This window comes from Mytilus trossulus, chromosome 9 (assembly GCF_036588685.1).
Source record: "Mytilus trossulus isolate FHL-02 chromosome 9, PNRI_Mtr1.1.1.hap1, whole genome shotgun sequence".
NCBI lineage: Eukaryota > Metazoa > Mollusca > Bivalvia > Mytilida > Mytilidae > Mytilus > Mytilus trossulus.
This window is the reverse complement of record NC_086381.1, coordinates 71,734,243-71,806,331: the sequence shown is the minus strand read 5'-3', so window position 1 is coordinate 71,806,331 and position 72,089 is coordinate 71,734,243. Positions and strand designations below refer to the sequence as shown.

Below are 72,089 nucleotides of genomic sequence, written 5' to 3'. Positions count from 1 at the left end.
GCCGATATGCTGTTTGTGTTTTTGTTGTAAGCCCTAGTCCTACTATGAGCCTATGATTTATGTCCCTAAAGCGAGACAAAGCAGCCGCAAATATTTAGGTTCCGAATGTGGATAAAGTCTTTTGAATATCGTGTGATGCATTCTCAACAACTTTATGTTTACCGAACACTTTTTACATGAGAGCCAAGTTGTAAATTTTCGTCAAATTTTAAAAACTACAATACAATGATTTCTGAACTTTTGTATCAAGGTTTATATAAGTCAGTTATACTGTGTGGTGCTATTTTAGAATCACAACACAACAACTTCCTGTCTACCAAGATATTTGACAGGGTATCATCAGTAGCTCGCACCATCACTAGTTGGTCTTAATTTGTTTGCTCTTTATAGACCCTGTAATTTGGAAAATGAAATATTCTTTTGAGGCTCCCGCAGGGTAAAAAACGACCTCCGACCTCCGGGCTTTTTAGAGGCGACTTCCGACCTGAGGGCCTTCTAAAAACGACCTGCGACCTTGCCATTTTTATCGCGATGTTTTCCTATGTGGTTCTTTGTCGCTACTTCTGTTATCTGACAGATCTGCAAAATTGCGCGCGATTACTGGTTCTCTGTCTCAGCCTATTCCCTAGCCTGGGATCCGGCCCAATCTAGCTGCGCGTCGTAATGGCCGGGTGGGGAACAAATACCCATTTGACTCTGAATCTAAAGTGAGGCTGAATAAATCTTTGCATAAATTTTTGATGTTTGATGTAAACCAGCGCAATTGGATTCGAATTGACACCTTGGACATGTGAAATTTTAAACTTTTAACTTTCTCACCAGGCGATTGCTGATAAGAATTAACCCTTTTCTGCTTACTAATTATCATCATACTACTAATTAGATATGATAACACTATACATCAATTCATAAAGAAAAATTATTACAGTCTAATTTTTAGCTCACCTGACCTGAAAGGTCAAGTGAGCTTTTCTCATCACTTGGCGTCCGTCGTCCGTCGTCCTGCATGCGTCCGTCGTCTGTCGTCCGTCGTCCGTCGTCCGTCGTCCGTAAACTTTTACAAAAATCTTCTCCTCTGAAACTACTGGGCCAAATTTAACCAAACTTAGCCACAATCATCCTTTGGGTATCTAGTTTTAAAAATGTGTCCGGTGACCTGGCCATCCAACCAAGATGGCCGCCATGGCTAAAAATAGAACACAGGGGTAAAATGTATATTTTGGCTTATATCTTTGAAACCAAAACATTTAGAGCAAATCTGACATGGGGTAAAACTGTTGATCAGGTCAAGATCTATCTGCCCTGAAATTTTCAGACGAATTGGACAACTTGTTGTTGGGTTGCTGCCCCTGAATTGGTTATTTTAAGGAAATTTTGCAGTTTTTGGCTATTATCTTGAATACTATTATAGATAGAGATAAACTGTAAACAGCAATAATGTTCAGCAAAGTTAGACCTACAAATAAGTCAACATGACCAAAATTGTCAGTCAACCCCTTAAGGAGTAATTGCCCTTTATAGTCAATGTTTAACAACTTTTCGTCATTTTTTGTAACTTGTACAAAAATCTTCTTCTCTGAAACTACATGGCCAAATTTAACCAAACTTGGCCACAATTATCATTGTGGTATATAGTTTAAAAAATGTGTCCGATGACCCCGCCTACCAAACAAAATGGCCGACATGGCTAAAATTAGAACATAGCGATAAAATGCAGTTTTTGAATTATATCTTTGAAACTAAGACATTTAGGGCAAATCTTTCAAGATTTAAATGTCCATTAGAATAAGATCTTTCCCCTCACAAATTTTCAGATGAATCCGACAACTCGTTGTTGGGTTGCTGCCCTAAAATTTTTAATTTTAAGGAAATTTTGCAGTTTTTGGTTATTATCTTGAATACTATTATAGATAGAGATAAACTGTAAACAGCAATACTGTTCAGCAAAGTATAAGATCTACAAATAAGTCAACATGATCAAAATTATTAGAGGACCCCTTTAGGAGTTATTGCCCTTTATAGTCAATATTGAACAACTTTTCGTCATTTTTGTAACTTGTACAAAAATCTTCCTTTCTGAAACTATGCGCCAAATTTAAACAAACTTGGCCACAATCATTACTAGGGTATCTATTTAAAAAAAGTGTCTAATGACCCCACCTACCAACCAAGATGACCGACATCAGTAAATACAGTAACAGGTGAGCGACACAGGCTCTTGAGAGCCTCTAGTTACTAATTGATGTTAAACAAGAATTGATTGGATACAGATGTAAAACAAACATTGAGGACAAAATTAGTATTAACCAATCATTGACAGGCAGTACATTGATACACGCCTGGCTATACTGAGAAGATTAGCCAGGACCCCAGGCTACCTATTCCCCCCTTCCCCCAAGACTGTACGTTCTTCCCACATGTAGAACTAGATCGGGATGAACAATCGGCTTGCGTCATCGGACCGATCTGATGAAATAAAATGCCCAAATTACATGTCTGTTATTAAACATAAACTGCTAACTGTTGGTCCCACCAACCATGATCAGCCATACTGTTTTTCCGGCCATCTCAGTCACAATTTTGTCTACTGTAGTCTGTATTATACCCCACTACACACAGTAGAGAAGTTTTACATGGCATGATGGTTTGATGTCCGTCCATACTTTCATCTGTAGTACCGTCCCATAGTGGTATCCAGATGAAAACTTCAGAACGGATCAAAGATTTATATCGTTTGTTCCCATTTGTTTAAGCCCTAGTCCTACTATATATAGACCACGATCGCCCTCCGCTCGCCGCGATCAAAAATAAATTCAGATCGTGGTGAGGTCGCGGTATGAGCGGCTTGAAATGTAAATTTTCGTTGCTTTCACGATATGCTTCTACGTCCTCATTAATACGCTTCTACAACGATCCCGCTACGATTAGACCTCGTTCTCCGCTCATTTTGCGATCTCTACGCTTATCAAGATCTTTCTACGCTCATCACGTTCTCACTACGACCATACCACGAGTTATGCGATTGCAACACGATCTTACAACGCTTTTACTGCGATTATTACATACGTTCATACCGCGATCTTACTCTGTTATCTGTAATAACGCCAAACTCGTGTTCCATATCAACAACCTTCCATTCCTTCTATTTCTGAATAATACATGTACATAGATTTCTTGGAAACAATTATACATTCATGCCACCAAAATGTCAAACTGAAAGAACACATTCAAACGGGAAAACCAACGGTATAATCTATTATATGGTTGAGCCATTAGAAAAAAGGGACAAGAACTACATACAGACAAACAAAACCTGGATATGTAATATTTTTATGTGCAAATGACAATGAGAATGATGGTCGTAGTATGAAAGTAGTCAGGTCGTATGGAGAGTGTGATGAGGACGACAAGGGCGTGCTAGAATCGTACTATGCCTTGTTTCTTAAAAAAGAGAGGATTTTGAAAATAAATAACTCAGCCTTGATAATCACAAAAATAAATGGTTTGTTCTGTGGTTGTTTGAAAATAAATTACCTGACTTGCAATGTATTGTAAATAAATAACTCGGCAGGGTTTATCGAAAGTATGAGATGGCACAAGATTCTTCATAAATTCATCTTTTTACCCCAAAAAAAATCGGGAAACACTTCACAATTTTTTTTAACAATAAAAGTATAAATATTTCTTAAATATACTTGAAATGTCTGAAAATTGGTTTCTTTTAACTTGAGATATATTGTCTCAGGAAACCTTACCTCACTTTTATTCTAACAGGGCCGTAACTACATTGAGACAAATGCCTCATGTAGGAAATTTCAAAACGAAACGCTTGTCTCCATATCAAATTGTGTTCACGGCGAATGCCTTGCAAGAAGCAAGTTCTGTTTTCACTCAGACATAGCCCTGATTTTTCAGAATCAATGTTTCTTATTTTTTCAGTTTCAGGATCAATGTTTCTTATTTATTTGTCTTTTGTTCGTTGATTGCCCTTCTGCATTCTGTTGCATTCCTTTTTTAATCTAGTAATTTTGTTATGAACTTGATCATGAGTTTAAAAAAATAGCAGCCACAGACTTAACTATGTGAATTCCAATTTTGCTTAATCATGCACCTTGGTCTTTTTGTGTATTCTCTAGAAAGTCACTGAATTTATACATTTTGCTTTGAGACCAAAATATAGTAAAAAAATATTAAAACAAAACTTGCATTTTCAAATTATGAAAGGGTCTTCAGGACACCCAGAAAGCATGAATTTGCATCATTTGTTCTATAGCTTCTTGGGCCTTCAGTGGCTCCAAAACGCCTTAAAAAATGTTGCCTCGCTCCGCTCGGCGAAATATCTTGGCCAATACTTTTAAAAGAAGCAAGTTACAACAACAAAAAAATTCTATGTACGTATGAAATACATGCATATGCAGTTGGGAATATAAAAGATTCATTTCTGCAGACGATGATGATTAAATGGTACATAGTGAATTGACTATACATGTATTATTTAATAAATAAATCATTTAAAAATTTGATGTTTTCGAATATTACAAATTAAGTTGTGAAAATGAACCATCAGTTCCTTGCTTTAATGAAAATGAAAAATCTTGCTTCAATAGTGCAGAAAATGAATAAACTTTCCTGTTAGTTTACAAAAAAAAATACTCCCCCCCCCCCCCCCCCCCAGGATATCTAATGGTCGTCCCCTAAGTCGAATCTTCATGAAAATTTGAACCGTACTTTGTATTTATCATAGCATGGCCTGACTAACAACTGTGTAAAAATTGGGGAGTCCAATATAAAATGGACATGAGTGCCGAGCGGGACACATCTGTCTTCAAGACATTTCCTTGTTGCCATCAGTCTATAGATCGTGTTCAAAGTATCAGTAGGTAAATCCAGCTCTACATCCCCGGTGATTTTGGGAACTTGCTCAATATGAATATTGGTTTGGATTAGTGATATACTGAATGTTTGGTTGAAACTACTGTTCTGAAAAATCGAAAAGTTCAAGTCCTGTTTTTGGTCTCAATATGGAAAAGAACGGATATGGGTTAATGGCACGAAGACATCACATATTAATCATTAAATGCCACACAAAATATAAATCTAGAGCTGACAACACGAACTTCAATAGAGCAGGAGCTTCTCGCTTACAGACGACCATCTCTTGATGGCCTCAAACAAAACAAGAACAACCCAGCCCAAGGGCACATCAATGACTTAAATAGACCCTTTAAATATAAAAACGACATCCGGCCTCTATGTTGGAAAAAACGACCTGCGACCTGTACATTTCCCTTAAAAACGACCTCGCGACCTTGCGACGAATTTATAAGCGACCTTGCGACCTGAGGGGGGTACCATGTGGGAGCCTCTCTTTTCTGTTCTAATCTATATATAGATTTTGAATTGAGCATGCAGAAAGTAATCGAATTACCTTAGTCGTATGTAATATGAACGGAGTTATTTCTTGAAGTATGTTATTACATCAACGTAATAATACAGACAGACACTTTTTATTTTACCCCGATACGTATACCCTGATACTTGACTTGATAAGTGTCGGACTTATGGGTCGTCGGGGTATTTGGCTTTCGGAGCAATGAGTTGTTGGACTATTGGGTTGTCGGACTAATGAGGTGTCGGACAAATTGGTGTCGGACTAATGGGCTGTCGAAATAATGGCGTGTAACTTCAACGTATATATCCAATTAAAAAAGACTGTTCTATCTTGAATATGAATAATTTGTACGGCGGAAACGGAAAACTGAACGGAGACGGAAACGGAAGAAATAATTATATGAACAGAACATAAGGGGTAAAATGGAAAGAACTATGAAAATGAATAACGACTGAGGTACAAATAAAATCACACAACAACTATCTTGACAATAGAATAGGAGCTATATATCAAAGACAATAGCAAACAGTTTTGGAAATACACAACATTGACAGCTAAAACCCAAAAATGCTATAAAGACCACGTGGCATTCTTCTGCTCTAGGTAGATGTGTTCAACAATGAGAACTCTTCAACATTGTAGACTTAAAAAGTTCATGATAAAAATCTCTCTACATTCTCTAGTTTCAACCAAAAACACAAGAGAAGATGAAAAGTCGTCCGTCAGTAAAGGTCCATCATTACTCTGAAAAGTCTACTTACATGTATTATATCGGAAATATTAACTTGTTTGTAGATCTTGTCTTGCTGATCATTTTTGTTTGAATAGTTTCTAGAATACTGATCGCAAAAACAACGTAGTTATCTATCCTGGGATCTTGTGTTTCAAAAACATAGTCTCAGTCAGCCTCTTGCCTTTGGTAGTCTTGTTAGATTTATTTTTTTGTTTTAATGGTCCACTTACGGTAAATGGGCATTATGAGTTCTGGACTGTGCGCCCGTCTGTTCGTTCGTTCGTCCGTCCGTCTCTTCGTCCGTTCCTTCCAGGTTAGAGCTTTTGGTCGATGTAGCTTTTGATGAAATAAGTTGATGTCCAATCAACTTGAAACACAGTACACATGTTCCCTGAACAAATCTTTCTAATTTAAATGCCAAATTATAGATCCCCCATTTTCTCGGTCCATTCAACATAGATAATGATAGTGCGGATGGGGCATCCGTGTACTGGGGACACATTCTTATTTGTGTATAATTCGGAGTTTAGTATGACGTCAATCATTACTGTAGTAGTATACATATTTGTTTAAGGGCCAACTGAAGTACGCCTCCGGGTGCGGGAGTTTATTGCTGCTTATAAGATCCATTGGTGGCCTTCGACTGTTGTCTTCTCTATGGTCGGTTTGTTGTCTCTTTGACACTTTCCCCTTGGTCATTTTCATCCATACCCTGCTTAACTTTTTCATTACTTTCTACTGGATGTCAACGAGTACTCGAGTACCAGAGTATTGATTACAAGGACCAAAATGATACTCGACTAAGGCAACAACCATTTTCTTATCGGGGGGGGGGGGGGGGGGGGGGGGGGTATGGGCTGGGATTTTTTGGAAACAAATATTTTGATGGCCTAGCTGAAAGAAAAAAAAAATGTTTTGCACTGTAGCTGAAAAAAAATGCGTGCTTTCACCTGCTTGAAAAAAAAATGTGCACTGCTGAATTTGAGAATAACAACAGTTATAAACATGAAATATGAAAAAAAGAAGATGTGGTATGATTGCCAATGAGACAACTATCCACAAAAGACTAAAATGACACAGACATTAACAACTATAGGTCACTGTACGGCCTTTAACAATGAGCAAAGCCCATACCGCATAGTCAGCTATAAAATAATGGTCCTTTTGTAACAGGGATAGATAAAGTAAAATAAGCAGTCTTTTAAAGGCCTTCGATTGTGTAGGACACATACTTGTATACCGGTTATTCGTTATACCTCTTTTTTGAATGGAATGTCAATTATCATAGTTGGAAACAGTGGATGTTTATAATTTGGAGCTACTCACTCTTTGCCATTACATATGGCAATGGTGGCCACTTCAATTGCAGTATTAAAATTCAAGGACTGAGGTTCCTGTAAGACGGACTCAGAGAATATCAATATGTAGAAAGTGGGTTAAAAAAACTACAGAGACAACAGCCAATGTCAGGATATAGATAGAGCCATGCACTTTACAATTTATATCAATTAAAAAATTAAAATGAATTCTATGTAAATTTTATGGTTTTGAGAGAAAAAAAATAAGTTTCTGTTCCACATGATAGGAAAAACATGTTTGCTTTCCTTCTCAAAAGAAAAAAATATTTTATCGAACGAAGGTTCTGAATTTTTTTTTATGAAAAAAATAAAAATTCGAATGTTATGTTTACGTAAAGCGGTCATTAAAAATTCCTGCGACCAGAGGTACGTGTAGAATATATGGACAAGAGCATATTTCCAACGAATACGATTTCCAGCCCAATTAATCTTAGTCACTCCCCAACTTATGTACCGTTAGAGCATGTAAGTTCACCAGTAAAACTGTAAGTTACCCAATAAATTTTAGAAATTGCTACGTCCAAGAAAAGTTGGCAAGATAATATTTTTTAATTAGTACAAATTCGTTGCACCATGTATCGACCCTCAGAAAATAATCAATGACATTAGTTCTAATCAACCCTTTTTAGTATTTTTAGGGCAGCTGAGGGTGAAACAAACATTTTTTATTTTCAGAATCAAAAACAAATTATTTTTTTCTCTCCCAAAACTGGAGAAAAACTTAAAAAATAAAAACCATAGCTCCCCCCCCCCCCTAGAAAATCAAATGGTTGCTGCCTTAAAATCCGTCACTAATTTTATATGAAAACGGAAACTGCCTTTCGTCATTATAGACTGAGATTTTCACATGCTGGATTTTATCAAGAGCAGATGTCAGTCTTTATTTTCGTTGCGGTTACAACTTCCTGTAATTGTCGCTATTAATCAGAGTATATGTTGACCTTTGATCCTTTTTTATTTTAAGAATGTGTTTACGTCAGCTTTTTTTAGAAAGGAATGGCAATTGGTGTAATTTGTCATAAGTTTAGTTCACTGGCTACATATATCTATTTAGTATTTTACATTGTCTTTTCGAAATTGAAATTTCTTAGTGATAAACAAGTTGACAAGGGTTAATTAAGCTTATTGTGGCAATCTAAAACACAATGTATGGTCCCTACAACACATATATTTGTGTGCTAAACTTATTTGCTTATCAGGTTTATAACCGTGTCTGAAATTAGAAAAAAAAGGTTGCATATCAATTCAATTCATCCTTTCGTGCCATAAAAATTAACTTATATGCTCCGCCGATTGCCACTAAAATGCAGCCATTTCGGGATTTTTCATCAGTAAAACTAGTATTTATATATATTTTTTTAGGGGTCAACTGAAGGACGCCTCCGGGTGAGAGAATTTCTCGCTACACTGAAGACCTATTGGTGACCTTCTGCTGTTGTCTGTTCTATTGTTTGGATGTTGTCTCTTTGACACAACCCCCATTTCCATTCTCAATTCTCTTTCCAACTAAAAAGCGTCCGGAAGCGCTCGAGAGCGCCCAGGAGAAGAAAAACCTCCCGGGGAAAGGAAAAAGCGCCCTTTCTAGTGGAAGGTAATTTGGCACCCGGGGGGGGGGGGGGGAGAAATAATCATTGGTTGTTTTGTCCTTAATATAAATGTGGCCTATGATGCCTAAAATCTAATATGTTCGCAATTGCATGGAGAACACTTTTTTATGCAGATGCTGATATACATTTATTATAATTTTTTTATGAAACTAAATGTTTCAATGGTATGCATACATTTTTTTTGGTTAAAATTGAAACATTCATACTTGTTTTATTACAAATGTCTATTATCTGAATTTGAAAATTCCTTGTCTAAAATTAATAAAAATTAATGTGCTTAACTTATTTCATCAACACAAAGTTGTCTCATGCCAGTAAAATATCTATATACTTTTCCCCGGCGCATTTTCTTTTCCGGGGCGCTATTTTTTATTCCCCGGGCGTTCCCGGGCGCATTTTTGTAGGACCCTCAATTCTATGATTTTAGCATGACAACCGATCTTTCTGTTAGTTCAACATAGCGTATGGTTGATTTTACATTTTCTTCTTTTATTCTGTTCGGCCGCCATTTTCAAAATAAAAAAAAATGCTACGTCTATGTAAGGCGTCTAACACTTTTGTAAAGTTTTATGAAGTTTTGAGCATTTTGACATTTTTGCCTTGTGTCTATGGTAGCGGCAGTCATTTTAGAAAGTCGAATGCCACATATGTCAACTAACCTCACCTTTTCTCTTCATGCCGGTCGGCATTTATGGCCATTATACACTTTTCCATTTTACACGGTCTTTAGTGAGTTCATTTACGTTTTTTATTGAGCTAAGGCTTCCAATTGATATTTTTTCGTGTTTTTTTTTTATGTTGTGATGTTATAATACTATTGTTTTAGAAAATAAAGGAGAAGGTTTGGTTCCATAATCATTAAAACGTTTAATTCCGCTGCAAATGTTGGTGTGAGCCAAAATTTGTTCCTGTGAAAAAAGTTTCAGTGGAACTTATATCACAGGGAGTTTGTCCTGGGAGAACGTTTTTCATAAATAATTTTAAAATAATTTGTTCCATCTCTATAAAATAAGTTCCACACTTTACCTGGTGAAATAAGTACAGGGTTGGTGAAATTTGTTCCTTGCTTAGTGAAATATGTTCCAGGTTTTTGAGATGTGTTAATTACCTGGTGAAATTAGTTCTGGGTTTGTGAACTCACCTGGTAAAATAAGTTCCTAGTCTGTGAAATATGATCCACTGGTTAAACAGGTTTTGATTTGACGGTCCCAAATCTCCGTTTTACTGTCTCCGCTACGCGTCGCCAGTAAAACTGCATTTGCGATCATCAATATAAAAAATGATGTGGTATGATTGCCAATGAGACAACTATCCACAAAAGACCAAAATGAAACAAACATTAACAACTATAGGTCACCGTACGGCCTTCAACAATGAGCATACTGCATAGTCAGCTATAAAAGGCCCCGATGAGACAATTCAATAAAACAATAAAACAATTCAAACGAGAAAACTAACGGCCTTATTTATGTAAAAAAAAAATGAACGAACAACAAATATGTAACACATAAAAAAACGACAACCACTGAATTACAGGATCCTGACTTGGGACAGGCACATACATTAGTAAATCTACAATTGACGATGGAAACTTTTCAACTACAGTACTGTTATTCCTTAAATGTAAATCGTCCAATTGGGACTGTGGACCTTAGCAAATGTTTCATCATATACGTTAAAAATATCAAAATGACAGTCCCACTTTTGAGACAGAAAAGACAAAAATAAGAAAAATCTTTCAGAAAAAAAAAAATATAGTTCAAGATGAACATATGAACTAATTTAAAAGGACAAAATGATTGATCAATTATTCCAAAAGACATGAAGAAAAACAAGACACACTCTTTTGATTTTTTTCCATGACAAGTTTACTAGTATGCCTAAATACAGGGTCATGCCAGTAAACGGGAATGAGGAATATCACATAAAACATAGATACAAATTTTGGTCCATTTCTATCGATTTATCCTGTAGAACTTAACAGTCATGCCTACAATTGCACATGTATCTCATGCCAGTACACTCAATACATCATTTAGCTTGCATTATAAGTTAAGTGTACCAAGAAAATGTTTCGCTGTGCAATATGTTGCAAAGGTAATTATTTCGTGTTTCGTTTTCTTATATAGATAAGATCGTTGGTTTTCCCGTTTGAATAGTTTTAAACACTCGTACTTGTGTGGCCCTTTATAGCTTGTTGTTCGGTTTGAGCCAAGGCTTCGTGTTGAAGGCCGTGCCTTGACCTATAATTAATGGTTTACTTTTATAAATAGTTATTTGGATGGAGAGTTGTCGCATTGCCACTCATACCACAGCTTCCTATATCTATTTAGCTGCTATTCTTTCTTTAGTCCAGCTATTCCATCTGAGTGATGTTCTTTCACTCTCTACAGTTCGTCTTCAGGGAGTTTTAAAAAAAATGCCACATCTGTATTTGCCAGTATACATTTCTGTAAAGTTTTATACATTTTTGAAGAATATTTATAATTTCGATATTTTTTAACAGTTTCCATGGCAACATTGTAGATCTGAGAATCTCAAAACCATTGTTTTAATTCATCTTTTTTTTTTTAAACATGGACAACGACCTGTTCACGAGATGTTCCATTCAAAACAAACCCAGCTTTTAAAACAAATTGATTTTCGCAGCTGAACAACTTGAAGAGATCTTGCATGAAGAGATGACATTTGTCCCTGAATAAAAACTGGAACAAGACATTCCTTGTCTCCCCATCATTTGAGCAATGACGGTGACCTAACAGAGTCTGCACTTTATATAAGTATTCCATGTTTGCTTAAATGCTCTCAGTACATTGTGATGTAATGTTGCTTCGAAAGGTGGTGACTTGGCCATACCTTCTTCTTTTTCTGCTACAAGTCAAATTATCAATTAATTGAGACTAGAGAAATCTGCTGGTTTTGCTATGTATAAGGGCTAACAGCAAACTATTTAATACAAACCAAAGTATATTCTACGTTTCTCTCTAAGAAAAAAACCAACTTATAATCAAAGTACTGAAGTACAGAACATCGGATGACCACAAGTTCTTGTGGATTGTCAAAAGTAAATGTCACAGAAAAAGATCACATCTCTATACCTGAAATTGAGTTTAATGTACAGAGATACTTTTTTTCTGATACAAGTTCGTGCGTGGAAGATGCATAAATGACAGGAAATTTAACCGCACCGTAATAACTACATGCATGGTATTGTAGTGATACACATTAGTATATTTGGTACTATAATTATACTTATATAATAATAGTCCAAGAGAATTATACACTGGTTTGTTGTTATATACTATAGTAACATAACAGTTACATAGTTACATGTATATATAGTATATATAATTTTCATCCATTTGTATATATATCATTCAATTATACTATTATATCAATTAGTTTGCGTGCAAGTGCAAGTGCACGGTGGCAACTATCCTGAAAAAAAAATCGATTTTTCAAAACGATTGGATATGATAAACCATTCATTTCCCCCCGAAAAAACAATAACAGAGTTACCGTTCGTTACCGGGAGCCAGTTATATTATCTAAATTTCTTACTTTTATATACATTTCTTACGACAAAACATTTTCATATCATTAATTTGTGTTAAAAATTTTTTTTTATGGGAATATATCAATTGAAAAAATAAATTTAAAACAAGCGATAAGGAATGTTATTTTTCACTAGATAGGGTCCATGTGGACCCTTTGGCTAAAATGGCCGTATTTTCACATCACAATTCACTCTGTGTGCAGACAAACCTGTACTTCTAGAAAAGTTTTAAGACATAGCATGCCCTAGATAAATAAATTTCAAAAATAAAAACTTAACAGGATTTTGCAGTGCTCTTTTTTCATTTCTCCAGAAGGTACCAAAATAAACTAAGTTGAGAAAGAGATTTAAGATCTTCCCCACAGGTAATTATTGGATTGAACTGTTTTGTTTGAAATGGGCAATAGATGGACAATATATATGTACATTACATGACAATAATTGGTGACTTAACTGTGTACCGGAGTGGACCATATCAAGCAAAAAAAAGTACACTGCAAAATCCAGTTGAGTTATAAATTTTCTGAATTATACAATGCTTTTGAATTCTAGTTATCTAGGCATGCTTTGTATTCAAACTTTTCCAGATGCACAGGTTTGTCTGTACTAGTTCATAGTAAATTTTGAGGTGAAAATGCAGCCATTTTAGCCAAAAGGTCAACATGAACCATAGTGTCCGCATATCTATGATTTTTATAGATCGGTTGAAAACCCCCAAAAATCAGTCAAACTTCTCAGACTTGCTCCTGAGAACCTTATAAACTGTTCTTTCCTATACCGATCACTAACGATGTTGTACCATAAACCGATAAACGATGTGCAGCTTTGTTTGGAAGGGAAGGGGGCTGCTTCAATACTTAATTGATAGAGGGTTTCGCTAGAGCTCTGTTACCCCAACCTTTTTATATAATCTAAAACTTTATAAATGTAAACATTTTCATATATTGCGTACTGCAGTTAAAAATGAAACTGTTTCCCTTATTGTTTGGGTTTCATGTGGTGTCTAATGTAAGAATGGAATAACTTAGTGTCATGCAAAAGAGAAAAAAACTAGTTGATATATATATATACCGGAAAAAACTTGTAAAACTCACAGTGTCAAATAAAATCCCATTAATGTAAAAAAAATGTCGTTCAGTGTTAGATTATAATTTGTTAAATAAGGGACGACATCAAAAGATCGATGTAGGACAAAAAAACTTCATTCAAATAGTTTGGGGGTGGGGGTCAACATTGCTGCAAGTTTTGTTAATCTAAAATCGATTTTACATATATCCCTATTGGTCAATCAATTTTTCCAAAATTAAGTTAAGAGAGGGGGGTGTGGGGGTCAGTGAAAAAAACTATGTGAATTAAGTTTTTTATTCTTCATTGAACTTTTGATGTCATCCCTAAGACTGATCTACTATAACACATATAGTGTTATAGTAGTCTCATTATAAGACCATAATGAAATATAAATTCGATAAAAATATGAAAGAAGTTTAATAATCAACAAAAGGCATACTGAGAAAACACATATGGGGCGTATATACATGTATATAAACTGGTTGCGGGTGCAGGAATTTCTCGCTGCATTGAAGACCTGTTTGTGACCTTCTGCTGTTGTCTGTTCTATGGAGTTGTTGTCTCTTCAACACATTCCCCATTTCCATTCTCAATTTTATGGCAATAAGATAATATTTTGGAAAAATAGAGAATTTAATTTAAACTGTCAAATAATGTGTCATGCCTAGTATGCTAGTTTGTTTGTCGCAATGCGCTTCTTTCAGTCCGGAGAAGATTTCTCTTCCAAATTTGGTGTCCATGCAGCGTCTTATTATAATTAATATTTTAAAAACTTGTGGTATCAGGTTTGCCACTCCCCGAACGTTTCGTGAATGATTCAGGCCTCATCTTGTTGGAAATAGAGCCAAGAGTTTCCAAAAAATAGGACTTACCTAAAGCTAAAGTCATTTATGCTTTAGTGAAAACTGTTGTCGTGTAACTTCGATTGGCGTGAACGGCGTCAACAATTTTATATAAAAAAGAAGATGTGGTATGATTGCCAATGAGACAACTCTCCACAAGAGACCAAAATGACACAGAAATTAACAATTATATGTAACCGTACGCTCTAAACGGCCCCGGAATGACAATGTAAAACAATTCAAACAAGGAAACTAACGGCCTTATTTATACAAAAAAATGAACGAAAAACAAATATGTAAAACATAAACAAACGACAGGCTCCTGACTTGGGACAGGCCGCACATTTATACATAATGTGGCGGGGTTAAACATGTTAGCGGGATCCCAGCTATCCCGACCTCTTACCTGGGACAGTGGTATAACAATACATCATAAGAACGAACTATAAAATTCAGTTGAAAAAGGCTTAACTCATCAGATGGACAAAAATACACGAGAACGTGGCCGGGTATTTGTACATCCCAACAACAAAAAGACACTAGGAACAGATCTGAAAGTACTCGCAGTTCACTGACAGGAACAGATCTGAGAGTACTCGCAGTTAACTGACAGCTAGTTCAAAGCCACTAACAAACAATAATCTGTTCATACTTTTAGTATCCGAAACAGAGTATCAAATTTACGGGTATAAAACATTTTTAGGAAAGAACCAGGACTATTTGTCCGGCCAGTACAATGCGCATGTCACTATTTGTGTGTGCGTGTAATATTATCTTCAGTAGCACCAGGGGGTAGCATATATGTTTGTAATCTTTATTATAAGGGCCTTATCTTGTTACTGGTAATTGTAATAGTTTTTTCTTTCTTAATTTATATACTAGTACATAGTCCAATCTGGATTACGAATAATAAAAACAAATCATATATATTCCATATTTATTACTTCATCTATTTTATTTCCGTGATGTGGTCGAGGTGACACGGTGTGCTCTTTTTCCCAAATACCTCTTTTCTTTTTTCTCCAAACCCCACCTTTAATGTCCCCTATATGTCATAACCCACTTTTTATAATTATATATCCAACATCCCCACTTTTTGCACATGTATCCTCAAACCCCTCCCCTTAATATATATCCCATTCCAAGGGCTACTTGCAATATTCATTTTTGGAATATAATTATATTTTATTAAGTTAGACATGCCATTGTTAAGGCCTTTCTCAACAACTAGTACTCTTGATTTGAAAATCATTTCCACCATTCATTCGGCTGATTCGAGTCGAATTATTTAGTAAAACTATAGTTCTACGAGCAATTACATTTTATTTCCCATATTCCTTGTGATTTCAATTATTCTTGAGTCTCTCTCTTTTTTTTTTTATAGATTATATCATTCTTTGAAGTTCATACTTTCGTATGCCGTTGTCAAATTCTGAAAACTGCAAAATTTATCACAAACGTTGATATCGCCGAATTCAGTCGTGATCTTAAAATTGAAAATCAGTGATCGAATTAAGCGCGCCCCTCCTTGTGCTACTGAAGATAATATCACAAATGTCAAACGCACTCCCAAACGCACATAATATGCCATGCGCATTCCAATGGCCGGACAAATAGCCCTGGCATTATTCGTCCGGCTAGCTGGATAAATAGCCACTCCGTTTAGGAAACAATTGCGCTTTTTGGCGCATCTGTTAGTATGATTGACATGAAACTTTACATGAATTGTGGGATTAATATAGTGTTGCGTTATACTTTCTCAAAATGCGCGGAATACGCAAAACAATTTTCTACAAGTGAAAATTCTTCTTATTGTGTACCAAAAAAGGGAAGGGGTATTTTTAGAGATATAGTTTTTAATATTACATCAAATATGAATTTTCTCTACATTAATATCTTCCTTCGTTTATACAACTAATTTTTTGTTTGTATGTTTTTTTTTTTATCGATAAACAATAAAGTGTTATAGATATGATATTAAATTTTCAACTATAACCACCTACATTTGTATGTTTATATACATTAGGTACCTTCGGAAAACCGAAAATTTCATGAAAGTTGTCTTATTACAACATGTACAAATTGTTTACGACCCTCTCTAATAGAAAATATAGACATCTTCAATAGAGTGAGCATAATTTTATCCATATTATTGCGGTACAATACTCCGAATGTATGCATCTTTCCAGACATCATCCAATCAGGTTTGACATAAAACTCTCATATTACTGCAGTGGTGTTCGCATAACACGTGATATTTGTAACATTCAAAGCTACGTTGTTTTGAACACACGACAGTTAATTATTGATATTTGCTTTTTTGTGAGACTTTTATCCGAATATTTCTGAAATTTGTGTGAAAGTTAGAAGAAAAGGTTTTTGTGAATATCCAAAATGTGAGTATTTATTAATTTATCAATCCATTGTTCATTACTCTTCATTGGTTGCATAGTACACTATAAAACTATTTCACGAAATTGGTGAACCAATGTATCCTGAGCTCATAGATCAAACTGTATCACATTTATGCATTTTATTCTCTTTTGAATTTATTTTTCACTTAGACAAATTAGAGATGTTGTTTGTATGTGCCAATAAATAGCAGCACATGACCTACAAATATATGTTTTCGGATAGTTAAACACGATTCCTGCTTTTTAAAAGTTAACTTTTGAGAGAATTATAAGAACGGGTAGAAAAACATTTATTCAACATTTTAACAAAAGAGGCAGATACCTTTGTAAAGCAAGAAAGGTTCGTTCTATTGATACATGTAGTTGTTCTTAGTAGTGAAAATATAATGCGTAGAAATCTTAAAAGCTAGACACAGGACGCTAACACCACTCCTTTGAATTCTATAAACCACCCTCCAAGGGTGATAAAGAGACGTCAAACCTTAGTGATTCATTCACCATTCTACCATCTAAAATGGACACGACAAGGACGCGACTAGTGACCGCCAAAGGTAGACACGAATAGTCACGTCATATGATATCCTCTTCATACCCGTAGCCAGGGGGGTTCGGTTCGTTCGGACGAACCCCCCCTTGAAAACAAATAAGCACTGTTAAAGTCGATGTTCTGTTCGAATTGTGACTGTTAAAGTCGAGTTTGTGAGTCAAACGAACCCCCCTTTGGAAATTCCTGGCTACGGGCCTGCTATTGCTGGAACATCCAAGTTGGGTGGACACCTTTGAAAGTTGACGTAAAAAAAACAAGTCATCGGGAATTTAGATAGCAGCTTCGTGGATTTATGAACTCCCTGACGACATCCCAGTGGTACGAGTTAACTTTTTTGGTACGAGTTAACTTGCTTCTGTTTAACATGTGTTCAGGCTCGTTCATTTCATGATCATTAAAATCGGAAAAAATGCCAGTTCGGATCGACCATCCTTCACGACGTTTGGCTCTGAAATTACGTACCAATTCATCATTTCCGACATCTCCTACCCCGTTGATATGCAAAGCCAAAGGGTCTAAGACCCATCACGCAAGTACTAGATTAGGTAGTTCAATATGATGCTCATTAAAACATACGGATCTCCTGTAATTGGTGATCTTCTTCTTCTTCATTTTCTGATATACAGTTACAGCTTCATTATTATTGAAGATTACGAACTGTTGCATGCGCGGAGTATATGATATGAACAAAAAATTATCTTTTACTTAGTAGAATACTTGGTGATATTTACATGAAAGAAAACAACAAGTGATTAAAAATATGTACATTGTTATTTATAGAATTAAATTATGTTGTGGAGAACAGTTGGTGTCAACTGATCTCTGTAAATTTCAATGGTTTGACTTGCTACCACAACTTGTGGCAACATGTTCCATTGAATGATTGTTTGCGGAAAGAATGACCATTTGTAAATGTCTTTAGAGGTGGACATTTGCCGAAATGTTTGAGTATGGAATTTTCTTGTTCTAGTATCTGATGGTATGAGGACTAGTGATGGGATTCAGGGATCTCCATGGATGAAAATTGAACCATGGAGGAACTTTCACCATCATAAATTGTATATACGCCGTACAGTGTAGCGGTATCGAAAGTATTTCATTCCTCCACACAAGGATAGGTGAACATGCTAATTCATTGCTTATTTAAATTATATTTTCATTATAAATACTATATATAGAAGTATATATATTTTCCATAATTGCCGTTTGTAACTCTTCAAAGGACAAGCCCTCATGCCCCCTCCCTTTCCCTTAGAATGACAAATAACTATCACAAAGGTCACCATGTAGTTTTCTTGCTATTTTTGGTAATTGGTATGGGGGTTAAAAATCATGTGGAGATTATTTTTCACGGACACTGTCAAATTCAGAAGTCATGAAACCATTACCGGTATGGTTGATTTGCAGCAACGACAAAACGAGTCGTACGGGTTAAAAAAAAATGTATTTTTTAACAAACGTTGTCAAATGAAAAGGTTTTTAATGACTTTATTTAGCAAATCCATGCTATGCAACATGCATCTTTCAAGTCTGAATAGAAACCGGAAATGCGGATGTATCATTTTCATTGTAAACTACGAAATGAATTCGGAATTACGATACGATATTTCTTTACAGGAAATATTAAAAGTTTATAATTTTTAACTTTTAAAGTAATTCTATATTATCGTTACAATACAGCAGTACTCGAGCTATTTGAAATGAAATAATCAATGATAATAATTACTGTTTTACGTTAAATTATTTTGTAAATTTTAAAAAGGGGGATGCTGATTGCGTAAGTCAAAACAAAAGCACGTGTTCGACTTGTTAAAATTTGTAACTGGATTATTAATTTATTTATTTAATCTAAATTATCATAAGCATTTGCAGAAACTTAGTTAAATAATTCGACAAATGAATCGTCTATCTTCAGATAATATTCTCCTTTCTGGTTTGTTGATCTACCTGTACAAGCTCAGGTACAAATGATTAGCGATTTTAATCCGGATATCCCCTAGGCGTGAGAACTGTATTGGATTATACTATAAAAAAAAGCCTGAGTGTTATGCAATTACATGCATTTGATTAAAATTGCTACAAAAATGGCGTCAGGCTATAAAAACGACCACAGTTTCGAACGATGGCGGAAGACAATTGAACGATGGAGCAAGTCATTTGACCATGGCGGAAGACATTTGAATGATGGCGGGGCGCCATCGTTAAACAGGTCATGGAGATCCCTGGGATTGCAATGAGTCCATGGATGACCTTGTACAATGTAGAACATGATAAGTCTGGTTTTGAGACGGCGGTCACTGAGTGAGGGCCATTGTAGTTCATTTAACATGGATGTTACACTACTGGTGTTGTGGTAATTGTTACATACATATCGGGCCGCACACCTGTCCTCTGTACCATTTCTAGCTTATTTTTATAATCTGCTGTGTGTGGATCCTATAGACTACAGGCATATTCAAGTTTTGGTCTCACCATTGATTGGTAAGCACGGGATTTGATACTGGAGTTAGAAATTTTTAAGTTTCGCCTAAGAAAGCCAAGAGATTTATTTGCATTTGATACGATGTTGTTGTAGTGAATGTTCCATTTTAAGTTAGACTGTAGGGTTACGCCAAGATATTTTGCAGATGTTACTAATTCTAAAGTATGGTTATGAAGGATGTTATCGTGTTTAAATGGTTGTTTTTGTTGTGTGATGGTTAAGATAGTGCATTTTCCAGGATGGAAGGCCATGAGCCAATCAGCCTCCCATTTCGCTGCTGCATTAAGATCTTTTTGTAAATTTGTGCAGTCTGTTGACATGTAATTTCTCGGTATATAATACTGTCATCAGCGAAGAGTCGTAGTTTGCTGTGTTCCAGGTATTCTAGAAAATCATTAATGTATATTAAAAAGAGTATAGGCCCAAGGACAGTTCCTTGGACAGATCGCAATACTGGTATACCTTGTATAATGTATATATAATATTGGTGCCAGTATCGTAACTTTAAAAAACCATCCCAGAGCATTGCCAGACATCATTATTATTTCATGTATTTGGTCTAACTCTATCTGTATTTAATCCATACTGAAAATTGTAGTTTTTGGTAAGTACTATTTCTTGATACATTAAAATACATGTAGGTTTGACAGTGATAAACTAAATACTACAAATGAGTAATTACTTTGTAATTTGTAAGAATAGTACATGTATATATAATATTGATGAAAGGCAAGTTTTAATTCATGACATTTGTGGCAGGATTGCTTCCCTTAGAAAACGTAGTAGATACTTAGTCAGCCGTAAGCGGTTGAGCTAAGGAAGTACTTCTTTAGCTCAGTCGGTTAGCGCGCTGCCTTGTACCACAGATGTCCCGGGTTCGAGTCCCGATGGAGACAAGCAATTTTGTAATGAAATTCGTGCTCTCCGGTTACACAATCAAAGATGATTTGACAAAGTTATTTTGTCTGTGACATGCTTCAAAAAGATAAGATCTTAATATTGCCTTAGACTATAAAATATATCTTTCAAATTATGAACCAAAGTTTATATTTCCCAGGTATTCATATGTTTTGCACACATTTTTTTTTACCCACCTACACTGTATGATAGAAGAGGGACATTATGTTTTCTCGTCTGTGCGTCTGTTTATCCGTCTATTTGTTTGTCTATCCAGCTTCAGCCAAGTTCAGGTTAAAGTCACTGCTTCATACTTTGTTCATATGATGTCTCATGTTAAGAAGTTTCTGTCAGTCACATGTCCAATGTCCTTGACCTCATTTTCAGGATAACTATATTAGGCATGTGTGTACCTTGCAAGGTCCATGTCCATCAGACAGTTTTCACTTGACCTCAACCTCATTTCATGGAGCAGTGAACAAGGTTAAGTTTTGGTGGTCAAGTCTCATATCTCAGATACTTCAAGCAATATTTATAGTGTATTTGGTGTATGGAAGCACTGTAAGATGTACATGTCCAAATGACAGGTGCCATCTGACCTTGACCTCATTTTCATGGTTCAGTGGAATAATAGTTTTTGTGTTTTGGTCTGTTTTTCCTTTATGCAATAGGTCTACTATATTTGGTGAATGGAATGATGGTAAGGTGTACATGTCTAACTAGCAGTTGTCATCTAATCTTGACCTCATTTTCATGATGAAAGCTAAGTTTTAAAAAAATTGTCTTTTTTATGATACTGAAAATTACTATCATATAAAAAAGAAGATGTGGTATTATTGCCAATGAGACAACTATCCTCAAAAGACCAAAATGACACAAACATTAACAACTATAGGTAACTGTATGGCCTTCAACAATGAGCAAAGCCCATACCACATAGTCAGCTATAAAAGGCCCAGATAAGACAATGTAAAACAATTCAAACAAGAAAACTAACGGCACTTCATACTATATATATATCCAATAGGTCAACTGTATTTGGTGTATGGAAATATTTAAAGATCTCTATGTCCATGATGTCAGTCGTGTAGGTTTTATTTGACCTCGACCCCATTTTCACGGTTCATTGCTCATTGTTAAGTTTTTATAAGACTCCAAAAAATTTTTTGGATTGTATAATGGTATGATGTTGTGTGTCTGACTGTGTGGTCGCTGTCCGGAGACACATTGGTTTAATAACTTTAGTTTGAGTGAATAGATCTTCATGAAATTTTTTCAGAAGATTCAATACCACAAAAATATGTTGGAATTAGGGGCCAAAAAGAAGCATGTTTCTGGTTCCAAAACAATCAAGACAATAACTTGTGTTTTAAGTGTATGGATCTCTCTGAAATTGTACTACAAGGTTCAATCCTGCAATGGATTTTTACCATTTTTGAAGGGCTTCCTTTTTTTTAATTTTTTAAAATTTTGAACTTCGTTTTAAGAAGAAATCTTTAATTGTGCACATAGTTTTTTTTAGATCTTTGACCACATAAATTTTGTGACAAAAACCTATATTATGTCAAAAATTTTATCACAATCCAAATTCAGACAGAATCAAGCTTGAATATTGTGACCAAATTTGCCCCAACTGTACAAGGTTCAACCACTGGGGTCTTATAAAGCTGTGCCCTGCGGAGCACCTGGTTGTCTTTTGGTCTGTTAAACTATAAGTAGTAGGTCAACTATATTTGTTGTTACTTGTATGGAGGAATTGTTAGCTGTAAATGCCTGTCTGGCATGGTTCATTTGACCTTGACCTCATTTTCATGGTTCATTTGTCAATGTTTGATTTTCTTGGTTGATGTTAAGTTTATGTGACAGTTGTAATAAAACCTTTATATTTACATGATTTATGACCATCAACATAATATCAGTGATTAGTTAAGAAGGAGAGACATTTCAATGTGTACATGTGCACTCTTGTATCATTTCATGATGGTCATTTGAGACTTTGAATTACCTATTTTTACAAGAATTGTAAACTTGTACAACACCTGCCCTGGGTGTATTAGTTGCTATAAAAGTCTTCTGAACTTAAAGGTAACTGACAGTGACACTATGTAAAAAGGTAATTGCTGTAAATTGAAACAACAGCTGCTAACATGGCTAATGCAAATATATCAAGAAATTTTCCAGAATTTTTCTTTTGTAATTTACAAAGTTTCATCGTAAGATTAAGCTGGTTATGCTTCATTTGTCATGTTTATATTTCTTTCCTGTAGTCATATAGCATTTAATAGTACCCTTAAGAATACTTGTTTTGATCAAGGAAGGCTGCACTATCATATGTGATGTTTTTTATGTACACCTAAAGGCATTGTAAAGTATTTGGTAATTTATGGGTGTTATTCTTATATCATAAACACAGAACCCAAAAGGCTATAAGCTACCAATGTACCCTATTGTCGCCTACATGAATAATTACTTCACTGTTAACCTAAATTTACTAATCTGTATCAGCTAGAATATTTTCTTTAACCTTTGGTTTAATAGATAAAATACATGACATCTTTTGTTTTGTTGCCATCTAAGACATCGTTCAGCAGGTTTTGAGCTAATTTGGCACAAACTTAAACCCTCTACAACCCTATTAATGGTCAAAAGGCAAAGATGGAAGAGTCAAAATATTTACACTGTGAACAGAACCCACCTCCTCTTTGTTGAAAACTTTTAAACTAGCAATTACTTATTTTAAACATCAGTTAATTTATACCAAATATATAAAAAAAATCTTATACAAAGTTTCCTTATCTTTTGAGCTTCCAGCTTACCAATCGAAAGATTTTGCAATGTTTTATGACCAGTAAATGAAAATAGCACTCTCCATACAAGTCACAATTGTATTTGAAGTAAGGTTACCACAGGAAGATCTTCAACACAGAGCCCTGGCTCACATCAACAGTAATTAAGCTATACCAGGGCCCCAAAATGGAAAGTGTAAAAACTAGCTCTTTATGTCTGCTTACTAACAATTAATATATATACAAAATATGTGCCTATACATGAATATACATTGTAGTATTAAGCCTATCAATTAAATTTGTAGATTATGATAACTTATTGATTATTCCAGGGAAAGAAGAAGTACAAGATTAAATAACACAGCAAATCAGAATACTGTAAGTTTGATCATTTCACAATTTCTTTTCTAACTAAAATTGTGCCCACTTTTTGGCAATTCTTTAATTTTCTTATAATTAAAATTGGTTTTCAGCACACTTCCAGCTGACATTTAAGATTATCTGTGAATGAGTTTTTTGTATTCGTTTCTGGATAAAAGTAATGATTATCAAATGTTAAGTTCATTTTTTTCTGCCATTCTTGTCAGACTTTCTATTTGAAAGATATGCACATTGACAAAAAGTTGAACTTTCAAAATCTGTTAATGAATACTTGAAAGATCACTGACATTATGGAATTTCTGTTGATAAAATTGTGATCATGTAATCTTTTTAATGTAAAATTTGGTGCAAATGTCAAAAATAATTGTATTTATAGCATCTATGTCTAGTTTCAGTGGAAATACCACATCAGAAAATGAAGAAAGATTAATTGGTTTGACAAATATATATGCCTTTCTAAAGGTGGTTTAACTGTATTTAAAATGTATACTGACATCTGATAAGTTTCAGATACTTATGCATGTTATGATAAAATCGAGCAATGGAAAAATTTCTCACCCTTTTCACAGTGTATCCTAAACTCTGTCAGACCGACAAAATGTCATACAAAAATCATTCGAAATTGCTATGAGGATGGATATAAAAAAAATCTTAAAATGCACAAAAGAGCTGCAAGTATTATTATACTTGATAGTACATGTATAGCATTTTCTTGGTTTTCGCACAATGACTTTAGTTTAAGTAAATAGAAATCTATGAAATTTTGACACAAGGTTTATGACCACAAAAGGAAGGTTGGTAGTAATTTGGGGAATTTTTGTCCTAACAGTTTAGGAATAAGGGGCCCAAAGGGTCCAAAATTAGACTTTGTTTGATTTCATCAACATTTAAATAATTGGGGTTGTTTGATATGCCAATTCTAACTGTGTATGTAAAATCTAAATGTTTGGTCCTGTTTTCAAATTGGTCTACATTATTAAGGTCCAAAGGGTCCAAAATTAAACTTAGTTTGATTTTGACAAAAAATGAAGCCTTGGGGTTCTTTAGTATGCTGAATCTAAAAATGTACTTAAATTTTTGATTATTGGCCCAGTTTTCAAGTTGGTCCAAATAGGGGTCCAAAATTAAACTTTGTTTGATTTCTTCAAAAATTGAATAAATGGGGTTCTTTTGATATGCCAAATCTAACTGAGTATGTAGATTCTGAATTTTTGGTCCTGTTATCAAATTGGTCTACATTAAAGTCCAAAGGGTCCAAAATTAAACTTAGTTTGATTTTAACAAAAATTGAATTCTTGGGGTTCTTTGATATGCTGAAATCAAACATGTACTTAGATTTTTGATTATGGGCCCAGTTTTCAAGTTGGTCCAAATCATGATCCAAAATTGTTATATTAAGTATTGTGCAATAGCAAGAAATTTTCAATTGCACAGTATTGCCCAATAGCAAGAAATCTTCAATTGCACAGTATTGTGCAATAGCAAGTATTTTCAATTGCACAGTATTGCGCAATAGCAAGAAATATCTAATTGCACAATATTGTGCAATAACAAGAAACTTCAAATTGAGTTATCTTTCTTTGTCCAGAATAGTAGTTGAATCAACTTAAATCATTGTTTTATACAATATACAATGTATATTCACTTTTACTACCAAATGATAAATTCAAACAATCTTTACCATTCAGTGATAACAAGCACTTTCTTTTACATTTTAATATTTTATGATGTATTTAAATGAGTAATTATTGTTGCAAACTCCATTAGAAATTTGAATTGAGATTGGTTTTGGAATAAAGGAAAGGGGGATGTAAAAAAAAATGGGGGGTCAATTTTACTCATTTGAAATTTTATAAATAAAAAGAAAATTTCTTCAAACATTTTTTTGAAAAGATTAATATTCAACAGCATAGTGAATTGCTCAAAGGTAAAACAAAAATTTTAAGTTCATTAGACCACATTCATTTTGTGTCAGAAACCTATGCTGTGTCAACTATTTAATCACAATCCAAATTTAGAGCTGAAACCTCTTTATTCTAGCATGTTAAAAATTATTTCTGTACAACATGTTTGCATTTTTTATCAGTTTTTGTTCTTGAATATTATTACTCACTTTAGTTTCCTGAAATTGACAATGAGCAACCTCAGTCTGATCTGTTTAGGAAATAATGGTTTAATTTCTTCTTTGTCCGTGGACACGATGTAATGCAATGTTTATGATAGCTGAGCAATAATATTTCATCTAAATAAAAATTTAAGAAATGTCATGAATTCAGAATAGCATATCAAACATTTTGTTAGAAAGGTGAAATATATATTTTTTGGAAGATTTTTTTTTCTTTTCTTTTTTGAACTGACCAACCTGAGTTTTTCATAGGAAAAATCCGTAAACCAAAAAGTTTAAAAACCCTGGCCTTATTGTGCATTTACATTTTGGACCCTGAATTGAAATTAGTCCATATGAAGCTTTGAAGAGTTAAAAATTAAACTTTGTTTGAATTCAACTAAATTTCAGGGCTGTAACTAGCCCCTTTTATTACTGAGGCAAAATATATTTGCCAAGCATGGTGAGGCGAAATTTTTTTGGTAAGGGGAAGCTCTGAGAAAAATAACTCAAAATCGTGTATTCTAAGCGTTTCCCTGACTCCTTCTTAAATAGAAATGCAAATCATTTTTAGTAATTTTTTCGACAATATTATGGTCTCAAAGAAATAAAATAGATTCATTGTTATTCAAGACTTTAAAGTTTTACAGAAATTAAAAAAACATTAAAAGACTGATATGTAGGATAAAGCAAAAATCGTAATTTTCATAATCATTAATACTTTAATTTTATAGAATATTTGTTTTTATTTGAAGGTTGAGGAACAGCTTTGTAGAAATTTCTATTTCTAAACTATCTGATGAATAAAAAGCTTTTAATTCTCTATCTTTTTACAGGAAACATTTCCTGAAAATCAGGCTGAACAATATATCAGGTTGAAGAAAGACAAAGACGGTTTTGTTGTAAGATATATAGATGATACAATTGGTAAGGATATATATTTTCATTGGTTGTAGTTATTAGCTCACCTTTCGTGAAAGGACTTGTGAGCTTTTTCAATCACTTGGTGTCCGTTGCCCTTGTCCATCATCCGTCCAGTGTTAACAATTTTAAAGACTTTCTCCTTTAAAAACTTCTGAACCAATTTTAACCAAACTTTAGTTAAATGATTCTTAGGGTATCTAGTTTAACTGTTTTGTCAAAAAGCATGGCAGTTATGGCTAAAAATAGAAGATAGGGGTAAAACTGATTTTTTTGGGGTATTGCCTTTGAATTGATAATTTTAGAAAGTTTTGCAGTTTTTAGTTATAATCTTGAATATTATTATAGATAAAGATGAACTGTAAACACCAAACATGTTCAGCAAAGTTAAGATCTACAAATAAGTCAGTATGAAACAAAATTGTTGATTAACATCTTAAGGAGTTATTGTACTTTTAAAGTAGATTATTTTTATGTTGCCTTGATGGAGTCTAAAAGTGAGACATAGGTATGCTGTTTCCAGCGTCAGCGGCGACGTAATGGTGTCAACAATGTATAAGTTTGTGATTTTAGTTTAGTTTATGAAGAACGGCAAGGGTTAGGTCAACCAAATTTGGTATGCAGTTGTATAAGCATTGGCACATCTCATTTCCATGGAGATTATTTGACCCTGCCCCCTCAGTTATGGTTTATTGACTTCAAAACTTTTGCTTATTTTACATGTACAAATGTATTAGTTAGTGATAAGGTCAGTTTATGGGGAACCACAAATGGTAGGTCAATGATATTTGGTATGCAGTTGTATACGCTTTGGCACATCTCATTTCCATGGAGAATATATGGCCTTGCCCCTTAGTCCAAGAATTTTGGAACTTATCTTAGTTTACATGTATTAGTTTGTGATTAGATCAGTTTAAGATACACTGCTGATGGATTTTTTTGCACCAAAGGGAGATAATTTAGAGCTTTTATCATGTTATAACATTTTAAAAGTCATCTAGGTCCAATTGATTCTTTTGGTTAATATTTGTTCCATATCATAAAGTTATTACTGATGGTGTAATAGATAAAATTTGTAATGAAAAAGAAATGTTTAGCTTTTTGCTGCAATTTTTGCACCCGCAAACCTCCTTAAGACAATTTTTCTTAATTTGAAAAAAAATGATGGAGTATAAGAAGGAAAATTAAATGTGAGCAATTCAGGCTCTTGAGAGCCTCTTGATTTCTTTTTACTGTAAGGTTGGTAACGGTTGAGATTTTATATATATTTTGTTAAACACTTGTTACCACTTAGTCATATTACCACCTTTACCTTATTTATCCTGTGTCAGAAACTATGCTGTGTAACTATATTCAGAGATATATCAAGCTTGGACAATTATTAGAGTCTGTACATTTTCTTTTTGTTCATCTATACCTCTAATGCTTAATCATTAAGGAACCTTTTGGATTTCCCTTTCTTAACACCTTTTCAATTCTATGGTTTTTAAACAGGAAAAGGGGTGTTTGCTGAAAGATCTTTTAGCAAAGGTGAATTTCTTTTGGAATATGATGGGGATCTTGTTTCGAACAAAGAGGGAACTAGGAGATTGGAGGAACATAGCAATACCTTTGGCTGCTATGTGTTTTTTTTCAAGTATGGAGGCAAAAGTTTAAGGTAGGTGTTTAGCCTTTTTTACTTTTAGCTTTCCTGAAAGGAAATGTGAGCTTTTGCCATCACTTGGCGTCCATGGAATATACCTGTCGTCTGTCGAGTGTCAAACATCTCCTCTGCTACATGTGAGTCTACCATGATGAGTTACAGATAAAGTTTATGTTTTGTTCTGCTCTGATGAATTTTGCCAAATATGTAGGCTTTGTTTTGCTTTGAAGATTTTAACAGAAACTACGGGATTTAGACTGAAGTATATTTTGAAAAAATAGTTGTACATACTTTTCCTGTAGGCCAACATAATTTAATTTGTATAAAGAATATTTCATTACATATTAAAGAAATAGTGTTTATCTGTTAGGTTTATTATTTAGCTAACAATTTGTTTCAATATGCAGTGATCATGGCAATCAGAAAACATAAAAAAACAGTATTTGAATAATGATACTCAGACACTTTATGCATGAAACTAGGGGTAAAAATGAGATTGAAATATTCACAATTTTACCGCAACCATTGTTAATCATGCATATATTTAGGAGCAGTGAAGACACCTTTATTTGAATTTGTTTTTGATTAGTCAGCAGGTCAAATGGTCATGGTCACACTTACTGGATGAAATACAATGTTTCTTTTGAAAATTTGTTTCAGATGCATAAGTTCTTTAAGCCTTTGTTACACAGCAAAATTGTTCTTGAATATTATGACATAAAGAAAACATCCCACTTACTATCATTCTTTTTCTATATAGTTCTTTTATGATATCACTGAATAAACTATGAATTACTTTGGGAAAGTTTAAGTAAACTACATGTAGTATGCTTTGTTCTGAATTCTTGCAATTGTTTTACTAGTCATTTAAGTTCATTCTCTTCATTAAAATGTTAAGCAGTCATAATTTTTTGCTTATCTTATTAGAAATGATTTTAGATACAAAAGTAGAATAGTTTAATTTTCAGTTCTAACAGTCTTCATCATGTTCATGGCTAATAAGAAAATTACATAGGCATGATAGGTGAAGACTTTTAGGTAGGGAAGAGGACTGTTGATTTTTGGATTTTGGTGTCAGTAGTTATATATAGGTCAAAGGTCAATGTCACCCATACTGACATACAAGTAGTCATCTGAAAATTTTGAATTTTACCTTGAAACAAACATTGTCATTTTTTTTATCTCAATCATTATTTTAGCATAGATGCTACTTTTTCTAAACAAATGGGAAGGTTTGTTAATGATGGAGTTGGAGCAGATGAGAATGCTTTAATGAAAAGAATTGTTGTGGATGGGAGCCCACATTTAGTTTTATTTGCCAGAAGGGATATATATATAGGAGATGAAATCAGATATGACTATGGTGATGTTAGTCGAAACCTCCCATGGAGAAAGAGACCACAAACAGATGAAAAAAAAAATACGGTAATTTCAATTTGAATTGAAAAAAACGGTCCCATATAAATATGTTTCTGTTACCGCCAAACAAAGATGAAGACTTACAGTCCTTTTATAATCATTTGTCATTCTTTTTTACATCATAAGTGGTGTAGATATTATATACAAATTGGTACTTAGGTTTCAGTTATAACAGACACACAGTTTTTGTCTACCCTGCAACTGTAGTTGCAAAAGCAAGACATAGCCATCCTACATTCCATTGTTGTCCACAAATATTCACTCTGTGGTGAAAGTTTTTTAAATTAAAATAACTTTTTTCAACTATCCCAGATTTCTACAAATCTTGCAGTAGGTGAGACACAGGGTTCACGGAACCCTTGTGGAACCCTTGTGATTTTTTTTATGAATTTATCTTTCTTTAAGTGTTTACTCTTAGATCGATTGTGATTTTTCTGAGAGTGAAAGTGTTATACTTAGATATAAAAATAAATCTACATACGGTTGCGTTGGTATATATATTCTTCGAAATGACGGCCTTTTGGGGTTTCATCCATATTCTCAAATAATTTGGCAGAACTTGAAGATAAAAAACAAAGAAATATATTCCATGTTTTCATGTCATTTTTCTGAAAAGATAAATCCTGTTTCCCTTGTCTTCAATCAAAATTTTATTTTCACATTTCTTTGGTTAATGACTTGTGACATGTGGGTATTATGTTTTCTGGTCTGTACGTCCGTTCCTCTGTCTGTCTGTTTGTCCGCTTCAGGTTAAAGTTTTTGGTTGAGGTAGTTTTTTATGTAGTTTAAGTCCAATCAACTTGAAACTTAGTACACATGCTCCCTATGATATGATCTTGCTAATGTTAATGCCAAATAAGAAATTTTCCCCTATTTTCACAGTCTGCTGAATATAGAAAATGATAGTGTGGATGGGACATCCTTGTACTGGGGACACATTCTTGTTTGTTATTGAAATTGTTAAACCTATCATTTTAAGATAAAATTGCAATGTTAAGGCACTAGTTCCCGATCTATCTTGATTGTTCAAATTTAAACGCAAGCTGTTTTTTTTAAAGATCAATTTAATTCAGAGCAAGTGATAACAGGCTCTAACATTTCTCCAATATGAATGTGTGTTAAGCAATCATCCATTTATTTATCTGCATTTGCTGTGTGGCAGAGTGATTTCATGTGTATAACAAAGTTACTTAAGTAAGACATAGTTCAATTCTTTACTTATACTCTCAGTTCTGCACTGTTAACAGGATTCTGAAAATGTGTGTTTACATTTTATTATTTCCCTATAATATGTGTCATTCTCATGCAAGCTGGGCTTTTTCAAAGTATGCAGGTATTCACTTGTATGAATTGTGTTATATCCCAACAAATGATACTTTGTTGATATTTACTTTATTTATGTGTAAACTTTGTAAACTTTGTAAAATTAAATGTATATCTTACAGACATTGAAAGAATGTTGTGTTTCAATAAGAAGACTGGAGATTAAAGATGATAGTCATAAAGTGGCATGTATGTTATATGAATTTGTATAGAAGTTCTGAGCTAAAGAATGTACTTGGGTGAAATTTAAAAAGTCTAGAATTTAGAATTGATAATATAAAGCAGAAGAGCATTAAACAAGGAACAAGACAATAGCAATCAAAACCAAGGAGTAAACAAAGACTCACAAAACCAAAGGACATTAAATAATAATTAAGAAAAAACATGATCTCCACTAAAAACCGAGAGTGAAATCAGGTGCTCTGGAAGGGTAGGCATTTCCTGTACCGTACATGGCACCTGTCATGTTATTTCTTTGTTCAGTTCGGTTATGATTGAAGGTTATTATGAAACATTACAATATAACAATATCAATATTTTTTTCCGAAGTACTGGCTACAAGGGTACTGGTGATAAATATTACAAAATGTAAAATTCTAACATACAAGTTTCACTGATGAGAAATCTAAAAGTTAATGAGTTACACATAACACATATTTTGCACATATTATTTATTTTGTTCTTAAAAAGATTGAGTTTGGTTAGGTTAAATTGATATGTTGAGTAAAACAGCATGCATATATTGTTAATTCTTTCATAATCTCAATTATTCATAGGCAATAGAGAGGCATATTCTGACAGTGATAGTGATATTGAGAACTTGACAAGGAAACATAGAGGTATGTCTTTTATTATCATATACTTAGACTAAATAACATATGATTTTTACTGTATGATAATATCATTGAATTACCGTAAATTCCATATTTTTCGAATTGGTCCTTAGCGGGCTGATATGAAAAGTTCCGGAAAATACACTTCAATGCTACGTTTTTTTGTGAAAACTATTACAAAGTAGTGTACAAAACAATCATTTGGATACTGGAAAGTATATTTTGTGAAATAATAAAAACAAAAATAAAAAAACCCAACAAATTATTAAATAAATGCATTGTTTAAAAGTTTCAAACATAATTTAGAAAGTTACTTTAAAAAGTTGCCAAACAGTCTTCATTATGTGTATTGTTAATTTTTGTTTGTTTTTGTCGATTCGTCCATATTAAAATGTTTTTCTTCTCTATTGAGGCAAATGATAGAAAAATTTCATATCGAATTTACTAAATTTGGGGTCTGACGTCCGTGAACTTTTCAATCTTTAAACTTCTATTACAGAACCATGTAAAAGGATCAATATACGAATCAGTTATTTTTTCTCCATGGTTGAAGCATATGATAAAAAGATCATAACATGTCATTTTGCCAATCGCATGTATTATCAGCCATCGGTCAATATCAGCCCTCGAGCCATGCAACTCTTGGGCTGATATTGAACCTAGGGCTGATAATACATGCGATATGAAAAATGCCATGTGATAATCTGATAATACCACATTCCTTTTGAAATTGTATTCAATATCAATTCGCTATAGGTCCAGGTTGAATCCACCATTTTTTTACATTTGAAAATGTCTGTACCAAGTCAGGAATATGACAGTTCTTGTCCATTCGTTTTTGATGTGTTTTTTTTTTTGTGATTTTACTTTTTGGTATTGGACCTAGTTAGAAGCATAGTAATTGTATGCCCCAGTGAAAGTTATTTAGTAATAACCTTTTGCATTTGTACACATAACACTGAATGTTTAAGGAATAATTAATCCAAGAATTAAAATTAAGAAAAACATTCAATATGTGACCAACCAACACATAAATGCATGAATGTGCCTACCACATGAGTTAATCATCAGAGTTTTTCAGTCAAGCTTTTATTTTTATGCCCCACCTAGGATAGTAGAGGGGCATTATGTTTTCTGGTCTGTGTGCCTGTTTGTTCATTCGTTCAGTCTGTCTGTTTACATGTCTTTATAGCTTGTTGTTCTGTGTGAGCCAATGCTCGATTTTGAAGGCTGTTCCTTGACCTATAATAGTTTACTTTTATAAATTGTTATTTGGATGGAGAGTTGTCTCATTGGCACTCATACTACATCTTCCTACATCTTGCTAATGACTTGAGTTACTTTCATATGAAAGAGTATATTATATATTGTTAATATCAAGTTTTTAGCTTACCTGGTTAAAATCTCCAGGTGGCAATTGAGATAAATAGAGGTGGATTTAGAGGGGGCCGCTCCTCCTTTTCTAGGAAAATTTTGGTTGACTATATTGAAAATCACTGAAGCATGACTGTAGACTGTAGCACTTATGAAAACTTCTGGATCTGCCACTAATGAATTTTTCAGATAACTTGAAAATACTTACATAAAGGAAAAAAAAAAAAAAAAAAAAATACTTACATGTAGATAGCAAATGGAATATTATCTTCCATAGTACTATAAAAATCAAGTAACTCATGCAACTAGTTGATTTCATTTAAGAATATAAATATTCAAAATATAAAACCTTAACCTTAAAAGCTTTAAATTTTCTTTCATGTGAAAAGCGTATCATAAGATTGGAATAAAGCTTTGACATTGGGATGTCTCCTATTTTCAAACTGCCAGACCCCATATTTATTTTTGATTAGTTTTAATTGAGATAAACCCTTAGCAAAACATTGCATACACTCTTGTTTTTTAGTTTTGAAACTACCATCTGATGATGAAGATGAGGAGAAACAAGAATTAGACCTAAGTAATGAGAATAAACAAGGTAACTTTGAATAATTAAGTGTATCCATACATCTTTCCTACATGGTTCAATTAATTCACGAAATCTAGAGAACATTTCATAGAATATTTACAGAATTCGTTCGAAGCAATAGCATCATTTGCTGAGCTTGTTTAAGATGTTTTACTATATCATATATATGCATTTTCTTCCTGTTAATTGAGTGTAAAGTTTGAATTTTTGTGTTCTTTTTTTGTATCATTTTCAATCATCTACATTCTAAAAATCATTATCACACTGCAGGTAAATTATCATGTTGTGATTGGTTAAACACTGTCACATGGTTACCCCCTATGGATTTGTAGGGGGTTAGCTACGTTGTAACTTCTGTCAATGGTGACTTCATCTATTGATGTTGTTGGGTTTCATTGTTTATTTTTCTTTGGAACCCAGCAGGAAAAGTCCTGTTTGCAATATTTTCTTCATACAGTTTACTACTGACCTGTACAAAACCATAGAGGGATATTAAATCCGCCTGCCTCATCACCTATGTATTTTACTAACCCTCTTTGGATCTGTAGGGAGTCAGTAACAAACCATATAATATAAGTTATATGGTTCGCTACTGACCCCATACGGATCCATAGAGGGTTAGTAAAATCCATAGGGGGTGAGGCCGGAGGCCGAGTCCCCTATGAATTTTATTCACCCTCTATGGATCCGTAGGGGGTCAGTAGTTAACCGTATAACGAATTTATCGGACGCTGGACTTTTTCTGCGGCGTTTTGTTGAAAAATAAACAACGAAACACAACAACATTAATAGATGACGTCGCCATTAACGCGTCACGAACCCCATATGAAACTTACTAACCCCATACGGTCTCATAGGGGGTCACCACGTGACGGCGTTTAACCAATCACAACGTGATAATTCATCTGTGGTCCGATAACTTATAATATTGGGACTGATAAGTGTGCTATCCTTGTTCAAGGCCACATTTATATTTGAATCTGGAGCCATGATTTATCATATGTCATTATATTTCTCCTGTTTAATTTTAGTATTGAATCAACCACCAGAAGATGAGGAAGTTGGTAGTAATATTGGGGTTAGAGAAGGTAATGTGAACTTTGTAAAAATCATGCTCAAATTTTATTTTGGGAACAATGAATTTTGTATTGCTATGCAATACTCTCAGTGTGCTGGATACTATCCATGCCATTCTGTTTCCACCCTTATTATCTTAAACATTATCATAGATGTAGATAAACTGTAAAACGCAAAAATGTTCAGCAAAGTATGATTTACAATTCAGTCAATATAACTTAAATTGTTAATTTGCCTTAAAGAGTTATTAGCGTTTAAAGACAATTTTAAACAATTTGTTCATCATGTTTGTTAACTTTAGATAATCTTCTCCTCTGAAACTACTGAACATTTTGCAGCCAAACTTATTTTAAATGATCCTTAGGATGTTTCCTGTTTTATTTTAGTTTTGATACAACCATTAGAAGATGAGGAAGAGGGCAGTAATATTGAGGTTGAAGAAGGTAATGTGAACTGTTGTTCAGGTATATTTCCGATTGTGAATGGGTTTCGGACATTAATTGTCTAAATCAAGCCAGAGCTTTGTCCTTAGTATAAATTTGCTTGGCTGTATTTACTTTTTTTATGACCCTGTCACAAAGTGGTTTGGGCCATATAGTTTACCCTTGTCTGTCTTTCTGTCATTCAAACAGCAAACTTACTGGCTTTTAAGCTCAGGGGGGCCATAATTTGACGTCTGTCGTCTTTGTCGTCTGTCATCGTAAACTATTTAAAAAATCTTCTTCTCTGGAACTACTGGGCCAAATACCTTCAAACCTTAACTAAATATTCTTAGGGTATCTTGTTTGTAAATTGTATCTAAAGTTTTGATCCATCGACAAACATGGTTGTCATGGCTAAAAATAGAACATAAGTGTAAAATGCAGTTTTTGGCTTATATCTAAAAAAAATCGATTTCACAGGCTGATATATTTTTATGCCCCACCAACGATAGTAGAGGGGCATTATGTTTTCTGGTCTGTGCCTCCGTTCGTCTGTTCGTCCATTCGTTCATTCGTCCTGCTTCAGGTTAAAGTTTTTGGTCGAGGTAGTTTTTGATGAAGTTGAGGTCCAATCAATTTGAAACTTAATACACATGTTCCCTATGATATGATCTTTCTAATTTTAATGTCAAATTAAAGTATTGACCCCAATTTCATGGTCCACTGAACAAAGAAAAAGATAGTGTGAAGCTCAGGTTAAAGTTTTTGGTCAAGGTAGTTTTTGATGAAGTTGAAGTCCAATCAACTTGAAACTTAGTACACATGTTCCTTATGATATGATCTTTCTAATTTTAATGCCAAATTAAAGTATTGACCCCAATTTCACGGTCCAGTGAACATGTAAAATGATAGTGCGAGTGGGGCATCCGTGTACTATGGACACATTCTTGTTTTGGGTTTATTTGAAGGAAAGATAAAGTTGGGTATTAAGAGTTGCAGCTCATATATATGGATAACAATAAAAAAAAATATACTGGAAGACATGTACTCAAATTCATATGAAAATCAAACTTCAGATAAATTTAACTGCTAGTATACTGTTGACAATATATGCCAAAATTTCAGAACCTCACTTAAAAAACAATGATTGGTACATGAAGAGTTGTAAAGCCAGACTGTACAAAACATCACTTTAATGATCAATTGACATGGTAAAGGACATATGCATGATGTTAGGTACTCACACTTCAAAGGCACATGTTATTTTACAGAGTCATTTTACTATGTTTGATTTGTTCTTCATGAATTGAGATTATTCTAAGTGGCATTCCTTATTTTGTTTTCCAAAATTTTGTAAAACAATTATAGAAGCATTATTTATTTTTTCTTTTGTTATTTATTGCAGAAAAATCTGAAGGGGAAACTGAAAAGCTATTTGTATGTGCCCTATGTGATAAAAAACTAAGAAGTAGAGAATCATTTCTGAGCCATATGGGTGTGCATTTCACTGGTAAGAATTTGGTGTATTTAGATTTTTTTATGCCCCACCTACAATAGTAGAGGGGTCATTATGTTTTCTGGTCTGTGCCTCCATTCGTTCGTCCGTCTGTGCGTCTGTCCATCTGTCCCGCTTCAGGTTAAAGTTTTTGGTCAAGGTAGTTTTTGATGAAGTTGAAGTCCAATCAACTCGAAACTTAGTATACATGTGCCTTATGATATGATCTTTCTTATTTAAATGCCAAATTAGAGTCTTAACCCCAATTTTACGGTTCACTGAACATAGAAAATGATAGTGCAAATTTCAGGTTAAAGTTTTTGGTCAAGGTAGTTTTTGATAAAGTAGAAGTCCAATCAACTTGAAACTTAGTGTACATGTTCCTTTGATAACATCAGTCAAATTTTAATGCCAAATTAGAGAATTTTTCCAATTTCATGGTCCACTAAACATAGAAAATGATAGTGCAAGTGGGGCATACGTGTACTGTGGACACATTCTTGTTTAATGTGAAATGAATTAAGAATTTAACGCTAGGTTTACTTTAAGTTGCAACTTACACTGTCATTGATTTAATGTGAGAGTGGGACATTTATGATTTGAAAAATAAGAATAACTGTATTTTGCAAATTGGAACAAAAATGTATTTGATATTTGAGGTATGTGTGAAAGTGTAATATTTTATTAGAAAAATCAACATATGTTGACACTGGTGACAAAATGGAGGTCAAGATCAGTATTGATGATTTTCACTATTACTGTTCAGCAGTTTTGGTTCTTGTGTTATTGAAAAATTTGGGGACTCAAATAAATGTTATAAAAGCCAGTTTATTGTCAGACAGCTCTTGTTTGAACTGTATACAAAATGTTATTCTTTAAAGTTTTTACATCAATAGGTATGAAGTTTTAGCCACTTTTACAAAAGTCTTTAATTTTAGACTTTTGTAAAAGTGACTCAATTAGATAATATTTCATTATGATAAACTAATTTAATACTGCTCATATAGGATATTTTACATTTCTTTGAAGCCCCTGAGGCCAATCTTGGTAAGGGTATAGAGTTAATTAAAGTTTGTAATATTCTTCTGAACATTAAGTCAATTGATATGTTGTGTAATGTCATGGTAACACAAATATTTCACTTTGAAAGCACCAACAAAAATGTCTTATTTCCAATATTTGCACTGTTTTTAAAGATACCCAATTTAGAGGGCCATGTCAGGAACCTTTAGTTGTATATTGGTATCATGTTGGCGGCGTCCTCGTCCGAAAACATTTGGTTTTCACACTCTAACTTTAGTTAAAGAAAATAGAAATCTATGAAATGTTAACACAAGGTTTATGACCATAAAAGGAAGGTTAGGATTGATTTTGGGTGTTTTGGTCCCAACAGTTTAGGAATTAGAGGCCAAAAACAGGTCCCAAATAAGCATTTTTCTTCGTTTTTGCACAATAACTTTAGTATAAGTCAATAGAAATCTATGAAACATTAACACAAGGTTTATGACCATAGAAGGAAAGTTTGGATTGATTTTGGGAGTTTTGGTCCCAACGAATTAGGGGCCCAAAGGGTCCAAAATTAAACTTTTTTGTTTGATTTCATCAAAAAAATGAATTATTGGGGTTCTTTGATATGCCAAATTTAACTGTGTGTTCAGATTGTTAATTTTTGGGGTTCTTTGTTATGCTAAATCTAAACATGTACTTAGATTTTTGATTATGGGCCCAGTTTTCAAGTTGGTCCAAATCATGGTCCAAAACTAATATGTTAAGTATTGTGCAATAGCAAAAAAATTTCAAATGCACAGTACTCAGCAATAACAAGAAATCTTCAATTGCACAGTATTCCGCAACAGCAAGTAATCTTCAATTGCACAGTATTGCGCAATAGCAAGAAATATCTAATTGCACAATATTGCGCAATAGCAAGAAATTTCTAAGAGCACAGTTTTGCTATATAGTAAGAAATATTCAATTGCACAGTATTGTCTCATTTTCAAATTGGTCTGCATAAGGTCCAAAGGGTAAAAAATTAAACTTTGTTGGATTTCAACAAAAATTGAATATATGGGGTTCTTCAATGTGCTTAATCTAACCATGTATTTAGATTTTTAATATTTGGGCCCAGATCAAATTGGTCCACATTGAGGACCTCAATTTGAGATCATTAGGGTCTAAAATAGAACATTATTTGATTTCATTAAAATTGAATTCTTAGGGTTTTATAATATGCTGAATCTAACCATGTGTTTAGATTTTGGATATTGGACTTAATAGGTAAATATCTAATTTAAATTTTTTAAGTTTTTAAGTTTAAAGTTCTCAGACCACACTCATTTTGTGTCAGAAACCTATGTTGTGTCAACTTTTTAATCACAATCCAAATTCAGAGCTGTATCAAGCTTAAATGTTATGTTCATACATGCCCAAACTGTTCAGGGTTTCGACCTCTATGGTCGTATCAAGCTGTGCCCTGTGAAGCATCTGAATACTGTTTAGATTAGAGATGTTGTGTTTTTGAAACATTTATCTGATTTCACTTTTTATTCTAAAGATAATAGTTTGTATGACAGCCGCTATCCTGGAAATAAGGCATTCAGCTTAAATCCTTAGCAATAAAGTAGCACCTAGGCAGTGAGTTTATTGCCTACATAATGTTAGGCATTAGTCTTAAATCCTGAAAAATATGTGCAGGCATATAACTCAATTCCTAGGTGTTAGCTTATTGACTACGATTTAGGCTTCATACTTAAGATCACTTTTTGCCACTACCATATACATGTACAAAACAATAAATAACAATAGCTATTGATTTTATATTTCTATAGATAATGTAAAGAGAATGCTACCCAAATCAAATGATACTACAGAACACATACCTGCTCAAATTGAAATGAATAGTCAAGAGACAGCCAGTTGCAGTGAAGGACCAAAAAAGGATAGAGGCCCACCACTTAAATCCTCTATGGGTATATTTATTTGAATCATTTTTTATGTAGGGTTTGTAGAACATTAAGAGTAGATTTTAGTAATTATCTAAACTAGGCTTTTTTATGAAGGTAAGAATGTATTTTTTTCAGTGATCTGAATTTATGAATTTATTTAATGAATAATGTAAACAAGTCCAAATCTTTGTGTTCTTGAAATTTCATAACAAATTGACAACATATTGTTGGGTTACCGACCCTGTAATGATGATTATTTTACAGTTTCAATTATTGTCTTGAATTTATCTACAGGAAAAGTGAAATTGAAAAAAGTAAAAAAAAATAAGCAATTAAAATCTACAAAAAAGTAAGAATGACTGAAATTGTCAACCATCTTTTATAAGAGTTATTGCCCTTTTAAGAAGATATTTAGACAATTTTTGGGTGTAATCCTAGTTTTTACAATTATTTGTGTAGCTTATTTGCAAAATTTCAGTGATTTATAATATTTTTTTTTTTATGGCAGTTGGTTTAGATGCAGGAGATGCCAGTCAAAATGAAAGTTACAGTAAAGATGGAGGTAAACAAATTTATGCTTTTTTGTCATTTTGCAGTGATTTCAATTGTATTGATTAATATTAACAGAGTTCCTTGAAAGCTTTTTAGCTCACTTTTCCCTTAATATAATTAGACCGTTGGTTTTCCCTTTTGAATGGTTTTACATCAGTAATTTTAGGGCCCTATATAGCTTGTTGTTTATGTGAGCCAAGGCTCCATGTTGAAGGCCATACATTGACCTATAATGGTTTATTTTTTTTATGAATTGTTATTTGGATGGAGAGTTGTCTCATTGGCACTCACACCACATCATCCTATATCTATTAAGTTTTTGCAATAACTTGGTGTCTTTTGTCGCTTCTGTTGTCCGTCCTTCAGTGTAGACTATTTCAAAGATCTTTTACTCTCAAACTACTTTACCAATTAAAGCTGAATAATTTTTAATTGATTCGCTAATAGGGTCTTTGCATCGGAACTTAACACTTTTACTATAATATACCAGTTGTTGGCATGACACGGGTTATGTTCTTCTCATATATGTTATGATGGTATAATTGTGTGCAGTGGAAATGCACAAGTTCTTTCAAACTGACATAACATTTATTTTTTATTTTATAGAACATAGAATAAAAAACTGTTCTACTTATTCCAAGCAATCATATTTTCTTTTCTTTTAACTTTGATGTCACATCTATCTCTGAAACAATTTTAAATTGAATAAATCTATTGTTACAAAAAAGAATAGATTTTTACCACAGGGTGTGAAGAGCAGGGTTTCTCGAAACACTTGCTTCTACATCCAGAAAGTACAGTCCATTGTTATTCATAACAATAAATTTTTTTTAATAGCATAAACAGAAGTGATTACTAGGATAGTGTTCATTACAATTGCATAAAACATTCAACAGCTATTTAGATTTGGATATTGGGCTCTGTTTTTAAGTTGATCCACATTAGGGTCCAAAGGGTCAAAATTAATATTGTGAGAGGCTATTTAATTTTGGGCCTGTTTTCAAATTGTCATCTTTGAGGTCCAACATACAAATGTCTTCTTTTAGAGAATCACTGAATGGAATTAAACCAAACATAGCAGGAATGTGCCTTATGAGGGTGACCAGATTTTTTTTTTTATCTAGGACAATTAAAGTACCTCTTCCCCAAGTCACTTATTCTTAAAAATGTCAAATTGTTTTAAATGACAGTCAATGTCCAAAATATCTGTTTGATATATTTTTATTTTCATACAGATAATATTGAAAGAATATCACCTGCATTCAATGATACTTCAATACGCATACCTGCACAAAATAAGATGAATTGTCAGGAGACAGCCAGTTGCAGTGAAGGACCAAAGAAAGCTAGAGGCAGACCAGTGAAATCATCTACTGGTATATTTATTTCATTAGATTGGATGGTCTGTTTGCGAAGCAATAAATTTGAGATATTTGATATACTACAGAAATGAATTTGAAATTGATAACATATACTTTTATAGCCTATAATATGAACACAAAAATATGTTGTAATGATGAAAGAACCCTCCATCCAAGATCCAAAAGTAGTGAATATAAGCAATATAGATCATACTGACTTGGGACAGGTATAAAAAACCGCTCAACAATACGCACAATATGCACAGTAAAACTAGTAAGAGAGGTCTGAATTTGATGTCAGAATATGAAACAAAAGAAAATAAACAAAATGACTTTAATATTTTTCCTTAATCTGTAGACTATCTGCCTTGTGAAATTAGCTTTCGTAATGATGATTTTACTTATCATTTTTTGGACCACAAGGGTTGTCCTGCCATTTTTGAAGTTATAAATGAATACTGTACGCAATTGAGTAATTCACTTACAGAAAAAAGAGGGGGGTGTCATGAACCATCATTCCAAATTTATATGTTGGGTCATAGTATGATAATTTGAAGTATGTATGTAATCTTTTATAAAAAAATCTTCTTCTCTGAAACATATGTGTCAAATTTATCCACAATTCTCATTAGGTTATTTGGTTTTAAAAATGTGTCGAATGACCCCACCTGCCAACAATAATGGTGGCCATAGCTAAGATCAGAACATAGGCGGAAAATGTAGATTTTAGTTTATCTCCAAAGCATTTAGAGTAAACACTGACCAGTTCTACAACACATTGTTTGGTTGCTGCCCCTGAGCTAGTAATTAACAGTAATTTTGTAGTTTTTTTTAGCTCACCTGGCCCAAAATAATCTATGGTAATCTTTTCCTGAAGGTAGAAAATCCTAAGTTAAACCTATCTTACTGTTAAGTGCAATGTCTTTGTTTTTGGTAAAAAAGCACATGCTCAACAATTATTTTTAAGCTTAGAAACAGTTTTATTTTTGTAGGCGGAATACAGTCCTCAGCACATCTCCTGCTTTCATTATTCCCTAAACAGAAAAATTAAATTAAAGTCATGAGTGGCTCTCTTTTATTGAATGAGTTTTTATTAACTTGATTCTTTTAAATGTTTCTTTCAGGAGAAAAAAGCAAATCAACAAGGTCAAAACCTTACAGACCCTGCCCTTTCTGTGGTCTCCTTATGGCTAGATTGTCCAATCACATCCTTCGCAAACACAAAGATATTCCTGAGGTCAAAGTTTTAAAAAGGCTGCCCCATCAAGATCAAGTAAAGCAAATGGCTAACCTGAGGAAAGAAGGTATTTGGAAAGCTAATTTAGACCAGGTGAAAAAAATGGAGGATGAAGGATCTCAAGCAGAAGTAAAATATTTTAAAGAGAGGGAGCATGGAGCAGGTCAACTTGCTTACTGTTCTTTATGTAAAGGTTTTTTAACAAAGTCTTACTATAAGAGACACAGATCCACATGCACTGCAGTTGAATCTACAACAACTACAGCGAAAGCCTTAGATCCAGTGCATATTGCATCTCCAAAGTTTACTTCTTCATTTAACTTTGATGTTCTAGCAAAATTCCATAATTCTGAGGTAGGAAATTTATGTAGAACAGACAATCTTATAACATCATTTGGGCTGCAGATGTATAGAAATGTGGAGGCTAAGAAAAGTAAAAAAGAAGAAAAAAGAAAATCAGTTATGTCAGATATGAGGAGACTGGCACATTTATTGTTAGAATTTAGAAAACAATGTGAGATAAATGGTGATGCTGAGGCTAAATCAGCTGTAAACATGTTTGACAGAGGCAATTTTCATTCGTTGGAGTCATCCATTTTAGCCCTAACAATAAATGAAGAAACTGGGCACACAAAAGCAGGGCTAAAAATCGGATATGGCTATCTCATAAAGAGAGTTATCAAATATCTCACTGGAGAATTTCTCATCCAAAAAAAAGATGCTGAAGTTGATGAGATTAAGCGCTTCGGAGATCTATTGGAATTTTGCTGGCCAGGTATATTTGGGGATGCAGAATATAAAATAACTGTACTAAGACAGAAAGAATTGAGGATGCCATCTCGCCTTCCAGATGAGGATGATGTTAAGATGTTGAAAGAATGGCTGGAAAATAAAATTAAAGACATTAAAACGAAATTCCAATTTATAACTTCTAATGAATATGCTGAGATTAGAGATTTACTTGTATGCAGATTAACACTATTTAATGCTCGAAGAGGAGGCGAACCTGCTAGGCTTTTACTATCAGAATGGGATGATGCAGAAAATGGGGTCTGGTTTTCGCAAGATTCAGTGGAAAAGGTGGAGGACCCCATTGAGCAAAAATTATTATGTGAATTAAAGATTGCATACCAAGCAGGAAAAAGAAAGCTTGTGTCACTGTTAATACCCCAGGATTGTTGGGATGCCATTAGAATCCTTGCAGATGAAAAAGTTCGAGATGATGCCGGCATTGGGAAAGGAAATAAATTTTTATTTCCCACAACTGCTGGTAAAGATGAACATGTAATTGGATGGAGTTGTGTAAAAAAATGTTGCAAAAAAGCCAGACTTAGCAAGGACATCACTGCTACTGATATGCGACACAGGGCTGCAACTTTATATGCTGCAATGGACATCCCAGAAAAAGAGCGCCGATTATTTTATTTACACATGGGGCACAGTGCAGACATGAATAGAGATGTATACCAGTGCCCTGAATCCGTGAGGATAACAACATCTGTTGGGAAAGCTCTTCAATGTTTAGACAGGGGTAAGTACATTGTTTAGGATCATAACCCTTGGCTAGCAAAGATGTAGTTGAGTTTTTGATGTCATATAATTACAATAGTTTTTATAATAACTCCCCTCCTTCATAAAATCAGTCTTGTCATTCATTCTATCCATGCACTCCATGAAACTTTGCATACAAGATTAGGCGTCGTATGTATAGATATAAGAAGCAAGACAATAATGGGGGTAAGTCCCAACATTAGAGTTTTACATGTTCATAAAAATAAAATGTGATATATTGTCAGTGAGACAACTCTCCATCCAACAGTAAGTAGTAAATATAAACAATTAAAAGTCACAGTACAACCTTCAGCATGAGTCCTTGACTCACTTTGCTACAAATGGCCCTAAAATAACTTTTATAAAACAATTCAGGCAATACAAACACACAGTCAGATTTATTTAAAACGCCATAATGAAATATTATATGACACAATTAAACATAAGATATATATATATACATAAACTATAAAGGTCTAAAAATCAGAATTAAGAGATACAATATAACTGAAGATGCTGGAGCCAAAACAATCAATTTTAATGAAAACCTACTAGTTACACTTGTCAAATGATGAAGACAAATATATATCCTGAACCAAATTAAACCTATAGATGAAAAATAAGTGTCTTAAGATTTTTGCAAGCAGATGTGGTTCTCAACTCTGATTGAGGTTTGCCTTTGCGTTAAATGTTAATGCTGAAAGTTCAATTTTTTTTGCAGGAAACATGAAAGCTTCCTCATCAAAAGTTGCAGAGACTGGTCCAAAAAATCCAGAAATTACCTTCTCTCTTAAAGGTTAGTCAAATTTAATTAGTTAAATGGTTAGGTACATACAGTACTGTGAAAGTACTTTAATTCTTGTGGTTTGAGCAACATTTACATCTTCATTGGTTTTAAGATTCATTGATTTTAGTTTTTCAAAAAAAAAAATTGAAAAATTTAAGCCATTACATATGAAGATTACAAATTGTTTGAATTGACAGAAACTGCAAAGTAAACATTGACCCATGTAAGTTATAACAAACTCACTTAAACCCTGAGATCTTGTGATCAACAGATTAAAGACCATCAAAGGTGTTAATTAGGTCACCTAAAGAAAACAGTAAAATGAACTTTTGATATAAATGTATCTTGAATTTTAAAATAATTCTTATCAAAATCAAGCCCAGGATAAAATTACTATTTCCCATATGTACGAGAACTATGAGGATATAAAATTAACACTTTATCGTACTAGCATCTCACTACCAGAAATCTGACTTTCATTTATCAAAATTTTGTTTTTATAATAATTAAAAGATTAAAAGTTGCAGTTTAGATTATTAAATATTAAATGGGTATCATTCTGCATGCAGTTGTAGTTCATAGTGTGTTTGCCCTGTGACTTTTTTTTTTATAATATTCTGTACTTTCACAGTTTACTAATTATATATGACCAAAAGTGATTAAGTTATAGTGTAAAGTGGTTTCCTTGCGTAAATTATGTTTTTTTTATTATGGTACATTATCAGAGGAGTGTTTATATTTTATGTAGTTTTCTTTTGTTATTCATATTTTTATATAGTATTTGTATTGTTGTGCTGACTGGTCTTTTCCATTTAGTTGCTCTCTAATATATCCTATTATGTCTTTTACTACTTATTATATATGAATTTCATTCAGTCTGCCTGTAGATGGATGTCTATCTGTTGGTCAATACATTTTTTTAGTGCAACTCTTTCTCACATTAACAATGTTTTGATGAAACTTAACCTTGGTACTGGCATTAAAATACAGATATTGTTTTAATTAATTTGCTGTTAGTCTGATATATGATTTGGAATTTATCTTAAAGGGACATTAGCTGTAAAATTGAATTCATGTTCTCTGATTTGAATCAAATTCTCATTTGGGATTTATAACTATGTAAAACATTTATCCAAATTATAAAAAGTCTAAAATTAACACTTTACCGTACATTTGCTCAAAATATGTAGCTTTATTTTTAGGCAGTTTAACTGCCTTATACAAGCACCCTGGATTTGTGTTCTACCCAATAATTGCTGAAATACTTGCCATTGTTATTATCTAGCTGGATTTTATGTTATTTATAACTTATTGGACAGTTTTTCATACTTTTAATTCTGATTTACAAAAAATATGACAAGAAACACCTTAAATGATCGTCGATTTTTCCAAAAGTTTTGAAGTTGCACATAGGAAGTAGAGCACATATGTAGTTTATTATCCCCTGAGCTTTTGGCTAAGATGTCAAAAACAAATGTATGAAATATTTAATCGCTGAAAATCTCTAAAGACAAATAGTTTAGATTTCCCTAATGGCAAAAGTTGAAGGAATCAAATGAATTATAAGGGGGTCTCTAGGGTAACTGTATACCATCCTGTTTAAGAACTTGGAAACATTTGAGATCCTCAACCCTAAACCATAATTATTCATGTATTGGACAATATACTAGTAACTAATCAAATGAAATATAGGGGGGTCCCTGGGGGTCACCCACTCCTCCTGTTTGAGAACTTCATAACCATCAAGATCCCCACCCCTACACCATATATATTCATGTATGGAACAATATAACAAATCATATTAAATATAGGGGAAGTCCCTGTGGTCACCCCATCCTTCCTGTTTGAGAACTTTGAAACAGTGGGGATCCCAACCTCTAAATTAAATAAAATATAGGGGGAGTCAATGCAGTCACCCCACCCCTCCTGATGGAGTTATTGGAAACAGTCAAGATCCCCAACTTTAAATTAAACCATATATATTCATGTATGAGAACTTATCAAATGAAATATAGGGAGAGTTCTTAGGGTCACCTTACCCTCTTCTGTTTGATAACTTAGAAACAGATGAGATCCCCATCCCATAACCATATATATTCATGCATTGGACAATATAACAAATCAATTGAAATATAGGGGAAGTCACTAGGATCACCCACTCATTCCTGTTTGAGAACTTTGAAACAGTGGGGATCCCAACCTCTAAATTAAATAAAATATAGGGGGAGTCAATGCAGTCACCCCACCCCTCCTGATGGAGTTATTGGAAACAGTCAAGATCCCCAACTTTAAATTAAACCATATATATTCATGTATGAGAACTTATCAAATGAAATATAGGGAGAGTTCTTAGGGTCACCTTACCCTCTTCTGTTTGATAACTTAGAAACAGTTGAGATCCCCACCCCAAACCATATTAATTCATATGACAAGATAAAAAAATAATTGAAATATAGGCGTAGTCCCTAGGATCACCCCACCCCCTATTGTGTGTGTTTTGAGAACTTGTAAAAGATTGAAATACCAACTCCTAAACCATATTCATTCCTGTTTTTCATTTAAAAAAAGACTGAATGACATACAAATGATAGTGCAAGTGGGGCATTCATGTACTTTGGACACAATCTCGTTATAATTACCTGTCATTTTATTCCAAACGTAGACATCATAGACTTGGGGTGAAGGTGGGGGTCATTTACATTTACTATGAACTGGTCAGTCAGACCTCACCTTTGATCCCTGTAGTAGTAAACATTTGTCTGATTTGTGTCTCATACCTTTTGTACTGTAGAACACAAACTCAGTTTTCTTTTCAGGAAAGCAAGTCCATTCATACTTTTACAAGCTCGTACTAAAGTCAAATTGAAATACTAACAGTCAACTTATATGGACATTAACTATAAACTAGAAGAACTGCAATCATTGCGAATTTGTACCACTGCAGACTCATGACAGCGAAAAAAATATACTTGATATATGTGTTGCTTTTGAAAACCTTGATAAACTATGAATTATTTGCATAAATGTACAATTATATATGAATGTTTAATGTTTGTTCTTTTAAATCTTTGAAAATAAATTGAAGCAATATTACCACAGTTTTCATAATTATGTTTGCCTTGGTTTTTGGTTATCTGCCTACAGTGCTTACAGCGGTTTTATTTGTGTACATAAGCCTAGATGCCACCTAAATAATTAACTGTTGAGTTGATCTTCAAATTATTCAAAATCAGTTGTATTAGTGTTTTGGTTTAAATATTTCAGCCTTGAACATCACTGAAGAGACATAATTTGTTGAAATGCACATATGTTGCAATAAATTTGGTAGTTTATGTTATTTATATTATGCATTGTAAGTGATTATAATACTTAATGAGATGATCAACAGAAGTCACAAAAAAAAAAAGATCAGCAACCTTTAAATGTAAACAGTCAATTGTTGTAAATCTTTATACATTAATAAATAATGTGGTTTAAACAGAATTTTTTTTCTTAACCACTGAATATGTACCCGTTTTTACAAACTGATTAGGTTGAGGAATGATAAAATAATAGTTTTTGTGACTGTCCTTAACATGATTAATGCTTGTAGTAATTGCCAGATTGCAATATCAGGTTCATTCATTGTCCATAGACAATAAGATCAAAAATATTATGTTGTTAATGAATAACAGAAATATTTAAATGTTGATTACTTTTGATTTCAGACTTTTTGAATGAACTGGTGGATGATAATGTTGCAGTAAGGGCAATATCAGGAAAAGGATTGATAGAGGAAGATGAAGTAGAACAAAGACCAGAAAAAATAAGAGCTGCAAGCTGCATGAAAGATCTGATGCTACAAGATGCAGCAAAAGAATACTTCACAGATGATGCTTGGCTGGCAGCTGAATCAGTTTTTGATTTACTTCCAGGTATGAAGAATGAAAATAATATGTTTCATGCAAAAATCTATTTTAAGCGCCTTCTATCCAATAGGTCAAGTTTCTTTTAATTTGGCGTCATCTTCTATATAAACATCCATAATTTTTTTTGTCCTCTCAAACTGGATAGTGGGACCTACTGAAAATTTGTATACTTCAATGTCAGGAGCTTCAGGACGTTTAATTTTGGTGCTTTTGGTGATTTTTTTTAAATGGGCCTGTTTTTAATTGGAATATGCATTATCTCCGTGATATGACATCTGTATTTATGTAGTCACCCTAGTAGTGCACATTTTTTGGGATGATCATGCATGCATAAATTTTTTCCATTTAATTCCATTTGGGTAGTGTATAAGTCAATGGAGTGGTTAATCGTGCATGTGAATTTTGTGAGTGGGATTTGGAAGGTTAAACATTTCAAAAGGTGTAAGAGTCAATACTTTCTTTAAAAATCCATACCTGTAAGTTGACATAAAAATGTTAACTTTGCTTGGTAATTTGTATGCCCAAACTATAGCAGGGGGACATTTGATTTTACCCTTGTCTGAATGTACCTACGTACCTCTCAAAATTTGTTTCTGTTCTCTAACTTAAGTTTGCCTCAATCAAATGTTATGTAACTTGTACACAAGGTGTATTATCACAAAATACAGATCAAGTTTGAATGATGGTAGTGTCACTCTAACCATTATAGAGTTCTGTCCCTTTATAAATGGGAAAATTACAAAATTTTAAACATAACTTTGCCTCTACCAAATGTTATGTACAATGTTTATTACACAAAACACAGATCAAGTATGACTTTTGGTGGTGTCACTTTTACCGTTCACAGTTATGGCCCTTTATAAATAGAAAAATAGCAAAAATTTTAGTTTCTGTTTTCTGACTTGAGTTTGCTTAAACCAAACATTAGAAAACTTATACACAATACTTTTTACCACAAACACAGATGAAATTTGGTTGCATCATTTGAATCATAATCTGGTTAAAAATGGAAAAATTGCATAATTTTTAGTTTCTGTTCTATTACTTAAGTTTGTCCCTACCAAACATTATGAGACCTATACACAATTTACAATACTTGTTTGCCAAAAAAACCCAGAACAAGTACATGTTTGGGTAGTGTCACTTTTCAAGTTCTTGAGCTATGTCCCTTTATAATTTTTAAACAGGGGCATCATTTATGGACACAACATGACACTCTCCATTTATTTGTGTTTATCTCCAATATGTTATTCTGAACATTTAGATATCAAACTGTTGGTGTTTTTTTTCAGACTGTAGTGATGATGAATCTGAGAGATCCCACATGGTAAATATCACCCTATAGCTAGTTAATAATACATGTTGTATTTTTGTCAGTACTTGATATTTACAAGGTACATAAATGTTTTATAGTGATTTTGAAAAAAAGATGGATCATACATAAACTGAGGAACCTTTTAAAAAAGCTTGTAGAATTTTAAAATATTTTTACTCATTAGATGACAAAATGGAGGTCATGCTTGATATGAAGGATTTTCACTTTCACTGTTCATGAGCTATGGTTCTTGAAAGATTGAAAAATGGCATATCCAGTTGTATTTGTGCATTTATTCATAAATCCTTCAAAGCAAAGCTTTTCAAATTTTAATATGTTGTTAGTAATGATAAAATGGAGGTCAATATAAAAATGAAGATGTGGTATGAGTGCCAATGGGACAACTGTCCACAAGAGACCAAATGACACAGACATCAACAAATATAGGTCACCATATGGCTATCAAAAATGAGCAAAGCCCCATACTTGATAGTCAGCTATAAAAGGGCTTGATAAGACAATGTAAAACAACTGTTTTGTATTGATGATTGTCACTATTCCTGTGCAGGATTTTGGTCCTTGTGATATTGAAAAATGCTGGGACCCAAATAGATGTAAAAAAAGTCTGGTTTCTTGTCATTCTGACAGCTGTTGTTTAAACATTCTTTCTTACATTTTATGTCAAGTTCAAAAGTATTAAGTATATTTGGATGTCTTGTATGCTATGAATCTTGAAAGTGGAGGCTTTACTGCAATTGCTATGTTTCAGAATACATACGCACTTTCATAACAGATTTTGCAGGTTCTTCCATAAAATATTTTATACATCTTAAACAGGAAAGTTTTGAGAGTATTTAGATATTGGGAGATGTGATGTGAGTGCCAATAAGACAAATCCCCATCCAAATAACAATTTATAAAAGTAAACCGTTATAGGTCAATGTACATCCTTTAAAAAGTAAAATCACAAAAATACTGAACTCAGAGGAAAATCAATTTGGAAAGTCCATAATCACATGGCAAAATCAAAAAACAAAACGCATCAAAAACGAATGGACAAGAACTGTCATATTCCTGACTTGGTACAGGCATTTTCAAATGTAGAAAATGGTGGATTAAACCTGGTTCTATAGCGCTAACCCTCTCACTTTAATAACAGTCTCATCAAATTCCGCTACATTTACATGATGCGTTAAATAAACAGTCACAATTAATAAAATAGTCAACAAGTCTTAAGTTTGTTTTCTGTTTAGATTTTAAATACAACAGATGTAAGTGATATAAGAGATTGTGAAGATGAACCATGTTCTTCAAATGATTCTATGATATCTGGTGATACAGAGGAGCAAGTAGAGAGAAGAACAAACAAAAGTAAGTTTAAACTTAGAACAATGGCTGTCTTGTATAACTTGTTATTAATTTTTTTTAAATGAATGGGTAAATAATGTGATAGTGAGTCAAGCTGTGTTCTTGTAATCAATTTTGCTACTTTTCAATGTTGCACATCTAATTGGCCTATTTAAAGAACAAGTCCCTTGAACATCAGGTGCCAATGTTTTTAAATCCTGTCAGGTTGAACATCCGAAATACAAACTTTCCATGCAGCTCAACAGTTGTTTTGTTAAGTGTTTTGAAGTTTTACTTACACATGTATGTTCTAAATGGAAGTTAAACTAATTAACACTAATGAATTTGGAATAAGTTGCTAGGGACAAAATAGATCGTTGCTATATGGTAACTCAAATAAAGTTCTCCGACCACATTTATTGTGTCACGAGTCTATAGTAATGTATAACTAACTTGATCATATTCCAAATTCACACCATTTCAAGCTTGAAAATTTTGTCCAATCTTGCTCCAACTGTTTAGAGTTTGACCTCAGCAGTAATATAAAAAACCTCCAGATGGAGCTTATTTCTTAAACATAGATAAGAAAGGAAGACAATAACAATCAAAACCAAGGAGTAAACAAAGACTCACAAAACCAAAGGACATTTACATCAACAATTATAAATAATAATTAAGAAACAACATGAACTCCACTTTAAACTGGGAGTGAAATCAGGTGCTCTGGAAGGGTATGCATTTCCTGCACCGTATACAACACCCATCGTGTTATTTCTTTGTTCAGTTCGGTAATGATGGAAAGTTCTTATGACTGAGAAAGAGTATTATAGATTGCATCATACTATATAGTTGAGTTATTGTTATTGTTCGGGAAAAGTTCAATATATGATGCAAAACTTCAGAAAGTTCCAACTGAACCTGAGGCAGAAAAAGGTAACTTTCTATAACTTTGACACTAAAGCTGCAATAATAATTTTATCTCATACAGTCAAACCTTAGTAAACTGACCATGAATAAACTGGTTTCCTGTTCATTCAGCTAAAACTAAAGTCCTATTTTTTTTACTTCAAAGTCTTTCTTAAAATACCCTTTGTAAATTGGAACCTGTGTATTCCAAATTCCTGTCTAATGATTTAGTCTCAATACTCTTATTTACATCAATTATTACTTGTCAAAACTAATCTCTTGTGTCACAACTCAGATAACACAAGGATTCTAATGCAAAAAGAAACAATGAACACAAAGGGAAAGTGTCAAATCAGAGACTGATGTTACAGAGGTCTATTTGACAAATTGATCACATTCCAAATTCACACCATTTCAAGCTTGAAAATTTTGTCCAATCTTGGTCCAATTGTTTAGGGTTTGACCTCAGCAGTAATATGAAAAACCTCAAGACGGAGCTTATTTCTTAAACATAGATAAGAAAGGAAGACAATAACAATCAAAACCAAGGAGTAAACAAAGACTCACAAAACCAAAGGACATTTACATCAACAGTTATAAATAATAATTAAGAAACAACATGAACTCCACTATAAACCGGGAGTGAAATCAGGTGCTCTGGAAGGGTAAGCATTTCCTGCACCGTATACGACACCCATCGTGTTATTTCTTTGTTCAGTTCGGTAATAATGGAAAGTTCTTATGACTGAGAAAGAGTATTATAGATTGCATCATACTATATAGTTGAGTTATTGTTATTTTTAGGGAAAAGTTCAACATATGATGATAACAAGGCTACAAAACTTCAGAAAGTTCCAACTGAACCTGAGGCAGAAAAAGGTAACTTTCTATAACTTTGACACTAAAGCTGCAATAATAATTTTATCTCATACAGTCAAACCTTAGTAAACTGACCATGAATAAACTGGTTTCCTGTTCATTCAGCTAAAACTAAAGTCCTATTTTTTTTACTTCAAAGTCTTTCTTAAAATACCCTTTGTAAAATGGACCCTGTGTATTCCAAATTCCTGTCTAATGATTTAGTCTCAATACTCTTATTTCCATCAATTATTACTTGTCAAAACTAATCTCTTGTGTCACAACTCAGATAACACAAGGATTCTAATGCAAAAAGAAACAATGAACACAAAGGGAAAGTGTCAAATCAGAGACTGATGTTACAGAGGTCTATTTGACAAATTGATCACATTCCAAATTCACACCATTTCAAGCTTGAAAATTTTGTCCAATCTTGCTCCAACTGTTTAGAGTTTGACCTCAGCAGTAATATAAAAAACCTCCAGATGGAGCTTATTTCTTAAATATAGATAGAAAGAAAGGAAGACAATAACAATCAAAACCAAGGAGTAAACAAAGACTCACAAAACCAAAGGACATTTACATCAACAATTATAAATAATAATTAAGAAACAACATGAACTCCACTATAAACCGGGAGTGAAATCAGGTGCTCTAGAAGGGTAAGCATTTCCTGCACCGTATACGACACCCATCGTGTTATTTCTTTGTTCAGTTCGGTAATGATGGAAAGTTCTTATGACTGAGAAAGAGTATTATAGATTGCATCATACTATATAGTTGAGTTATTGTTATTTTTAGGGAAAAGTTCAACATATGATGATAACAAGGCTGCAAAACTTCAGAAAGTTCCAACTAAACCTGAGGCAGAAAAAGGTAACTTTCTATAACATTGACACTAAAGCTGCAATAATAATTTTATCTCAAACAGTCAAACCTTAGTAAACTGACACTGAATAAACTGGTTTCCTCTTCATTCAGCTAAAACTAAAGTCCTATTTTTTTCACTTCAAAGTCTTTCTTAAAATACCCTTTGTAAAATGGACCCTGTGTATTCCAAATTCCTGTCAAATGATTCAGAAGAAGAAATCTTCAATTGCACAATATTGTGCAGTAGATTTGCAAGATCTTGACATTTGTTTTGTGGCAAAAACGCTTACTGTTGATTCATTTATTTTCGTTGGTATCAATTTTTGTGGATTGCTGAAAACTTGCAATTTCGTGGATATTTAATTTCTTGGTTTTGCCAATCTCTGTATACAGAGCCTAATGATAATATGAACATTGAAATTTGTGGTTCACCTGTACCCACAAAACCCACGAAAATTGGTATCTAACGAATAATAATGAATCCACAGTATTATGTTAACAATTTGACAAGTTTCCCTCTGTTTTAAACTTTTAAATTTTTCCTGTCAAATTTATTCAATTAGAACTTCTGTGGATGCATTATTATTTGTTGGATACAAATCATTGTGAATTTGGTGGGTACAGGTAATCCACAAAATCAAATGTTCAACAAATAAAAAAAAAATCCATAAGTGTGAATGCAGACTTTGGCAAAACCATGAAATTAAATATCCATGAACATGTTAGTTTTCCTATTGGTTTCATCATTATTCATAGCAATTTTACAATTTTTCTGTTGATGCAATTTTTGAATAGCTGACCCATCTGATTTTCTATATATTACAATATCATTGATCTATGTTTCCCCCACACCAAATGATGTTGCAAGTTTCCCTGAACTGTTGAATTTACAATCATACACAAATTTTTTATCAAACTATAGGAAGTATCTTTCTTGTCAATGTTATGTGCCTGTACAAAATACCAAAGCCTGTTTTACATGAGAACATTAGCTGGCCTAATTTTTTCAAATCTAGCATGAAAACACCTAGCCACTGGCCAGATAAAGGAATTGGCTATACATGGGAGGTACTTCTGCATATAATTGCAGAATTATAAGCCTAACGTGGACCAATAAGGGAGGTGGCCGTTCTAGGGTGGGGCTGTTTCATAGAGGGACTACTGTAGTGATAATTAATATTGTATTGGAATTTGTCTATGCAACTGATGAACGATATGGATATACATTAGAATTTGAACATCATCATTTAATTATAAATTAGAATAAATATTTTGCAGGTTTTCAGAATTTATATTCATGGAAATTAAAAGGTTGATGTCCAAATTGTTATTTATTTCAAACCCAAAATCTATGGAGATTTTAGGTAACTTGATTTATGAGTGATTACAATTATTAAACAAGTAGCTTTGTAATTGAATATTTTATAGGAACAAAAAGAAAATATAAATTATGGACTGAAGAGAATACTAAAGTAGTGGATGTTTATTTTAAGAGATACATTACAGATACATCTAGCTTGGACAACAAAGGGTCATTGCCAGGTAAACTTTTGCATTATCGATTATCAAATACAAAACCTATACAGAAAAATGATCACTAAGCCAACTGCATTGCTCAACTGGACCAGGGCTCGACAATAACGCTTGTCCGATTGCCCGGTACCAGAGGTGAAAAAAGTCGGACAAGTAAAAGCTGTATCGAAGGACAAGCACAATTATTCAGCAGAAAATAAATGTAATCCAACTTTGAAGAACAAAGTTATTATAAACAAAAAACACGAAAACAAATATTAATTTGACATGTTTCTGCATTCTGTTTATTTAAATGCAAAACTTTTTTCTTCAACATGTTTACTTGCAATTGATTATTTTCAACTGGTTCTTTGTCAGATACTTTTTAACAGGTGAAAGGTATTTACTGATCCGAATCAATGATGCGTTTTGTAGATCAGGTAACTTAACAGGACAGTTCGTCACCTCAAGTTTTAATAGACAGTTTGGCACTGAGAAAACATATTTAGTAGACATGATTGATAGACAGTTTGGCAAGGCAGGAGATATTTTGGGATCAAGACAAATCAGTACCTCATTTTGCTACATTATTCTGTTCCTTATAAGAAATACCATACCAGTAATTTTTTCACAAAAATATTTTTTTTAATTTACCATTAAATTCACAAACTCATATTTGATCATAAGTAGAAAAAAAACCAATACTGACAATATGGTGACCTATAGTTTTCTGTGTCATTTGGTCTCTTGCAGAGAGTTGTCTCATTGGCAATCAGACCTTATCTTCTTTTTATTGATTGCATTTCAATAAACTTTTTTCAACTTAAAAAAAAAGCAGGATACAAATCCAATGAGTGTACAGGCCTATCAGATGGTGCCTCTTGTTTAGAGTCTGATGAGACTCACATTGATGAAAAACTAGAACCTTAGTCCCGTGACATGACTAGATTTAGTTGTACTTGACTCGTATTTTTGAAAAGTATTTCAAATCAAAAGAAATACATCAAATCCTGTCTATTGTTTAAATTCGTTTTGTTCCTTTTATCAACTAAAAATGTAAAAAGGTTATTTTTTAATAGAAATTTTTTGGACAAGTAACAATATCATTGGGACAAGTAAATTTTGGTAGGACAAGTTGAAAAAAGGGTATCGTAGAGGCCTGCTGACCCCAGTTGAACTAAGAGTTGAGGGCTAGCTGGCTATCAGTTGAGCAAATAGTTGAGGGCCAGTTGAGGGCTACCTGGATTCAAAACATGCCTCTTTTGGGGAGATCTTGAATACTTGTAGAAAATTAATTTTGCTTACATACTGGTTCCCAGTTGTGTTCTCTGTGATCCACATCACAGAGACATAACTTGGGAATGTTAGCAGTAAATAAACTTGTGCATATTGTTTACATTAAAATCTGTTGTAACCTTTCATTTGAGGTGGGGGTAGTTAAGAAAATTAGTGTTAGTTAAAACTCTGAAAAGTTCAGGGCAAAGAAAAGTTGAAAATATGCCGCACAGCTCTATATCTTGACCTTTGAAAAAAATTTTGGTGAATATTAACTTTCAATTCTAGGATAAACAAAACTTCATAGTAAAAGTAGTAGTTTTAGCGGTAAAAGGAGTTCCTATGGGAAATTGCATTGTCAATATTTACAGAAATGCAACCTATAACAGCTAACCCTCAACTGTCCACCACATGGCCATCAACTGGCCCTCAACTTTTTTTTCTACAGGGGAAAGGCATGGATACCTTAGAACTAAATTACAACACTAAGAGATTGTAAAAGTAGCCCAAAGAATAAAAAAATAAAAATAAAGCAAAAAGGAGAAAAAAGTAAACAAATATAACATCAAATATAAAAGTCAGCCACATTTCAATAGACACTGCCTTATCAAATGCACATTATGGGTAACTCTGTAAAATAAATTCCAACAATTTTTTTTTCTGTATGCTTAATGAATAACTATGCCAATGAACAAGATTGTTGTTTTTTTCAGGATCAAAAGATGTAAGAGAGTTTCTTCAGAAGCATCCAATCCTTCAAGATATTGAAATTAAAAAAAGGATAACAGCCATCAAGACAAAAATCTTCAATGATAGAAAAGTTTACAGAGAAAAAATTTCAAAGAAACTTAAGAAAACCCTCCAAAGTATGTGAGCATTCTGAATATCATGCATTCCATATAATAGATTGACTTGTAATAGGCCTCTTAATCTGTAATCATCCTCATCTCTCCACCAACAGCCAGTATCATGTAAACTTAATCTGCGTCATCATCTCTCCACCAACAGCCAGTCTTATGTAAACTGAATCGGCATCAACATCTCTCCACCAACAGCTAGTCTTATGTAAACTGAATCGGCATCATCATCTATCTACCAACAGTCAGTCTTATGTTAACTGAATCGGCATTCTCATCTCTCCACCAACAGCCAGTCTTATGTTAACTGAATCGGCATCAACATCTCTCCACCAACAGCTAGTCTTATGTTAACTGAAACAGCATCAACATCTCTCCACCAACAGCCAGTCTTATGTAAACTGAAACAGCATCCTCATCTCTCCACCAACAGCCAGTCTTATGTAAACTGAATCGGCATCAACATCTCTCCACCAAAAGCCAGTCTTATGTAAACTGAATCGACATCAACATCTCTCCTCCAACAGCCAGTCTTATGTAGACTGAAACAGCATCCTCATCTCTCCACCAACAGCCAGTCTTATGTAAACTGAATCGGCATCATCATCTCTCCACCAACTGCCAGTCTTATGTAAACTGAATCAGCATCATCATCTATCCACCAAAAGCCAGTCTTATGTCAACTGAATCGGCATCAACATCTCTCTACCAACAGTCAGTCTTATGTAAACTGAAACAGCATCCTCATCTCTCTACCAACAGTCAGTCTCATGTAAACTGAATCGACATCAAAATCTATCCACCAACAGCCAGTCTTATGTAAACTGAATCATCATCAACATCTCTCGAACAACAGCCAGTCTCATGTAAACTGAATCAGCATCATCATCTCTCTACCAACAGTCAGTCTTATGTAAACTGAATGGACATCAACATCTCTCCACCAACAGCCAGTCTTATGTAAACTGAATCGCCATCAACATCTCTCTACCAACAGCCAGTCTCATGTAAACTGAATCAGCATCATCATCTCTCTACCAACAGTCAGTCTTATGTAAACTGAATCGACATCAACATCTCTCTACCAACAGTCAGTCTTATGTAAACTGAATTGGCATCAACATCTCTCCACCAACAGCCAGTCTCATGTAAACTGAATCAGCATCATCATCTCTCCACCAACAGTCAGTCTCATGTAAACTGAATCAGCATCATCATCTCTCTACCAACAGCCAGTCTCATGTAAACTGAATCGACATCAACATCTCTCCACCAACAGCCAGTCTCATGTAAACTGAATCGACATCAACATCTCTCCACCAACAGTCAGTCTCATGTTAACTGAATCAGCTTTCTCATCTCCTCACCAACAGCCAGTCTTATGTAAACTGAATCATCATCAACATCTCTCCACCAACAGTCAGTCTTATGTAAACTGAATCAGCATCAACATCTCTCCACCAACAGTCAGTCTTATGTTAACTGAATCAGCATCAACATCTCTCCACCAACAGCCAGTCTTATGTAAACTGAATCAGCATCATCATCTATCCACCAACAGCCAGTCTTATGTAAACTGAATCGGCATCATCATCTATTCACCAACAGCCAGTCTTATGTAAACTGAATGGGCATCCTCATCTATTCACCAACAGCCACTCTTATGTAAACTGAATCTGCATCATCATATTTCCACCAACAGCAAGTCTTATGTTAACTGAATCGGCATCATCATCTCTCCACCAACAGCCAGCCATATGTAAACTAAATCAGCATCATCATCTCTCTACCAACAGCCAGTCTTATGTTAACTGAATCGGCATTCTCATCTATCCACCAACAGCCAGTCTTATGTAAACTGAATCATCATCAACATCTCTCCACCAACAGCCAGTCTTATGTAAACTGAATCAGCATCATCATCTCTCCACCAACAGCCAGTCTTATGTAAACTGAATAGGCATCATCATCTCTCCACCAACAGCCAGTCTTATGTAAACTGAATCGGCATTCTCATCTATCCACCAACAGCCAGTCTTGTGTAAACTGAATCGGCATCATCATCTATCCACCAACAGCCAGTCTTATGTTAACTGAATCGGCATCAACATATTTCTACTAACATCCAGTCTTATGTAAACTGAATCAGCATCAACATCTCTCCACCAACAGCCAGTCTTATGTAAACTGAATCGGCATCATCATCTCTCCACCAACAGCCAGTCTTATGTAAATTGAATCAGCATCATCATATCCCCTTCAACAGACAGTCTTCTGTAAACTGAATTGCCACAACATCTCTCAACCAACCTGCTGGCTTATTCTGAATTATTATCCTCATCTCATAACCAACAAACAGTCTGGCATATATTAAATAAGCATCATCACCTCTTTACCAACAAACAGTCTGGCATACACTGAATAAGCATCATCTTCTTTCACCCAATCATGAGCCTAGTGTGTACTGAATAACCATCTCTCTACCAACAAACAGTCTGGCGTATATTGAATTAGCATCATCATCTCTCAACCAACAAACTGTCTGGCATATTCTGAATAAGCATCATCATATCTCAGCCAACAAACGTCTGGCATATATTGAACTAGCATAATCATCTTTCTACCAGCAAACAGTCTGGCATATATACTGAATGAGCATCGTAATCTCTCTACCAACAAACAGTCTGGCATATACTGAATAAGGAATATCATCTCTCAACCAACGAACATCCTAGTTGTACTGCACTACAATCCTCATCTCTAAACCAACAGTCTGGCATTAACTGAATCAGCATCACCATCTCTCTACCAACAAACAGTTTAGAATATACTGAATAAGCATCATCATATATTAAGGAACAAACAGTATGGCATATCCTGAATTACCATCATCATCTCTCAACCAACCAACAGTCTAGCATATCCTGAATAAGCATCATCATATATCAAGGAACAAACAGTATGGCATATCCTGAATTATAATCATCATCTCTCTACCAACCAACAGACTAGCATATACTGAATTATCATCATTATCTCTCAACAAACAACAGTCTGGAATATACTGAATAAGCATCAGCATCTCCCAACCAACAAAAACTCTGGCATATTCTGAATTACCATCATCATCTCTCAACAAACAACAGTCTGGCATATACTAAATTAGCATGATCATCTCTCAACAAACAACAGTCTGGCATATACTGAATTAGCATCATCATCTCTCAACCAACAAACAGCATAGTATGTACTGAATTAGCATCCTCATCTTTAAACCAACTAGCAGTCTGGCATATATTGAACTAGCATCGTCATAATCCTACAAACAAACAGTCTGGCATAGACTGAATTAGCATAATCATCTCTCTACAAACAGACAGTCTGGCTTCTACTGAATTACCATTCTCAACTCTCATGCACCAAACAGTCTAGCATATACTGAATTAGCACCATTATCTTTCAACCAACAACCAGTATGGCATATACTGAATAAGCATCATTATCTTTCAACCAACAAACAGTCTGGCATAAATTGAATAAGGAACATTATCTCTTAACCAAGTAACAGTCTGGCATATATTCCATTAGCATTATCTTCTATACCAACAAACAGTCTGAGATGTACTAAATGACAATCCTCATGTCTCAACCAACAAACAGTCATATACTGAATAACCATCATCATGTTTCAACAAATAAAACATTTGGCATATACTGAATTAGCATCATCATCCTTCAACCAACAGTCTGGCATAAACTGAAGAAACAGCATCATCTTTCAACCAACAAACAGTCTGGTATATACTGAATAAGCATCATCATCTCTCAACCAACAGACCGTCTGGCATATTTTTATTCAGCATCATCATCTTTCTACCAACAAACAGTCTGGCTTATACTGAATTACAATTTCATCTCTCAACCAACAGACAGTCTTCCATATATACTGAATAAGCATCATACTCTTTCAACCAACTAGAAGTCTGGCTTATACCGAATTAGCATTATCATCTGTCAACCAACAAACACTCTGGCATATACTGAATTAGCATAATCATCTCTCTACCAACAAACAGCCTGGCTTATACTGAATTAGCATCATTTTCTCTCAACATACAATAGTCTGGCATATACTGAATTAGCATCATCATCTCTCAACTAACAAACAGCATAGTGTGTACAGAATTAGCATCTTCGACTCTAAACCAACTAGCAGTCTGGCATATATTGAACAAGCCTCATCATCTCTCTACCAACAAACAGTCTGGCATATACTGAATAAGCAAAATCATCTCTCAACCAACAAACAGTATGGCATATACTGAAATAGTTAAATCATCTCTCAACCAACAAACAGTATGGCATATACTGAATTAGTATCATCTTTCAACCAACAAACACTCTGGCATATACTGAATAAGCATCATCATCTTTCAACCAACAAACAGTCTGGCATATACCTAATTAGCATCATCATCTTTCAACCAACAAACAGTTTGGCATAAACTAAACAAGGAACATTATCTCTTAACCAACAAACAGTCTGGCATATATTCCATTAGCATTATCTTCTATACCAACAAACAGTCTGGGATGTACTAAATGACAATCCTCATGTCTCAACCAACAAACAGTCAGGTATATATAAATTCAGCATCTTCATCTCTCAACCAACAAACATTCTGGAACTTACTGAATTAGTATCATCATCTCTTTACCAACAAACAGTCTGGCATATACCGAATTACCATCCTGATGTCTCAACAAGTCACCAGTCTAGCATATACTGAATAAGCATCATCATCTCTCCACCAACAGTCAGTCATATACTGAATAACCATCATCATGTTTCAACAAATAAAACGTTTGGCATATATTGAATAAGCATCATCATCCTTCAACTAACAGTCTGGCATAAACTGAAGAAACAGCATCATCTTTCAACCAACAAACAGTCTGGTATAAACTGAATAAGCATCATCATCTCTCAACCAACAGACCGTCTGGCATATATTGAATAAGCATCATCATCTTTAAACCAACAAACAGTATGGCATATACCTAATTAGCATCATCATCTTTCAACCAACAACAGTCTTGCATATATACTGAATAAGCATCATACTCTTTCAACCAACGAGAAGTCTGGCTTATACCGAATTTAGCATCATCATCTGTCAACCAACAAACACTCTGGCATATACTGAATTAGCATAATCATCTCTCTACCAACAAACAGCCTGGCTTATACTGAATAAGCACCATTTCTCTTAACATACAATAGTCTGGCATATACTGAATTAGCATCATCATCTCTCAACTAACAAACAGCATAGTGTGTACTGAATTAGCATCTTCATTTCTAAACCAACTAGCAGTCTGGCATATATTGAACAAGCCTCATCATCTCTCTACCAACAAACAGTCTGGCATATACTGAAATAGCAAAATCATCTATCAACCAACAAACAGTCTGGCATATACTGAATTAGTATCATCTTTCAACCAACAAACAGTCTGACATATACTGAATAAGCATCATCATCTTTCAACCAGCAAACAGTCAGGCATATACCTAATTAGCATCATCATCTTTCAACCAACAAACAGTCTGGCATATACCTAATTAGCATCATCATCTTTCAACCAACAAACAGTCTGCCATAACCTAAACAAGGAACATTATCTCTTAACCAAGTAACAGTCTGGCATATATTCCATTAGCATTATCTTCTATACCAACAAACAGTCTGGGATGTACTAAATGACTATCCTCATGTCTCAACCAACAAACAGTCTGGTATATATAAATTCAGCATCTTCATCTCTCAACCAACAAACAATCTGGTACATACTGAATTAACATCATCATCTCTTTACGAACAAACAGTCTGGCATATACCGAATTACCAGCCTGGTGGGTACTGAATCAACATCATGATCTCTTAAGCTAAAAACAGCCTAATGTGTACTGAACTAGCATCATCATATCTCCAACTACTGACAGCATGGTGTGATCTGAATCAACATTAGCACATCTCATTATTAGACATACTTGTGTGAACTGAATCAGCCTTCTCATCTCTCCATGACAGATAACCATGTTTAAATTTCATCAGCATCATCATCTCTCAGCCAACAGACAATCTAGTATCGACTTAATAAGCCTACACATCTCTCCACCAACAGACAGCCTGGTCTAAACTGGAACAGCCTTTTAATCTAAAAACTAACAGCCAGCCTGGTCTGTACGGAATCAGCATCCTCATCGCTCCATTTACAGATAGCCTGGTGTGTACTGATACAGACCTCCATATCTCGTGATCAACAGATATCATGGTTTGTACTGAAACAGCTTTTCATCTATCAACCAACAAACAACCTGGTGTGTTATTAATCAGCGTCATCATCCCTCCACCAACAGAAAAAACAGGTGTGTATTTAATCAGACTACTGATTTCTCAACCAACAGACAGTTTTAATTTAAAGTATCCGAGTTGTTGGGTTTTATTCAATTAAAAAAGGGTTATTTTCCAGTTTAGGAACAATTTCTCAAAAATGCCTTAAGCAGTTCTCATTAAACTTGGTTGAATTGATTATTCTATTGATTAACGCTCCTTTTTGATTTTCACCAATTGACATTGAGAAGTAATCAAACGTTATTCTTTGAAAATGAGACAGATGTATCATATGCTTACGGGGCAGCTGTTTATTTAACGTTCTTAATTAATCAGATTTTTCCTAGGTTTTGTGGTTTCTGAGCTATTAAGGGGGCTCATGGGTCTAAATCTATTTTTATTTATCTAATATAGGATTTGGATATATTTTTCTTTAAAATGATCTTTGTCTTATACTTAATAGACAAATGAAATAAAAAAAATGGGGTCACCATTCATTTACACTCACAATCTCCCTTCGAAAGAAGCATACATTTTTGTAAATGTCCTTTTTTTCTGTTGAACTAATAGGAGAAATAGTGGTAATATCGAAATAAAAAAAAGAAGTAAATTACAGAAATCTCTTAAATTTTACAATTATTAAGTTTATGTACAGCATATTCGAAAACAAACAATAAAAAATAAAGGTCAGCGATGAGTAAAAAAGATAATTCAATTTTGGCATTTTTGCACCAAAGGGAGATAATTTGGAGCTTTTTTAATGATATCTACATTTTAAATTTCAGCTGAAGCCAACAAGAATTGACTTTTAGGAATGATGTTTGTGCCATATGATAAGTAACAACTACTTAAGGTAATAAATAAAACTTGTAATGAAAAATAAATGTTTCATTTTTTCTGAAGATCTTATACACCAAAGATGTGGTATGATTGCCAATTTAGACAAGGCTCCACAGCAGACCAATTGGCACATAAATTAACACTGTACAGCCTTTACCAATGAGCAAATCCCACACTGCCTAGCCAGCTATAAAAGGCCAAGACATGACAATGTAAAACAATTCAAACAATAAAACTAACTGCCTAATTAATGTACAGAAAGTGACAAGAAAACAAATATGTAATACATAAACAAAAGACAGCCACTGAATTACAGGCTCCTGTACTAGAGTAATAATTTTGTTTAAGTCAAAATCATATTTTTAATGATTCATAATTCAACTTTTTTTCATTGCAGTTTATTTTTCCTACACTTTTAGTTGTGACCTGCAGCAGATATTTTAGTCAATATTTCACCATTGTAAAGCCCTGCAGCTGAAGAGTCTCAGAAAATGCTAAGTATTTTACTGCTTTACCATAGCTTATAATATATATGATTAAAGGTTTACCACAGCTTATATAAAATTTTGTTTAAAGGTACTATAATTGACGCTTAAATGTTGGCGTAAAATGCAAGTTTTGTTTTAATTAGCTTTAAGGATTATTGTTAAAATAGTACATACAAAAAATTTGAAACCCTATTTTTATATGACCATAAATTTTGGCGGTCTTGCTGCTGTTCAACATTATCGGCCACAAATATAGTTTCCTGACTAAAACTGAAGTATTTGCTCAATTGTTAATAATTTTAACTTAACGTAAATGAATGTGTGTATCGTGAGTTTCTCTCACTGACAACACTGGATAATAGCTAAGTGCTATATGCTAATGACTAAAAAATTAACCTTGTTAAACTTATATTTTGTGACTTCAATAGCTTGTATTTACAAGGGAAGTTACAAACATATGTTAAATAAAAATATAGATTCTATATCAACGAAACTGGAATGTTAAATATATTTCTGTTTGATTTTGGTTTTATTATCTCAAGATGATCTAGGCTTCCCCCCCCCCTACAATGCAGAAATTAGAATATTGTTTAAACATAGCTCTTGTCAGAAAACTACCATTCACCAATTGGCCTTTAGGAAGATATATAAGCATATATGTTCTTTTAGCAATATAAATGATATTTTCTTTAATAATTGAGCTTTGTTAATGGTCTTTTTGGCATTTTAACTTTCATTGCTTATCTCCCTTTTTATGAAAGGTATATTAAGTCCACGCAATGTTGCTCTCTTTTGAAGCTTTTGTTGTTGGATAGATTAATTGACTAATTGTTTTGCTTATTCATTCATAGAACAAGTACAGTACAGTTGATCAAAATAAACAAACAAATGACAAATTTATGTTATAACATATACAGTAATTTTATGTACATGGTGTTTGGTCAATTTTTTAAAGTAGACATTTTTTTGTGATCATTGTTTTAATTTTATTACCTTAGTAAGTTCTCCTTCGTCATCTTCAGTTCTATTTAATCAGCTTTTCTATTACAGCTGTTATCTGGTGCTCTCCTCCTTTTCTTGGACTTTGGTTCCTCAACATCTTAATGAACAAATAATGTAAAAAAATTTAGTTAATCCTTATATCTATCTTTCTTATGGATTGTAAAAAAAAATAATTGTAAATGTATAAAATCAAAACTCAATGTTTCAATATTAATTGTAAAATGGTAAATGGGTCATATTATATTTTAAAGTCAATGGCGATTGCCATCTTATTTAAATATCAAAATTTTGTAAGTAGGTATGAAGGACGCCTCTGATTTACTAGTAGTCAATCCTTATATCCAACTTTTTTATGAATTGTAGAAAAATAATGGTTAATGTATAAATCAAAACTCAATGTATTAATACAGATTGTTAAATAAGTCAGATCAGATTTTACTGTCAATGACATTTTTCATCTTATTTAAAATATCAAAATTTTGTAAGTAGGTAAACTAATCATTGAATTTATGTTGTAAGTCTTTAAGTTTCACACAAAATGCCCTGATAATTCAGATGTTGTTGAAATCATATAAAAGTTTAATTTTGGATCCTTTGGCTTTCAAAATGACTCAAGGTTTTAATGAAATATCTGCTATATATATATTTGATATGACTTTAACATTTATCTTAGTATACCCATCACAAACAAAGTATTAGAGGGGAATATAGGAATCACCCTGTCCATCTGTCTGTTTGTCCATTTTCTTGTAAGCACAACTCCTTCTAAGCAGTCAGATGGATTGAATTTTCATTTGGTTTCTTGTGCCTCTTAATTATTTTGATCTGCCTTGATTAACAAAAAAATATTGACAAATTATGTATTGTTGCATGCTAAGAAAAAATAAACAAAAATACCATGCTTTTGATAACAATATATTTCCAGGAGGCATGCATGACTAATTTTTTATATAGTCTTAAAAATAGTTTGAAATTTCTTTAGATGAAATTGTTGGTAATATCAACCTACCAGATGCTATGTATAAGTTTATAATATATATCAAAATGAAGGTACAAAATATTAACAATTCTAAGTCCAATAACTACAATGACTGTCTTATATATTTTTTTTAACATTTAGGTTTAATGAATTAAGTCTTATAAATTTGTGTTGTAACTATTAACATATGGTTAATGAATTGTGGTATTAAAATATATTTGAAAAAGGTTATTTTCTGTATTGATATATTTTGCTTTGGCAAGATATTGAAGTCTTTGTGCTATAATCTCAAGAGATATTCTTATAACTTCAGGTTTTATCAGTCTTGTATCTAGTCTTTTCGTACCATTTAATTGCATTCTACACAGATCACTAAAATTAAGTTGAGCAATACAAATTCAAGCCTTTGTCAGATTGTTGCACATGCCTTCTATTGATTTTTACAAATCTGATACTGATACTTTTATCTGACAGATCTGGGACTTTTTGGGATCTTCGAAATTTCTATTCAAAGTTACATCTTCTAACAATTGTAAACTTATTATTTGTGATTTTATTCCTATCAATTTGTGACTTTCTGATATCTGTGAAATAATATTGTTTGTAGTTTATAAAACTATGTTTAGCAACACGATGAATAATCATCATCAGATCTCAGGAAATAAGCTCAATGACTAAAAATTCAGGCAATAACTTAATGCCTAGGCGTTAGCTTATTGTCTAGGATTCAAGCTTTAAATGGCTAATTTCACTTATTGTCACTAACATATATATTTATTGCAAATCTTTTCCCACATATGTTACAATCATATTGCTTTTGGTTGGATTGCTTTATTTGCTTGTGGGTGTTCAGAAATAGTGACTGTGAGAAAGCTGTGTTACAAATATCACGATTATATAGGTTTTCTTCAGTGTGTGTCCTCTAGTGGCTTTTCAGGAATGAAGTCGTTTAAAACATATTTCCACACAAATTACATATGATGTTTCTTCATCTTACAATTGAAGCTTTCTTCTTCATTCTAGTATTCATCCTTTGCATAGTGTCTATTGTAACACTAGATCTTAAGCTTGTCAATTCGCAGTTTATGTATATCTTTTCTACACTGTTGGCAAAGAAAAGCTGCTTATAAATTAAGCACAAATCATTCCCATGATTTGGAGGAGATGATTCAAACATTCGTATTGCTGATTCTTACATTGAACTCAGGGTTTTACCTTGAAAAACTCTTTTAAATTCAGTACCTTTTCAATCAAAAACAAAAAGAAAGGTCATCTGTATGAGGTGTCCATGCGACGATGGCCCTACACACTGCCTCTCTATGGTCCTAGTTTCTCTCTGGTCCTCTACAATAATGCCTAGGATGCAAGAGTGTAGTTACAATATGCTGTTGCAGGGAGCATTATAGAGGTCTTGAATAGTGTAAGAGGCTATGTACTGGCAGAAAGACTTACACGCTCGTCTTCTTGTTCACCTACAAAGCAAACTACATCTTACAATTTAAGCTTTCTTCTTCATTCTAGTATTCATCAGTTAGCATAGTGTCTATTGTAACACTAGATCCTAAGCTTGTCAATTCGCAGTTTATGTATATCTTTTCTACACTGATGGCAAAGAAAAGCTGCTTACAAATTGCCATGATTTGGAGATGATTTCAACATTCGCTTTACATGATCCTTCCCTTGAACTGAGGGTTTTGCCTTGAAAAGCTCTTTCAAATTCAGTACCTTTTTAAGCAAAAACAAAAAGAAAGGTCATCTGTATGACGTAATAAGTATGTCCTCATTCACACAATTTAGTGTTGTATTTTGTGTTGTGTCCGTATTCAGCTTCTGTTAGATTTGCCTGCCAATAAGCCATGCATGAAACCTATCTGTTAAATTAGATTTTACTGTCTGTGTTTTACTTCCCATAAACTATTCCTACGATGGCTGACAATCTCTGTCTTACTGTCTTTTCTTTTTGGGTCTGCTTCCATAGCCTTAGATATTCCAAGATCTTACATCAAGGCAGTGGTACTATTTATTAAAGCAGGGACAAGGTTGATGAATGCAAAGAGATGTCCATGCGACGATGGCACTACAGACTGCATTCCTAGGGTCATAGTTGCTCTGCGATCCTCTATTATAATGCCTAGGATGCAAGATCGTACACAATCCTGTGGTACAATCCACCATGCAGCAAACAAAAAAGCAAAAAAATAATATACTGTACATGTTTTTCTTTCTCTGCATTTGCTCTGTGTATTGATGATTGGATTTCAGATTATTTTGCAAAATTCACTTCTCTTTTGCAAAGGCATGAGTTCCTCCTTTCTGTAGCATGAATTTAAAGTCTGTTTTTCTGTTTTTTTTCATAGTTGTCTTAAATCTTATATTAATCACTGAAGGCTTGCATCAGAGGCGAATGTCTGTCTCTGTTTTCAAAGAGTACTACACCACTTTTGAAACTTAGAGTTATTAAATTCAATCCAACAATGTAATTATATGTTATGTTCCTCACAAATTGTAAACTTGATGCATTCCCTGACTGATGAGACCAAATATGCAATCAAATTTATGGTTTTTTCAGATAGTTATATAAAAGCACATATCAAATTGCCCTGCTATTTTTATGCCCAACCTACGATAGGAGAGGGAGATGATGTTTTCTGGTCTGTGCGTCCATTTATACGTCCGTCCGTCCGTTTTCTCAAATGGGATTCATGAGCTTTAAAAACTTGTTTTTTAAGAGGAGTTGCTATCCTGTTTAAAAATAATTTTGAAGAATTAATCATAGTCATCTGATAAATGATGAATTATAGATTATATTTGAATTGCATTCCCGTCTTAAAGTTATATATTTATTTACGTTAAGATTTAGATAGTGTTCTGCTTTTTTACAATCAAGATAACAAAAGATAATTGAGATCAAAATAATTCATCAAACATACTAGGCTTATAAGTTTGTGTTGAATCAGTTATACTAAAAGTTAAGCATTTTTAACATATGCTATCATAATATATTTTATCAGTGCTTAAAATCAAAAGATTTTGAATGTAATTATTGTTTGTACAATTTAGTTCGAGTACTCATTGACTGATCATTACAGCAGTTTGTGTGGTATTTTGCATGGAATGCAATTAAAACTATCTGGTAGGTCGAAACTTTTCTGATTCAGTTCAAAATTACGTTTTGTTGGACCCTGATTAAGAAAGAGAAAAAATAAAATAATGTGGTGGGTTGTTTTCTACTTTGTAATATCACTCTAAATTTTGAATATGCTGTTTAGATAAAAACACGATCATTGGCTTGTTATTTTCTTTTAAAAAAATCTATGATGATTTTTTGGAAGTGCTGTATATAAAAACATTTACAAGCATATAGAACCAGGAAGGTCTCAGGGAAAAGTCAGATTAGTATGTTATGTTCCTCACAAATTGTAAACTTGATGCATTCCCTGACTGATGAGACCAAATATGCAATCAAATTTATGGTTTTTTCAGATAGTTATATAAAAGCACATATCAAATTGCCCTGCTATTTTTATGCCCAACCTACGATAGGAGAGGGAGATGATGTTTTCTGGTCTGTGCATCCATTTATATGTCCGTCCGTCCGTTTTCTCAAATGGGATTCATGAGCTTTAAAAACTTGTTTTTTAAGAGGAGTTGCTATCCTGTTTAAAAAAAGTTTTGAAGAATTAATCATAGTCATCTGATAAATGATGAATTATAGATTATATTTGAATTGCATTCCCGTCTTAAAGTTATATATTTATTTATGTTAAGATTTAGATAGTGTTCTGCTTTTTTACAATCAAGATAACAAAAGATAATTGAGATCAAAATAATTCATCAAA

General features: G+C 33.5%; 1 protein-coding gene across 5 annotated transcripts; it reads left to right on the top strand.

Moving 5' to 3' along the window:
• Positions 1-16,843: 16,843 nt before the first annotated feature.
• Positions 16,844-59,055, top strand: LOC134683344 (uncharacterized). 5 transcript variants are annotated; one of them, XM_063542586.1, is made up of 23 exons: positions 16,844-16,952; positions 24,015-24,060; positions 27,004-27,094; positions 28,583-28,745; positions 29,930-30,155; positions 31,595-31,661; positions 32,249-32,311; positions 34,206-34,277; positions 35,300-35,356; positions 35,732-35,788; positions 37,173-37,277; positions 40,133-40,231; positions 40,716-40,769; positions 41,995-42,135; positions 43,245-44,888; positions 45,627-45,704; positions 49,403-49,609; positions 50,896-50,930; positions 52,172-52,289; positions 53,976-54,050; positions 54,831-54,905; positions 56,328-56,441; positions 58,400-59,055. In XM_063542586.1, coding segments are annotated over exons 1-23 (3,750 nt in total). In that variant the 5' UTR covers positions 16,844-16,950; the 3' UTR covers positions 58,561-59,055. The 5 variants fall into 5 exon arrangements, with proteins under 5 accessions (XP_063398656.1, XP_063398654.1, XP_063398657.1 ...); XM_063542584.1 differs by having other exon boundaries at positions 40,091-40,231; XM_063542585.1 differs by having other exon boundaries at positions 16,845-16,952; positions 40,091-40,231; positions 45,630-45,704; positions 58,400-59,054.
• Positions 59,056-72,089: the final 13,034 nt, after the last annotated feature.

What these genes read in the sequence shown, in the direction of transcription:
- LOC134683344 (XM_063542584.1), top strand. An exon ending in ACCACTTAAATCCTCTATGG is followed by an intron (nt 40,232 to 40,715) that starts GTATATTTATTT and finishes TTTTTATGGCAG; the next exon opens with TTGGTTTAGATGCAGGAGAT. An exon ending in TAAACCTGAGGCAGAAAAAG is followed by an intron (nt 54,906 to 56,327) that starts GTAACTTTCTAT and finishes AATATTTTATAG; the next exon opens with GAACAAAAAGAAAATATAAA.